The 70,773-nt window shown below is 48.1% G+C and overlaps 4 protein-coding genes across 8 annotated transcripts; 1 reads left to right on the forward strand and 3 right to left on the reverse strand.

The window, feature by feature from the left end:
• Positions 1-21,675: 21,675 nt before the first annotated feature.
• Positions 21,676-22,747, reverse strand: LOC136464028 (uncharacterized). The gene is made up of 2 exons (XM_066462995.1): positions 22,372-22,747; positions 21,676-22,242 (listed from the first exon to the last, which is right to left on the reverse strand). The coding sequence occupies exons 1-2, from the start codon at positions 22,464-22,466 to the stop codon at positions 21,933-21,935; spliced, it is 405 nt and encodes a 134-aa protein (XP_066319092.1). The 5' UTR covers positions 22,467-22,747; the 3' UTR covers positions 21,676-21,932.
• Positions 22,748-27,878: 5,131 nt separating this feature from the next.
• On the forward strand, positions 27,879-30,583 carry LOC136464030 (protein NUCLEAR FUSION DEFECTIVE 6, mitochondrial-like). 4 transcript variants are annotated; one of them, XM_066462999.1, is made up of 4 exons: positions 27,879-28,179; positions 28,270-28,385; positions 30,026-30,067; positions 30,283-30,583. In XM_066462999.1, exons 1-3 carry the CDS (start codon positions 28,046-28,048, stop codon positions 30,043-30,045), a joined length of 270 nt encoding a protein of 89 aa, XP_066319096.1. In that variant the 5' UTR covers positions 27,879-28,045; the 3' UTR covers positions 30,046-30,067; positions 30,283-30,583. The 4 variants fall into 4 exon arrangements, with proteins under 4 accessions (XP_066319096.1, XP_066319093.1, XP_066319095.1 ...); XM_066462996.1 differs by lacking the exon at positions 30,026-30,067; XM_066462998.1 differs by lacking the exon at positions 30,283-30,583 and having other exon boundaries at positions 30,026-30,258.
• Positions 30,584-35,701: 5,118 nt separating this feature from the next.
• LOC136464031 (uncharacterized) lies at positions 35,702-36,538 on the reverse strand. 2 transcript variants are annotated; one of them, XM_066463000.1, is made up of 2 exons: positions 35,993-36,538; positions 35,702-35,914 (listed from the first exon to the last, which is right to left on the reverse strand). In XM_066463000.1, the coding sequence occupies exons 1-2, from the start codon at positions 36,470-36,472 to the stop codon at positions 35,768-35,770; spliced, it is 627 nt and encodes a 208-aa protein (XP_066319097.1). In that variant the 5' UTR covers positions 36,473-36,538; the 3' UTR covers positions 35,702-35,767. The 2 variants fall into 2 exon arrangements, with proteins under 2 accessions (XP_066319097.1, XP_066319098.1); XM_066463001.1 differs by having other exon boundaries at positions 35,722-35,909.
• A 3,007-nt stretch (positions 36,539-39,545) lies between these two features.
• LOC136464032 (F-box protein At5g51370-like) lies at positions 39,546-44,200 on the reverse strand. The gene is made up of 3 exons (XM_066463002.1): positions 42,631-44,200; positions 40,014-40,275; positions 39,546-39,924 (listed from the first exon to the last, which is right to left on the reverse strand). Exons 1-3 carry the CDS (start codon positions 43,677-43,679, stop codon positions 39,838-39,840), a joined length of 1,398 nt encoding a protein of 465 aa, XP_066319099.1. The 5' UTR covers positions 43,680-44,200; the 3' UTR covers positions 39,546-39,837.
• Between the last annotated feature and the right edge of the window lie 26,573 nt (positions 44,201-70,773).

Here is a 70,773-nt window from a genome sequence, read left to right on the forward strand (position 1 = left end):
ATATTTATTTTCTCAAAAAGAACTATGTGGCGCTTTGGCTCATTGATCATTGAGTTGATGTCTTCTTTTTTTCCTCTCTTTAATTTTGTAGACATGTCTTTCACATAGAACACCTGACTCACATTGGCAGCAAGAACGAATGGTTCATCTTTGTACCCAATATTGTTGAGGTCCACTGTTGTCATTCCATACTCTTTGTCGACTGTTACCCCTCCTTCGGTCAGCTTCACCCATTGGCACCGGAACAAAGGGACTTTAAAATAAGGTGCGTAGTCTAGTTCTCATATCTCTTCTATGCGGCCATAATATGTTTGTATATTCTCATTTGGATCTGTGCCATCTATGCGAACACCACTATTTTGATTGGTGCTCCTTTTATCTTGAGTAACTGTGTAAAATGTATTCCCATTTATCTCGTACCCTTGGTACGTGAGGATATACCATCATGGTTGCCTAGCCAACAAATACAGTTGTTCATCAATATTGTCATCGCCTTGACATTCTTTTCATAACCAACCACTAAAACTTTTCATGTGCTGACGCCTAATCCAAGCTTTAGTCTTTCCTAGAAACTTGGATCGTAAGAACTCCTTATGTATCTCGATGTACGGATGCACCAATGATGAGTTCTGAAGAACTGTGTAGTGTGCTTTATTGAAATAATCGTCTTCCTACCAATATATGTTTTCTTCCCAAAAGTTCCTTTACCATTGAGTCTCCCCTCGTGTCGCGATTCGGGAACGCCAATCGGGGCAAGGTTAGGAATAAAGTCAACACAGAACTCAATGACCTCCTCTATTCCATAGCCCTAGGCGATGCTTCCTTCAGACTTAGAATGGACTTTCATATATTTCTTCAAGACTCCCATAAACCTCTCGAAGGGGAACATGTTATGTAAGAACACAGGTCCAAGAATACTAATCTCCTTCACCAAATGAACTAGGAGGTGTGTCATGATATTAAAGAATGATGGAGGGAACACCAACTCAAAGCTGACAAGACATTGAACCACATCATTCTGTAGAGTAGCTAGTTCCACTGGATTGATTGCCTTCTGAGAAATTGCATTGAGGAATGCACATAGCTTCACGGTGGCTAGACATATATATGGAGGTAGAATTCCTCTTAAAGCAACTGGAAGCAATTGCGTCATAAGCACGTGGCAGTCGTGGGACTTTAAGTTTAGGAATTTCTTCTCTGGCACATTTATTATACCCTTTATATTAGAGGAGAATCCCGATAGGATCTTGATGCTGCTTAGACATTCGAACATGTTATCCCTCTCTTCTTTGCTAAGCGTGTAGCTAGCAGGACTTAAGTAATGACGTCCATCATCTGTCTTCTCTAGATGAAGGTTGTCTCGTTCTTTCATGCTGTGCAAGTCCTGGCGTGTTTCAAGTGAATCCTTTGGCTTCCTGTACACACCCATAAATCCTAATAGGTTCACACAAAGATTCTTTGTTAGGTGCATCACGTCGATTGCGTTGCGAACCTCTAGGACTTGCTAATAGGGTAGCTCCCAAAAGATGGACTTCTTCTTCCACATGGGTGCGTGTCCCTTAGCATCTTTGGGAACAGATTCGCTGCCTTGTCCCTTTCTAAATACTACTTTCACATCCTTGACCATTGCGAGTACATCTTCCCCGGTTCGGTTATGAGGCTTCTTCCGGTGGTCTGGCTTACATTTAAAATGCTTCCCTTTCTTTCTTACTTGGTGATTCAAATGAAGGAATCAACGATGGCCAAGGTACACGACCTTTCGACATCTTTTCAAATATATACTATCAAGGTCATCAAAACAATGTGTGCATGCATTATATCATTTGTTTGTCTGACCTGAAAGATTACTTAAAGCAGGCCAATCATTGATTATTACGAACAACATTGCTCATAGGTCAAAGTGTTCTTGTTTGTACTCATCCTAGACATGTACACCTTGTTTGTTCCATAAAACTAGAAGTTCTTCAACTAATGGCTTCAGATAGACATCAATGTCGTTGCTAGGTTGCCTTGGACCTTGGATGAGGATCGGCATCATAATGAACTTCCGCTTCATGCATAACCATGGAGGAAAGTTGTAGATACATAGAGTAACTGGCCAAGTGCTATGACTAGTGCTCTGCTCTCCAAAAGGATTCATACCATCTGTACTTAAGGCGAACCTTAAGTTTCTAGCCTCATTTGCAAACTCTGGAAATTCCCTGTCTATCGCTCTCCACTGGGACCCATCAGCTGAGTGTCTCAGCATATTGTCTACCTTACGGTCTTCTTTATGCCACCGTAACAACTTTGCATGGTCTTTATTTCTGAACAAACGTTTTAAGCGTGGTATTATAGGAGCATACCACATAACCTTGGCAGTGATTTTCTTTCTAGGACGTTGTTCACCCTCGACATCACCAGGATCATCGCGCCTGATCTTATACCGTGATGCTTTACATACCGGGCATTCATCCAAATTCTCGTATTCATTGCCATGGTAGAGGATGCAGTCATTAGGACATGCATGTATCTTCTGGATTTTTAATCCCAAAGGGCAGACAACCTTTTTTGCTTCATACATAGTGGTGGGCAATTCATTTGGCTTCGGAAGCATCTTCTTTATGAGGTTCAATAAATTCCCAAATGCCTTATCGGATACACCATTCTTTGCCTTTCACTGTAGCAATTCCAGTGTTGTACCCAGCTTTTTTGCCCCTCTTTGGCTGTCGGGTATAGCAACTTCCTATGATCCTCAAGCATCTGCTCGAACTTAACTTTCTCTTTTTCACTTTCGCATTCTTGTTGTGCATCACGAATGACATCGCCAAGAGCATCACCGAGATCATCTTCTGCCGCTACCTCTTCTTCATCTCTCCCATTGTAGTATCATCAAAGGCACCATACTGAGCAATAATGTCATCAATGTATAAATCTTCTCCTTCACCTTCTTCCATCATGACCCCACTTTCTCCATGCTTAGTCCAACATATATAGTTTGACATGAAACCTGACTTAAGCAAATGTGAATGAAGACTCATTGAGCTTGAATATTCCTTTAAATTCTTACATAGGGCACATGGACAGCACATGAAACCATCCCGCTTATTTGCCTCGGCCACACCTAAGAAATAGTGTATGCCCTCAATAAAGTCTTGGGAACGGCGATCGGCATTGTACATCCAATGGCGTGACATAATCTGCATTACACGACAAATTATGAAAACCTTGAACATAATTAAGTATTTTATTACACAACATAGATGACACACACACGGTTGATTAATTAACTAAGCCTGGCTACAACGTAAGCAATCCCAACTATCACTAAATAAACTAAAACTACAATGCACTTCAGTAACATAATTATTTTGTGACCGTACATAACTAAAACAGATAAATCATTCATCTGTTGAATATCAATAAGCTTCTCCTGCTGGCTCACTGCCTCATCATCAGCAGCCGCTACCTCAAGCGCACCCGAATTCTGCACGTATGTAGCATAATCTTCCTCCCAGTACCAACCATCGCATCCATTGCCCTCCCACTGAAATTAAAGCCAAAAAATATTTAGTCAAAAATATTCAAGAAAAGCAGGTCAATTAGCCATAATAATCAAATGCGTAAGAAACTCACATCGCGATTCGGGCACTTGTAGAAAGCACGACCCTTGTTGGGTCCCTGTCTCTTGACTCGGTACTCCATCACAATCTTCTGCTTACACTTGCCGTAGATAATGAGAGGGAGTTCTGGCCTCAGTCGTTTCGCAACCGAACGAGAGGCCGAGAATCCGGTACCAGTTGTCATCTACTTTCTATACTTATTTTTGCAAACTAGTATAAATTTCACATTTTCTAAAATAATATATTTAAACAAAACTAAAATTATTTATTTATCTAACTAAACCATGAAATATGTACTACGTATAATAATAAAATACCAAACTATCAAGTGATTTTACTATTGTAAATCATCATGTGATTTTGAGCTAAAAATGACATAGAAATCATAATCAAATCCACCATATCAAGTTACTTTCTATACTTATTTTTGCAAACTATTGTAAATTTCTCATTTCTAAAGTAATATATTAAAAAAATAAAAATATTTATTTATCTAACTAAACCATGAAATGTACTACATATACTAGCAATACTAAACTATCAAGTGATTTTGATGAATTAATTTAACTTTTGTTTATCCAAACATATATGCAAATCATCATGTGATTTTGAGCTAAAAATAACATAAAATCATAATAAAGTCCAACATATAAAGTTACACATGCATCTACATCGTAAAATGAGATAAGCTACTGATAAAACATAAGAGGATTAAGTTTGTTACCTCCAAAATCGAAGAGCAACACCAATGGAGGAGGAGAGAGCAAGAACAACAGCAAGCTGAAGAACAGAGGCAGTGAGTTTGAATGGAATGGCTCGGGCTCGGGGAGGAAGAAATGAGCTGGTCTATAGGCCGGGATAATTAGTCCCGGTTAGGGGACCAAACCGGGACTAAAGATTAATCTTTATTCTCGGGGCATCACCCAAACCGAGACTAAAAGCTTTAGTCCCGGCTGGTATTACCAGCCGGGACTAAAGATCCCTGCTCAGCGGACGACCGTTGGGCAGAAACCTTTAGTCCCGGGGGCAAAAAATGTCGAGGCTAATGCCAAATTGGAACATCGTTCTAAAGTTTGTTCTCTAGTAGTGAGTCTGAAGAGTATCTACCATTCCTTAGTGGCTTTGAATTTTACTAAGATCTATGATTACATTAAATGTAAATTTTATGCTAACAAAAAAATCATGGGTATGAGAGAGTCTAGAACTCTACTTTTGTCACACCATTTCACAAAAAAAAAACTAAAAACACTCTTCGCCTATGGCAGTTTAGTTAAACGATGAATTAAGCGGTTGGATTTTAAAACCAATATGATCCTGTTTGTATCCACCAGCTAAATTTTAGTAGCTGGCTAAATTTAGTTGTGGTGGATCCAAACAGCCTAAACTAAAACCTAGCTAAAAGTGCTCCTAACTAATGGGAACCATTATCTCGTTAGCTGTTCCAGCCCAGCTAATGACAACTAAAACTGTTGAATGACGAAATTGCCCTCATGCTTTTTTCCGCATCGGCACGCTGGAGACCACGTGATATTTCCCGAAATTACATCGACGTGTGGCTTTCCCCTTCACAGCGCGCTCGCCTTCACCGCGGTCTGGGTAGAGGAGGCGCGGGAGCTCGCCGATTCTGTCCGGTCTGGGCTCGCCGGTGACGGGGTGACCGCCCACGGTGAGTGGCGGAGCTAGGGCACGGCGGGGCTCACGTGGGCCCACTAAGGCTCCCAGCTTGATCCGACGTGGTCCGCAAGCCTCTGGCCATGTGAGCAGGCAGGATGGCGGCTTGTAGCTAGTTAAATTAGCTGGCTAAAATTTAGCTTGGGTGGATCCAAACAGGGCCATAGCCCGACTAAACAGAATCAAATTCAATGTGAGTAAATGAGCTAAATGGTCATTCAATTCACCATTTAGTCAGTTGCAGGATTACAACTACCAAATTAGCAACTAACTAATTAGCATCGAAGTGTATGAGGTTGAGTGGGATTTAGTTTTCTTTCAATTTTTTTGATAGAATACTTACTTTTTTGCATGCGTAAATATGTATACTTTCTAATATATTTGACTTCTACATACATAAATATGTATATTTCAATGTTATTATACAAAATCATTTAGTTCGTTTAACTCTGTTTAAATGGCCTAAACGCTAAACAAAGGTGACCGACTGTTTACCATTTAACATTTAGGACAATATTGCCAAAAAAAATGATTGTAACTCAAGTGTAAATATAATTTCAATATGCTACATGTGGCAAGGGTATAAAGAAAGATTCGTGTGTTAGGGCTATATAAAACAGTTAGATTTTTCTTACCATCATGTGCTATCTACTCACCATCATAAAAGCATAAACCTTGAAACAAATCTAAGACAATAAAATCCATATGACCTAGCCCTCTAAAACGTACACTCAAATGAGATCTACCCTTTTCCGCTTCAGTCTTGCTTTCAGCAGGCTGAGGCGTCCTGCCTCTATCGGTGTAGCACACCAGCCGCTAATCTCTGTAGCCCACACGATAATAAAAGGATAAAGAGTACAGTACGTAATTGATGACCATGGCACGTTTTGCAAGGACATGTGTTTAGGTTTCAATCACCTCCATGCATTGACGCCACAGAAACGAGAAGACCGAGGGTACGTTTCAGTGCAACTGTTGTGGGATGGTACATGCATGCTTGCACGCATGAACCATCAACCATCGACGACCACGCTGTCGATGCATATGATATGCATGCATGTATCTCGGTCCATTTGACCATTGTTGATAGCTTCATAGCTAGTACGGAGTAGATCAGAAGACTTTTGTAGTGTCTGCGATTGGAGCTGAGAGTTGTAGCAGCCAGCTTTAATCTGTCTAATGGATCGACACGCTCGCAGACTCGAGATCTTTAGAGATATACTGACATACTGTAGGCATTTGCTTGTCGCGTGTTTCTGAATCATCTACTGCATATATACTCTGCATGCGCAATACAACGCAATGCATGCAGCCGATGCTTAATCGGCGGTGCAGGATGTTCGTTCGTTGCGGCCAAAACCACGGCTAAAGATGTGCATGCAGCCCGTGGGCCAAAGGCACGGGCCAAAGCATGGTTATTGGGCCCGACCCGAGCACGGCACAGCCCGAACCCTAACCGGGCCCGGGCCGGCCCAAAGCCCGTAGCAGGCCGGGCTTGGGCTGAGGCCTCAGCCCGCCAGGCGGCACGGCCCGGCCCGTTTTACAACGGCCGCCCCGGTCGAGGCCCGGCAGCTGGAGGGGATATATAAGCCCCCCCCCCGCCCCAGCGGACCCCCACCTTCGGCCATTCCCCCTCACTCCGCCCGCGCCCGTAGCCGTTCGCCCGCCACCCTCGCCTCTGAGCTCTGAAACCCTAACCCTAATCTCCACCTCGCCTCGCCTCTCGCCGCCGGTCGCCGCCCACCGCCCACCGTCGACCACCTCCCAGGCTACCGCTACCGTCGTCCACCTCCCAGGCTACCGCTGCAGACGTCAGATGTTGAGATCTCCTCTTCTCTGATCTCTCCCCCCTACTCGTCTCACTTCTTCCTCCCTACCTCTCTGACTAGTTTGACTCTCTGTCTCTCTCTGACCGGATCTTGGGGTCTCCTTTTGTCTCCCCCCTCTTCTCCGTCTCGTCTTCGTCTTCTTTTCCATTTCTCCGGCGCCGGGCTCCGTCTCCATGCAGGCAAGTACCTCTAACCCTAACCCTAACCCTAGATCTAGTAGGCAATCACACGAACCCTAATCCATTTCTCGGTGTTTTTGGTTCGCAGGTCGCCGGTGTGTAGCTAGTGCCGCAGGAGGCGTTGAGGGACGGTGCCAGTTGGGTGGGTGCCATCTGCCATGGCCGGCTCTGAGTCCGCTGATGGTGACGATGGTCCAACCATCAACGATGAGCTCAGGGCCATAGGGCAGATCCCCGATGACGAAGACGACATGGGAGATGCTGCTCATCTCTTGTTCGGTAGGAGTGCTGCTCCGACCAACCGAGATGATGCAGCGGCTAGTGCTGCGGCCACCAGCGATGCAGCATCTCTGGCTTCGTCCAGCACTAGTAAGCACCGATCCCCTGTCTGGGCAAACTTTGATGAAATCATAGAGACAGTGGACGGTGAGGTATGTGTTGTTGCTATTTGTAAGCTCTGTTAGTCTCGTTTGTCTGGTAAATCTGCTAATGGCACTGGTCATTTGAAAAGACATATGCTCTCATGCAAGAAGAAAACAGAACAGGCTAATTTGGTTCAAACTAGGCTTGCTTTGAATCCTGATGAGTCTTATAGGAACTGGGAATATAGGCCTGATGTTGCTAGAGCTGAGCTTTGCCGTTTGATTGCTAGATTAGATCTGCCTTTATCTATTGCTGACAATGATGCTTAGGATGATTACATTCAGCGTGCTCACAATCCTAGATACAAGAGAGTGTCTAGATTCACCACATCTAGAGATCTTTCTAAGCTTTTCAATGAAAAACTGCATCACCTAAAAAATGAAGTAATGCCTGGTGTGTCTTCTGTTTGTTTGACATCTGATATCTGGTCTGGCAATGCTAAAGAAGATTATATCACTGTTGTTGCTCACTACATTACTTCTGAGTGGGAACTTAAGAAAGCTGTTATAGGCTTTAAACTGATTGAAGTGACTCATAGTGGTATTAACATTGCTGAAATTATTGCTGGTGTGCTTGGAGATTGGGGCCTACTTGACAAAGTTTTCTCTGTTAGCCTTGATAATGCATCTGCTAATACACCTGCTATGCTTACTTTGAGTCCTCTACTTGCTGGTTACTTGGGTTATGATATTGATCCATTGAATCATAGTAAAAAGATCTATCATGTTGTGCATCAGAGATGTGCTTGCCATATAATTAATTTGATTGTTAAATCTGGTTTGAAAAGGCTTAAACCACACATAGAGGTTTTTAGGACTGCAATTAACTTTCTGAATTCATCTAATCATTGCATTGCACAATTCAAAAACTACTGCATTGCTAAGGGTATGAGGCCTCGTAAATTTGCTTTGGATATGGATGTTAGATGGAACTCAACCTACCTTATGCTAAAACATTTCATGCTATATAGATCTGTGTTTTCTGTGTTCATCAATTCTCAGTCTGGCTATCCTCTATTGAATGAATAGCATTGGTACATTGCTGACAAGGTATTGCAGTTCCTTGAGTTGTTCTATGATTCAACTGTTGTACTTTCTGGTGTTTATTACCCCACTAGTCCTTTGGTACTACATCACATACTTGAGATTGCATCCCATCTGCATGAATTTGAACATGATAATACTCTTGCTGCTGTAGTTGTGCCAATGAAGAATAAATTTCTTAAGTATTGGAAGAATATACCACTGTTATACTCTTTTGCATTTATTCTGGATCCAAGGGCTAAGTTGAAAGGTCTAGAAAATATGCTTGACTTGCTTGCTCTAAGTAACAATATGAGTTACATTGATTACTTTGCTGAGGTTAAATCTGAGTTGCATAAACTCTATGACAAGTATGAATCTAAGTTTGGTGCTGCTATGCTAGCTAGAACCACCCATCCATCTGGACTGACAGGTAAGAGAAAGCAGTCATGGGGCAAAAATTTTGGAGGATCAGTTTCTTCTGGTCCTTCAAGTGCATCTGCAGGATCTATTGTGCCTCCTGGTCTCTCTGAGCTCACTGTTTACCTTGACAGTGACAATGTTGTGGCATATGATGATGACTTTGATATCCTCAATTGGTGGCATGAGCATAAACTAACCTATCCAGTTCTCTGTACCTTGGCTAAAGATATTATGACTGTTCCTGTATCAACTACTTCTTCGGAGTCTACCTTTAGTCTTACTGGCAGGATCATTGAGGAGCGGCGACGGCGATTGGGCGCGGACAGCGTGGAGATGCTAATCTGTGTCAAAGACTAGGAGCTAGGTGAATCCGGTGAACAGCACACTGTGGAGGACAAAGAGCTAGAAGAGTACTTCAAAGAGCAGTACCTTGATGATGAAGCTGGTGGATCATCTACTGCTGGTGATGGTTGACTGCTGAGAGCTGAGAGCCTGAGAGGTTGTGAGTGCGACTTTAGTTGTGAGAGTTGTTGTAATAACTTTGAATAATTTGAACATTTTAATTTATTGAGCTGGCCGTACTCTTTTTCTTTCTAGGGTTTTATCTCACGAGGTGTGAGTTTTACCTAGAAAGGTTTTTAATGAAGCGGCATTGCACAAACAACTCAAATCTTTTGTCATCTGGTGTTTCTGTGATTGTTGAATATGAATATGTGAACCTGTGATTGTTTGAAGTTTGAACATATGATTGTGCTGTTTGAAATATGGTGTTTACTGTGTAACAAGCTTTGGGCTGGCCCGATGGACCAGTGGGCCGCGGGCTCAACGGGCCGGCACTGCTCGATATTCGGCCCACGAACCGTGCCTAGGCCGTCCACCAGGCACGGTGGACTGTTCAGGCACGGCCCAATAGCCCGGCGGGCCAAAAGGGTCCGAGCCCAATCGGGCCGTGCCGGGCCGTGCTGGCCCGTTGCTCATCTTTAACCATGGCGGTGGCCGCCGGCCGGATGGCCGGCCGACCAGGCATACCGTACCACTGCCGCCGGACGGGATGCAGACACTGTCCGTACCGTAGTCTATTGTGCTCGCTTGCGTGCAAACCTAGGCCGGCCGCGGCGTATTAAGCTGCTAATAAGCTGCAAAAGTACATCCGAAAGATTGAAGTTATTGATTAATTCTGGAAAAGACACTGGATCTTTAATTTGTAGACATGCATGGTATGATGGTGCGGTATGGTGCCACTGATCTTTGCACGCATGCTTTCAGCTGGTGCATGCATGTCAATTTGTGTGGCTGGACGCTGGATGCATGTATCTGCCTCTGTTGCTGTCGTTAAATCCGAACAGAGTATCTTAAGCACCTATTCCCAAGTCTTATATACTATGGGCCTGTTCGGCGGAACTGAAAAATACTATTCTAATTAATTATTGTGAGAAGAAAATACTGTTCTAGCAAGATACAAACAATGATTTCGTGAGCAAATAAGCCAGCCGAACAGCCTCAATTGTAAACTTCATCAGGCGGGGCCTGTTCCTGTTCGGATCTCATCATGCATGCGCACAGACTTTAACAAAACGAGTTAATTATAGCATAAGATACGTGAATCATGAGACTTATCAAACTAGGTCTTGTTTAGATCACCTCTAAATTTCAAGTTTTTTCACTCTCTCTCCATCACATTAATTTTTGGACGTATGCATAGAGCATTAAATGTAGGTAAAAAAATAACTAATTGCACAGTTTGGTTGTAAATTACGAGACGAATCTTTTGAGCCTAGTTAGTCCATGATCGGACAAAGTTTATCAAATACAAACAAAACGTGCTACAATGTCCAGATTATAAAAATTTGCAATCTAAATAAGACCCTAATGTCAAAGTTCATTTCCTAGTGCGTGGCATATTTGGGCACATATCCGATCTTTATCCTAGTCCCATCAATCAAACGCCCAGTACTCCCTCGGTCCCAAAATTTCTATCATTTTTGTTTTTCGAGAAAAAACTTTGACAAAATATATATTAAAAAATATTAATATTTATGATACATAATTAGAATCATGGGAAAGATCTTTAAATCTAGTTTTTTTTAATAAATTTATTTAAAAATATAAATATTGCACGTATTTTCTACGAATTGAGTCAAACTCGTGGCACGAAAACCAAAAGCCATAAATAATTTGAGATACGTAAACGTCAACACCCTTGGATTCCAACCATGCATGACCTCCTAGCTATAGCAAACTTGCCCAATGTACCTCTCCTTCTCAAGAGTTTACAAACCGTTCGTTTACTCTGAGCCGGATCAGTGCCGTGGCCGTGCATGCAACAGTGCAACCCAGATCGCTATCATGACACTGTTGACCGGACGGGTTTGGGGTGTCAGATGGACAAGGGAAACGCCGCGTTCATGGGTGGATCATTGCGTTGCGCGCCGCCACAAAGATCTGCAGCCCGATCGCGGCGCAGGAGTGGTGGTGGGGATTTCAGTTTCAGGCATGCTTCGGCTGTGTGGGCCACTTCGTTCACTTCTCTCGAGTCGCTAGCTGTGTGGTACGAATTGCATGCCGATTCCTGATTCCAGCCGTCCGCCTCCGCCGCCAGTTACTTCATCGTCGCCGCCACCACAGCCACAGCACTACCGGACACCGCCAATTTGCCGAGTGTAAAACTTGCCGAGCGCTTTCTGTCGGGCACTCGGCAGAGGCAATCTTTACTGAAAGCTAGACCCAGCGGCACTCAGCAAAGATAGGCCGTCGGCAAATATGCCTTTGCCGAGAGCGGCCGTCGTCAAAAAAATCTTTGCCGAGTGCCGGGCACTTGGCAAAATTTGGCCGTCGGCAAAGGTGTCGTCAGCCTTTACGGTTTTTTATTTTTTTTAAAAAAAAATTTTTTGCTGAGTGTCCTGTGACCTGGCGCTCGACAAAGGCTTTTTTGCCGAGTGCCAAGGTTGGCACTCGGCAAATTAATTTTTTTTGTTTTTTTTCGCCCCATTTTTTTTCTGGAGTCTTGCTAGAGTAATTAAAACTCTATTTCAAAATTTGGTACAATTTTGTGTCAGACGTAGTCTATAGTAATTAAAACTCCATTTCAAAACTCCATCCGACATCACAACTTGCGACAACAAGACACGGCCTCCACATGCGACGGCCTCCACATGCGAAAACAAGACACCTCGACAAGTTTCGTGATTTTCGGACTTCGTTTAGATTTTATATAATTTAAATACACTTTTCCCGCAAGTACATCGTCATGTTACGACAACAAGATGCTCGTAATTTCATGTGAATTCCTGGATATGGCCTCAACATACGCCAAACATCATGAATACCATTTTTTGAATGACCAAATTCCATTATTTCATGTACATGCAGTTCAAATTTAAAATAGTCGGAAAAATTCAATGAAACAAAAATAATTAAGGAAATATAGTAAAAAAACTTAAAATTGTCCCAAATTTTGAAATAGAGTTTTAATTACTGTAGCAAGGCCCCAGAAAAAAATGGGGCAAAAAAAAAACAAAAAAAAAATTATTTTGCCGAGTGCCAACCTTGGCACTCGACAAAGAAGCCTTTGCCGAGCGCCAGGTCACAGGGCACTCGGCAAAGAATTTTTAAAAATAAAAAATAAAAAACCCTTTGCCGAGTGTCGCTAGACCCGGCACTTGGTAAATCTTTTAACCTAAAGGCCCAGAACGGGCCGGCCCAACCCCACCCCCTCCTCACTCCTCTCCCACCTGCCCCCGCGTCCCTGCCGCGCCGCCGCCGCCCCCGTCGTCGTCCCCCTCCGGCGAACTCCTGTCGGGCCCGCCCCGGCGCCCCCGTCCCGCGCCCCCCACCCCCGTCCTGGCGGCGCTCGCCCCGGCGCCCGGCCCCGGCGGCCCCGCGCCCGCGCCCTGGGTCGTCGGCCGTCGCCCCGAGCTCGCCGCCGCCCCGGGCTCCGTGCTTCCCGAGGACAGCGACCCGGCCGGCCCCGAGCTCCCCCGCCAGCCTCGAGCTCCACCGGCCCCGCCGTGCCCTATGGCCGGCCAGCAGAGGGAGAAGGAGAGGAGCAAGAGGAAGAAAGAGAAGGGGGAGGAGGAAGAAGAGGAAGGTGCCGACCCGACCGCCCGTCGATCCTCACGCCGTTTTGATCGCCCGTTGATCCTCGCGCTGCTGCGGTCATCCCCGCCATCGTCGCCGGCCCTCGCTCTTGCCGCCAAGGTAAGCCCTACCCTTGTAGGGTTAGTAGTAGTTGTAGTTAGTAGTAGTTAGTTGTAGTGTTAGTAGTAGTAGTTAGTAGTGTTAGTTGTAGTAGTTAGTAGTGTTAGTTGTAGGATTAGTAGTAGTAATAATTAGTAAATAGTAGTAGTAGTGGTTAGTAGTATTAGTTAGTAGTGTTAGTTGTAGGGTTAGTAGTAGTAGTAGTTAGTAAATAGTAGTAGTTAGTAAGTAGTAGTGATTAGTAGTAGTAGTTGTTAATAGTTAAGTAGTTCTTAGTATTAGTACTGTTAGTAGTTAAGTAGTTGTTAGTAGTAGTTGTAGGGTTAGTAGTAATTGTTGTTGTACTACTTCAATACTTTCATCTGCATGGAAAGAGAACTAAAGTACATGGCTCCTCTTGATATATTGGTGGTTGTTGGCCTTCGTGCTCATGTTTGGTATATATGTGGTTGTTGGCCTTTTGTGCCATGTTTTTTTGCAGGTTTTGGGAACCTCCCCGTGCAGGGGAGGTGCTTCCGAAATTTTGAGTCGACACTAACCATTTTTGCCCTTTTTTACAGGAGGACCTATGGGAGGGACTCGGTGACCCGATCGTCTTCGTCGGCACTGTGGGTCTTCCTGCACTGCGTCGACTCGCCACTGCACCGACTCTCCACCGCCCCGCTACCCTGACCTCACCGGCACCCTAGGTATAACCCCTCTATCTGTATGTGGTCTTTGGTTGCGTAACCTAGTTAGGTGTCTCCCGTCTGAAAGAGATACGGTTGGAGGTATGCAGATCTTTGTATATCTGCGATCGTATCTGTTTTGGATTGTCCATGTTTTTTGGATAGCCCGCGGATGCGTAGATGGGTTAGTTTCCATGGTCCGCTCCAGTCTGAGATGGTATTTCGGCATTACCCCCTATTGTTCTTCGGATACACACTCTCCCTTGCAGGACATGTATTGGGAGAACAGCGGGGAGGTGCTGCCGAAATTCTGTCTCGGATAGGAGCGGAGCATGGAAACTAACCTCATCTACGCATCCGCGTGTGGAATTAGGACCTATCCTCACCTATTAGAGAGTAGGGACATCGCGTAGATGCAATTGATGGTCACCTATGGAGATGTTATATATGCTAGAGGATGGAGGACCATCAGTGGATGTACATGGGCCGGACAAGTCAGGGTGATGTCAGCATTGAATGGATGAACAAGACCGATTGTTTCTTGAAGCGTGCATTTGGTAAGGCCGCTAGATACCCGAAAATGGCTTTGTGTCCCTGCAGCAAGTGTGGTAACAGGAGAATGCAAAACCAGGAAGTCATGGGTATACATCTGCACAAGAATGGGTTTACGCCGAACTACACCCGGTGGGTCCACCATGGTGAAGCCGATCGTATGAGAGAGGAGGTGGTGAGTCCATGCGTCGAGGCTTTCGATGTTGATGCGGGGGTAGCAGACATAGTAGATGACGTTCACCAAGCACAGTTTGCTGAAGGACATGAGGAGGCGGAGATGAAAGCAGCCGTAGATGCGTTCAAGTACATGATGGACTCAGCGGCGAAACCCCTTCACACTCATTCTGAGGTCTCTCAGTTGGATGCCATTAGTCACTTGATGGGGTTGAAGTCTGATTTGAACATGAGTCGAGAAGGCTTCGATAAGGTGTTGGCCATGGTTGGCACTCTGCTTCCAAAGGACCACATGTTGCCGAAGACCATGTACGAGGCACAGAAGCTCCTTAAAGCACTGAAGATGCCGTATGAGCAGATACATGCTTGTCCGAACGGGTGTGTCCTATTTCGTGAAGAACACAAGGAGGCAAATAACTGTTCGAAGTGTAAAGCTTCCAGGTTCCTAGAGGTAGAGTCTGGTGATGGTGGTGTCCAGAAGAGGTAGCTTAAGATACCCGCTCGAGTCGTACGGCACCTTCCCTTCATGTCGAGGCTTCAAAGGCTATTCATGATCGAGGAAACCACGAAACAGATGATGTGGCACAAGAATGGCAAACAGTACAATCCTGACAAGATAGTACATCCATCTAATGGTGAAGCATGGACCAGCTTTAATGACAAACATCGTCTGAAATCCGATGAGGCTCGTAATGTACGTGTCGCGCTGGCAACAGATGGGTTCAATCCTTATGGCATGATGGACGCCCCTTACACATGTTCGCCTATGTTTGTTATCCCCCTCAATCTCCCCCCTGGCGTCGCCTTTTAACAACATAACGTGATCTTGACGTTGATAATTCCTGGACACTCAGGGAAGAATATGGGTGTATTCATGGAGCCTGTGATTGATGAATTGATCAAAGCTTGGAATGAAGGGGTATGGACATACGACTAAGCTACAAAGCAAAGCTTCAAAATGTACGTCTGGTACCAATACTCCATGCATGACTTCCTGGCGTATGGGTTATTCAGCGCCTGGTGTGTTCAGGGGAAGTTCCCGTGCCCAATATGCTAGGAAGCTGTGAGGTTCATTTGGTTGAAGAAGGGTGGCAAGTATTCGTCGTTCGATCAACATCGCCAATTCCTAGATTCCAACCATCCATTCCGACAAGACACCAAGAACTTTAGGAAAGGTGTCGCAGTCACGGACCCTAGACCGCACTTGAAGACTGGTGCCGAGGTTCATGCTCAGATAGATGCTCTCGTGCCCAATGAAGAAGGTGGTTTTGTGGGATATGGTGAGCAACACATGTGGACTCATAAGTTCGGCTTGACGAGGCTCCCCTATTTCGATGACCTCCTACTGCCCCATAACATTGATGTAATGCACACTAAAAAGAATATCACCGAGGCACTTTGGGCAACACTCATGGACACTGATAAGTCTAAGGACAACCCTAAGGCTAGAGTGGACCTGGCGATGTTGTGCGATAGACCACAGCAAGAGATGCGGCCTCCTACAAACGGCAAGAACTGGAAAAGGCCTAAGGCCGATTTTGTCTTGAAACCCGAACAAAGGAGGGAAGTACTATGATGGATCAAGGCGTTAATGTTCCCTGATGGGTATGCAGCGAACCTGAGCATGGGAGTAAACTTAGGCACTATGCGAGTCAACGGGATGAAAAGTCATGACTACCATGTATGGATTGAGCGGCTTCTTCCGACGATGGTACGAGGCTATGTTCCTGAGCATGTCTGGCTAGTGCTTGTAGAGTTGAGTTATTTCTTCCACCAGCTTTGTGCCAAGGAGCTATCTCAGACCATGGTTGCAAACTTAGAGAAAGTGGCACCTGAGTTGCTTTGTAAGTTGGAGAAGATCTTTCCACCCGACTTCTTCTTGTTGATGCAGCATTTGATTGTGCACCTCTGATATGAGGCACGTATGGGGGGGGGGCGTGCAGGCCCATTGGTGCTATCCAATCAAGAGATGTCTGAAGGCCGTTCGCAAAAAATGTAGAAATAAAGCCAAAATTGAGGCTTCCATTGTAGAGGCTTCCATTTTGGAGGAGGTGACAAACTTCACATAGCTATACTACACAACGAACCTTCCTAGCGTGCATAATCCACTCCCTCGCTACAATGCTGACGAGAATGAATCCAACCTTAGCCTTTTCCAAGGGCAACTTGGAAGCGCAAGTGGATCGACCAATAAGAGGTTGGATAATGAAGAGGGGCACAGTATCATGCTATATTTATTGCAAAACCTAACCGAGGTGAAGCCATTCATTGAGTAAGTTCTCAATGAACTTGTTTCAATACGCCGTCACTATTCTGCATCCAACTGATTCTTTCTCGTTTGCACAGGGAATTTATTCGTGTATCCTGGCATCAACCAAGGGGTCCTACCCCACGGCAAACCGATACCCTTCTTTCACAGGGTCTGGGAGCAGGGAGGCCTGATTTCATTTCTTGGTTCAAAACAAAGGTATTGTCCAATTTACCTCGTACCTAGTTCGAGATTTTGAGTTTCGCGTACTTAGTCCGGCAATCTTTCATTCTTACGCTTGCAGGCCCAAACCGATGCAACTATGAGTAAGGAGTTGAGATAGGTTGCAAATAGCTTTGACAATAAGGTGAAAGCTTATTTAGGTTATGATGTGAATGGATATCGCTTTAACACAGCAAGCTACGAGCGAGCTCGGCCCCATCAAAAAACCACAAACAACGGAGTTTGTACTCCCGGCACTAATGGCCTCGAGTATCATGGCATAATCGAAGAAATCTATGAACTTTCATTTTATGGTTCGAAACCTCTTTGTCTCGTCATGTTCAAATGCCACTGGTTCAATCCTCGACTAACGAAATGGAGCCCTAATATTGGTCAAGTCAAGATTCGACAAGATTTTGTCTATCAAGGAAAAGATGTCTTTATTGTGGCTCACCAGGCCGTGCAGGTTTATTATTTGCCATACACGTGCCAAGGCAACAAGGCTCTTAAGGGTTGGGCTATTGTGCACCAGGTATCGCCACATGGTAGACTAGCTGTCCCAAACGATGAAGATTACAATTTCAACCCAAACACAAATGAAGGAGAGTTCTATCAAGAAGATGGGCTACTAGAGAGGTTGGTGATAGACTTAACCGAGGCGATCGGAATGGAAGTAGACAATGAAAGGGTCGATGACGAGGAAGAAGGAGATGAGGTGCAAAATGCCAAGGACATAGAAATGCTTGAGCGATTACATTTAGACGATGACGATGAAGGCAACATTGAACCTTCGGACAGTGTTGTTTATTTGGACAATTTTGATAGTGATGACGAGACATATGATCTAGATAATCCCAATAATGATGATTACTTCTAGTACATGTAATACTATGTTATTTTGTAATCGTGTTTTGTTTTTTATTTAGCATCTATTTTTAACACATGTACTAATATGTCTTGTTTGTTTCTTTTTAATTGTAGGTGATTGAACAAAGATGGCGGGCAGTCATGTGCCAAGGAACGTGAACTCGAGGTTCATGAGGGCACACGATGCAGATCCGGATGCAGAAGAGGGGTCATCGGACGGGAGGAGGCAGAGGGCCAGGAGCAGCGGTAGCGGCAGCGGCAGCAGGAGGGGTCGGCCTCCTCTAGTCAGACCGCGTGCCGTGCTGGAGGAGGAGCACCGTACCCCGGACTCCTCAGACGAGAAGGAGCTGGTTCGACAGACGGACGACGAGGGAGACAAGGCACAGCAGGGCGGCGAGGCTGGAGGCACAACTGGTTTGGACTCCTCTGCTGTGGCCAGGATCTACTTGCGAGGTCCCTCAAAACTCCCTGGGCCTTCGCTTCTTCCCCTACGCCCAGTGATCCGCCCCCAGGGGGACAGGTAAGTAACTTTAGATTTTATCACAACTACTTCATATAACCCGTTGAAAATTGTCAGAGAAACTAATAATGTTTGTTAATGACTTGTGCAGGCACTGGCTGGTTGTGTCGCCTGGTGACTCACGCAACCCCAACCACATCCTGGGTCTTGTGTGCAGGCACTTTTACCCCGGCATTGTCACGCACAAGGGGAACACTGAGCCGGCCAAATCGTGGGACCACTACAAAGATGCCCCCGATGCATGTGGAGATAAGCAGGAGCGGGTGAGGAGAGAGTTCTGGGTAAGTCTTGCTTGCACAACTTTGATCAATACATCGCATTCATTTGACTTTTTTTGACATAATGAATTGATACATTATGTCTGTCTGCAGACTTTTTTCAGATGTGAAGAGGGACAGGAGGACAGGGCGGAGAAGGTGATGGTGAAAAGTGCCAGGAAACGAATCATCGACATGCACTACGAGGAGCGCCTCACTTGCATCGTCAAGTACTACGCCACGCACTTTGGTGAGAAGATCACCAAGACACAAGCAAGACAAAGGACGCTGACCTGGGAATAGTACCTTGAGGTAAATAAAAGAAGAATAATACTGATTCGTTTTGAGATTAAGTAGCTTTAATTTGGTCTTCTTACATCTCAAATTCTTTATGACATGCAGACAATTCCATGGTGGTGCGAGTCGTATCGGGACTGCTGGGAGATGATCGTGGACAGGTGGTTTACGGAGGGTTATATCCAGGACCACGAGGTGGGGTGAGAGCGGCGTATGGCAGCGACAGGCCCCACACACCATCAAGGCAGACGCAGCCTCGGCGTGTACAAGCAAGCATGGGTACGTGAATTTTTAGTATTCTTACGCTCTATTCTGCATGTTTCTTCTAATCATCTTGTTGTCTTTCTCGCAGTCGGCGTCACATGGTGGGCAGTCCATCTCCAATTTCATGGCATATGGTCTGCCCGCAAGGGTAAGGCGACGTCCGCTGTCACCTTCACCCCGGATGACTCGCCCGAGTCCTACAGCAACCCGAGCGTCCACACCCGCATCAGTTCATACGCGTCGGAGGCAAGGTCGGTCCATGGGCCAGACTAGGATCCGAGCACCGACAACATCGATAGGACGATGGTCATGAGGCTCGGACAAGGCAAGAAGCATGGGCGGTACTGGATAGGCGATGGCACCCTTAGCCTAGCGAGATTCCCTCCCTCTCCCAGATCCGAGCACAGACCCCGAGCGGAGGCCCGACCATACGCCAACGGTCGTCCCCTTCACAGCAGCGGGTCGACGCACTCCAGGTTAGTCCCGTTTAACTCTTCGTGCATTGATCTTTAAATAACTTAGTTACCTTTGCATTACTAAAACATTCGATTGAAATATTGTAGGTCGATAACGAGAGGATGGCTCAGGAGCTGTGGGACCTAGCGGCGAGGACCGAGCAGGCCGAGCAGGAAAGACAGGCCGAGCGGGCCGAGCGGGAAAGGCAGGCCAAGCAGCTGGCGGAGATTACGACGTTCCTGAAGAGCTTTGGGCAAATGCACGGTGTAGCTGTGCCGCAGTTCGCTCCACCGTCGCCGCCAGTTATAGCTAGTCCTGTGAGTATGAAACCAAATTGCTTCGACTAGTGCTTTCATTAGATGACCACTCTAACAGATGCAATCTCTTGTCCTTTATGCAGCCTCCGTCGGCGGGTTCGAATAACCCATCTCAGGCACAAGCAGGCGACGTCACTTTTCCTTCACCAAGCACTCAGTTTCCTCTCCACCGGTAGTTTGTATCTCTTTTTCACCGCTTGATGGACATGTGATGCTGTGATCAACTATCGACTTGTTTCGATGGATGTTGGACCTATTATGCTTGTGATGTCGTGTATGTGAGATATTGTGTGATCGACATGTGATATATATGTGGTATTGCCTTTGTGATGAGATGGATGTGATATATATATGCGCTATATTGTGTTTGTGATGTCACAGATGTTATATATATCTCTTATATGCTGTGTTTGTGAATATAGAATAAAAAAAAATAGCCTCTTTGCCGAGTGCCCTGACCCTGGCACTCGGCAAAGCTGGGAATTCTCGGCAAAGAAATTACAAAAAAAAAAAAAATATTTGCCGAGCGCCGACCTGGCAGGGCACTCGGCAAAGAAATTATTAAAAAAAATCTTTGCCAAGTGCCTCCCCGGTAGGACACTCGGCAAAGAAATTTTGAAAATAAAATTAAAAAATCTTTGCCGAGCGCCTCTGACATGACACTCGGCAAAGCATGTGCTAACGGAACCGGTGCCGTGACGGTCACTTTTCTTTACCAAGTGTCGAGATTGCACTCGGCAAAGACTTTGCCGAGTGCCCGATAAAAGACACTCGGCAAAGAATTCTTTGCCAACGAATTTTTTACCGGAGGCTCTTTGCCAAGTGCTACCCTCGGCAGAGGCTTTGTCGAGAACAAAGTAGCCTTTGCCGAGTGCATTAGGCACTCGGCAAAGCGTCCGAATCGAGTAGTGCAGGCTGCAGGAGTAGCATGCATGGAAACTACACTGAGAGTACATCGACCACCTTCCAGAGTTTTCCAGAGCCCTCATCGGCCGGCATGGAGGAAATTAACTAGTAAGCGTACCATGTACAGAAAGCCATCCAGAAACAGTGTGGCTGGCAAGAATACGTACGGAGTACGCGCATTATATTCTTCTTGTTTCTGAATAAAAGAATCTTTGCATTCTATTCCAGCCGTGCACGCTGCGAGACTCCTAGAGGCTCGATTATTGATTAGGGCCTAAGCTAAACGTCGTCATATACATCACATCGACAGTCTATAGTCAAAAGATTGATCTGAGGGCAGCAAGTGACGGACGCCCGCCGGCTGACGACCATCGTTTGGTTATAAGCTCTATTTTTTTTAGCCAATAAACAATATTTTTCTCAAACAACAAATCAGTCAACTGTCAACTGCAGCCAAGCAAACAGGGCACATGAGTTGTTGATACGCAAGATCAAGCGCATGCATTCGACGACGTGATACGTGTAGCTACGAAATTCAACTAGGACTCGAACACAACGTACACGCATGTGATCACAAGAAAAGTCTCGCTCGACAAGGAGGATAATAATAGCCAAAGTGTCTCTCTACACAACACTCAAATAACACACTCGTATAAGGAGGATAATTAAAAAGATGGAACTAATTAAACCATCTAGCTACTAGCTACTAGTAGTACGTAGTAATAATCTACTAGTTTTACCAGCTGTCTACTAATTAGCCAGCATTGTTTGTACATAGCACAACGACGTAGTACGATTACCTAGCTAATAGCTAGCCAGCCGGCTGCCGGCCGGCTCGCTAGCACAGCACGTCCTTGAGGAGCTTGTACCTGCGGGGCCTCCGGCCGCCCTCGCCGTGCTCGCTGCCGCCGGTGACCTTGCCGGCGCCCTGCTTGCTGCACCCGCTGGGCGGGAACGACGCCGCCGGCTGCTGCGCGCCTCTGCCTGCCTCTTCTTCCACCACCTGCGGGTGCTGCTTGTCGCATCCCGACGCCGAAGAGTGCTGCCGCTTCTTCCAGCCACCGACGACGTCGTTGCTGAGGCACCAGTCGCACAAGCCGGCGCCCGCCTGGGCCGGTGCCGCGTCGCCGTAGTAGTTGGTGCAGTAGCTGCTCACATGCATGCATTTGATTCGAAGGAACGCAACGGTGACCATGCATGGTTAGTCTGATATGGTACCGGAAGTAGTAGTAGTAGCAGCAGCAGCTTATTACTCGACGAAGGGCGTAGGTACGTACGAGTGCTGGAAGCGGCGGCGGCAGCGGGCGCAGCGGAAGAGCTTGTCGGGGAACCCGACGTCGCCGCACATGGAGCACACGGTGGTGCCGGCCATCGACACGGACGGGGACGCCGGCGTCCTAGCTCGCGTGGACTGGAATGGATGACGATATAGATTATAATACGTATAATAACCTTGGAGGCCGGAGAGAGGAGAAAGAGATTCGTTCGTGCGCGGTGGCAAATTAAACAGCGCAGGAGAACGAGCGGCAAAGCTCAAGCCGACGGAACGAGGACAAGGGCCCCTTTTATAAATACGGATGCGAGAACGAACGAGAGGAGATGGGGATGGAGGGACGAGGGAGAGGGAGGAGATCAGATCGTCAGGTGGGAGGGGACCCCCAGCACCCAGGTGTGAGGTTGCACTAGTTTTATTGCCTGGTCGGTTGCACTAGCTTAATTAGGGCGTGTTTCGCGTGCACTTCCTAAAGTTTAGTTATCTAAATCAGTTTCTAAACTTGTTTGGTTTAGTGAACTAAAAGAGACTAAAAGAGATCTTTTAGTTCTTTTTAGTCAAGGTGTTTAGCTCCAAAGTGACTACGGTGAGATAGCCTGACTAAAAGATGAGATTTAGTCCTATTTAGCAATATTTGAGTGACTAGTTGGCTAAAGCCCATTTAGTCTCATTTAGTCAAAGTGTTTGGATAAAAAATCATTAAATAAGACTAGATGAGACTAGATTTAGGAGATGAAGAGTGAACCAAACACTCCCTTAACCTTAGTTTCCTTGACGACGGTTATTATAGTTAGTTTTTTATGCTCCAAAATATCCAAACTTAGGATCACATCAGCACCAGCCTATAGCTTATAGGTGCTGGAGAGAAAAAAAAATCAAATAAGCTAGTTGATTCAGAATAGCTTATTATTCAATCATAAGTGGGGACAGAGCCTGGATTGTGTAAGTGTGTGATTCAAACTTGTATAATAGATCTAAGCCGTCGGTTAAGACTCCATTTCGATGAGGGCATAAGGCTAGAGTTTGGAGAAGGGGGTTTCATTAGGGCCTTTTTTCATGGCCTATAAGGCTTATAGGGAAGAAGTTGAAGGTGGCAATGGATAAGGTTTGTCATGGGAGGACTCAATAATCTTTTAGATTGGAACATGTAGATACATATCATTGATACGGGAGGACATGGGATAGAGAGTGGTGCCATGGAAAAACTCATTGCCACTGAATAATCACAAAACGACACGTATAGAGGAGTAAGACTTAAGAAGTGGTGTAAGAATAATGGTCACGAAATTGTAGTGTAGTGTAGTGAGGGTTGTTCATAACACCCGACATCACCCCTTAATCAAAAGGTACCCTTAATTTGTCCCTTTCGTGATGGAACTGGATAAAGGGTCTCCCGTGAAACTGAAGAAACTGTCCAGCACATGTTCCTGGAGTGTGAAATGGCAAAGCTTGCTGAAATATTCTTGGTATTGCAATTGATTTATCACCGGACCCTTTACAGATTTTTGAGAGTTCCAGAGTGCAGTTGAATGTCAGCTTTTTCATGGAGATCATAATCATCATGAGCTGGAGTATCTAGACAGTTAGGAATGATGTCATTTTCAGAGGACTCCCTGCTAACATTCAAATATGTTCAGAGATCTTCAGGCGCACTTAAGAGCCAAAAAGAAATACATTCCTACAGTTGAGTTATGGCTAGAGCACTTTCTATAATTGTTTTAATTTTCTTTGTTTCTCTTTTTGTCTCCTAAATTCCGGTTTCCCTATTCTTCTTGTAAACTTTTGTAAGCTCTGTGGTTTCCTGTAACTTTCTTGGTTACTTTTAATGAATTTCCAGTGGAGACTCTTGAGTCCCTCCTGTTCCTTTAAAAAAAAAAGAGTCTCTCGTGCACGTTTATTTCCTTTTCTTCAGCACAACTAGTGTTCCCTGCCCTCGGGATCACCCTTTATTAACTAACTCCACGAATAAATGCTATGTTCGTTTGGCTAATAAGCCATGGCTGGAAGTACTGTTGGCTGATTTGTTGTGAGAGAAAATATTATTCGTTGACTGAAAAAGTACGGCTTATAAGCCAAGCGAACATGGCAAAAGTGTAGGATATAGTTTGCTTATTGGTATTGCTTCTATATGTGATGACTTGTGACGCCGGCAAGTATTGAAAGGGTTTTATTTTTTTGAAATAGATTTAGTGAAAACGACAAAGTTAATAATTAAGATGAGAGTCTTTTGTACAATTGTCCAGTTATATTCATTGAGCAGAATAGTTTCTTAAAAATTCATGACATACTTGATACTTTTATGTCTTTTATTAGAAAGAGTATGCTAGACAAGTCCGAGTAGAGCGCATGATAGACAATATTTTTCCTCTATCGCAACTTTGTAATATAGGTTCGGATACGGATTGATGCTGAAGCTGAAGCCCTAGGCTTTTTCCTCTATTATTATTATCTTATTAAGAAATGAGGGGATGCATGTACTGCCTCCGTCCACAAAAAAAATACAATTACAGTCGTCCTGTTCGTTTGGCTTATAAGCCGTACTTTTTCAGCCAACGAACAATATTTTTCTTTTATAACAAATCAGCCAACAGTACTTTCAGCCATGACTTATCAGCCAAGCGAACAGGGCAAGTATCTGTGTCGATCAATATAGCTCAAATTTGATCAAGTTTATATAGTAAATAGTATTAGCATTTATATCTTTAAATAAATTATAAAAATATATTCTATAATAACTAATCTAATGGAATTTATTTTGTATCATGAATGCTTCTACTTTTTTATATAAATTTAATTAATGTTTATATAGTTTAACTCCTCGAAAAATAATAATTATATTTTTTTACAGAGAAAATACAAAGTACCACGCGGATCTCGTATCTGGAGGAGGAAAGCAGCAACTGGAAAGGTCACTCTCTGTACGTGGGGGTAGACAACCCTAGCTATTTTTGTTTAAGGTAGAGAACTTCTCACCCAATTCGAGAAAACCTTGGAGCCCCATATCCTGCCAGCATACAGGGGTCCATTATCCGGTGAAAGGGCCGGTCTATTTTATCTGTGCTTTGAAACACGGGATAGGCGAGAAGGTACGTACGAAATCATGTACGATCAAACGATGGGCCTATACATAATACAAAAAGTAGTAGGAGTAGTACATGAACGCAACGTCTTGAGGTGCACTGTGAGGTCGTCGGCGGTTGGGTGCTGCACATGCTGCATGCGTATGTACTTGACGCGATTACAGTACCGGATCCTTTGCTTAGAGGAGAAGACACCTCGCTCGATCGAGCTTAGGAGTGAGTCCATTTGGTTTTAATTTGGATATGGGGCCTCGCTCATGCAATGGTCACATACACGGAGTAGCTCCTGTGCAGCTGACAGAAACAACATGCACGTCTGCGTGGTAGTACGTGTGCAGTAACTCGCTTTTTATTTTCTTCTGTTCTGTCTGTCGCGCGGCCTGTACTGTACGTCGTATGGCCATGGAGTCGAGCGACGTGCGTGCCGCCGCTAGATCTAGCACGGCCACTGGTTGCGTTGCACAGCCGCACAGGACAGCGGCCTGGAATGGCAGCCTAGCTCATCTGCTGAGTGCTGAGCCCCGCAGCGCAGGACCCGCGAGCGGGTAATGGCGTGTGGACCGGATCGGACCGACCACCGGTGGCCGGCCGAGCCCCCCGGGCCGTCAGGTTATTATTATTACGGCATGTGCGGCACCGCCTGCTTTGATTAGGATCGGAGTAGTACGTGTATGTACATGCACGCTGACGCTGCCTGCAAGGCAGGTAGGCGATGCCGATCGATGTCTCGGATCCATCCATCGCTGGTCGCTGCCTCTGTTGCGCCTGTGACGACGGCGACTTGGCGCGCGCCGCCTTGTCGATGTGCCGGTATGTGGACGCACGCACGCACCAGCGCGTCTATTTGCCCCGGTTTGCCGTCTACTCCTATAATCGAATATAGATCGAGCAGTTCCATCCGGCCCCTGTTTCTATTGCTTGCAGTTGCAGGCAACGACGCGCGCGCGGAGATGCCTACCGTAGGCAGCAAGCAGTCAGAGTATCTATGGAACGTTCTCGATATATCGTGCTGATGTCGCCGGTCGTTTCTCGTGATTCTAGAGTGTTCGATCTCCTGGTATAGCCTGCCACCTCTCAGCCCCGCGGGTCAGCCGGTTCATCTTTTGAGGGCAGCCCGCGTGAGAAAGACAGGAACCGGAAGGGCCTCGTCGATGGAAAGAAATGATCAAATGATCGCCCTCCAACGGAAAAGAGGCATGCGAGAGGCCATGCTCAAGGACTAGAGTGAGTCGAAGAAAGAAGCCTGATGAAGAGGTTTTTTTTTATTGTTCAATGAATAGCCCGTTCGATTCGCCGAAAAAATACACCAAAATACTATTTCGGCTGATTTGTTGGGAGGGAAAAACACTATTCTTGCTGAAAAAAAGCTGAAATAGACGGATTATAAAAGAAACGAATAGGGGTGGATGACACCCGCCTCCTTTTTTTCGAGGGAAGGAGTGGATGACACTATGAGAGCTTGCCTGTAGTAGTGTCATCAGACACCAGCCTCCTTCTATTCACCAGACAATGAATACGTTCATTGTCATTTGTTTTATATGAATGTTGTATATATTGCAAGTATTTCAGAGAAATGTTGCGAGTATTTATTCAAAACGTTTTATCTTGTTTTAGACATGTGTTGCAAGCGTTTTGATCTGAATGTTGCATATGTTTTCACACATATGTTCTGTTTTAGTCTAATATTGCAATAAGTGTTTTCATGTTGCAAGTGTTTTATCTGGATGATGCATATGTTTCACACATATGTTTCAATTGTATGTTCCAAAGATTTTATGTGCTTCAGACGTATATTACGTCTAAGTGTTTCATATTTTAGAGGTAGACAGTCATGCACGGTCCAGGCGCCAGGGGATGGAGCGCGACCAGGCGGGGCTGACAGATGGGTCGTGCTAGCGTCGGCGGTCGAGGTGCGCTGCGCACCTGGGGTTGTGTGGACGTGGCATGCTCGTTCTCATCCCGTCTCCTAGGTCCCGCCCGCGCAAAGAGAGTGGAGGGGGTTCAGGGGGAAGGAGCGGCGACCGCGTGGAGGCGCGGGCGTCCGAACTCGCTGAGAGAGATAAGGGGGTCAGAGGGAAGGAGTGATGGGCACGGCGTTTTGCGCGGACGTGCATGATGATAAAGGCGTGGGAGTCCGAACGCGTCTTTGTGTCCAGACGTCCAGGCGCTAGTATCTTCCTTTGAGATCTAGCAAATGTGTCTGATGAACATATCCATTTTGTTTCTTGGGGAAAAAAAACAGACATCCATTTTAGACGTTCGATGGACCTGCTACACCACGGTCCACGGACCGCCCGTTTAGTTGCCGTCGATTTTGACCCCCACTAGCAATTTAGCCCGCCAAAAGCCCATCATGGTTCCACCCGCATATGGCCGTTCAGCCGGCCGAACAGCTCCCGTCATAACGGGCTCCACGGCCCAGCACCCCCATTCCCCCTCTCCAAGGAAACCGAACCATTCTGATCCTGCAACCCGCGGCGCCGCCGCCGCCGCATCGCATTGTCCCGACGCCGAAACCTAGCTCCTCAATTCTCCTCGCCCACCTCTCGCTAGCAACTCCCCACTCCCCAGTACCCCGTGGCCGGACGCCGCGGCGAGATGGCCTCGACCTGCTTCCGCGCCGCCGCCCGCGTGGCCTCCGCCGCCAGCCGCTCGGCGGCGGCCTCCCGCTCCGCTCCCTCCGCGTCCCGCGCCAGCGCCGCCGCCGCCCGCCGCGCCTCGTGCTTCTCCAGGTAACGGTGACCCGTTCCGCTCCTGCGCTTGGTGCTGGCGCAGTGGCGCATTACAGGATCTGTAATGGATGCGCTTGTTGGGGTGTGCAGGGTGCCGGTGGAGCTCGGGTGCTGCGCGGGATTGTCGCTGCTGCCGCTGCACAGCGCGGTGGCGGCGGCCAGGCTGACGTCGCGGCTGAGCACGGCGTGCCGTGCTCTCTCTCAGGGTATCCTCTGTCTCACCTATCCCGGGTTCGCCCCGTTCTATTGGCTTATAAGCTGTACTTTTTCCGGCAACGAACAATATTTTTCTCTTACAGCAAATCAGTCAACAATACTTTCAGCCATGGCTTATCAGCCAAGCGAACATCGTAAGATTATGCTCTTGTCTATGTTTGCTTTCCATTTGGTTGAAAATCGCGTCTGTGTATTTTCCTTTCTTGTAGATTCAATGTTTACTGCGTGATTGTTTGATATGTGCGAACAAAAAAATGTCACTCGTTATTGTATTGTAACAGCGAAATGTCATCCTAACCATTTTAACCGATCATGTTCAACACAAAACCATCTCCATTTTCATTTTCCTGATGAATGCCATCCGCTGCTCTGTAATACACAATACATGAATACCTTATGTTATCTGAATGGAAAAGTACATAAAAAAAACTCGACCTGCGGGGGGTATGATGGCCCCCGAGCATTTTTTAAGAAGAATGATCTTCTCACACAGATTGAGAAAACTCCCTAACCCCGCCCCCATCCCGCAGTGAGAACCGGGCCGGGCCGTTCTGCGCTTTGGCTTATGGGGACGGGCGAGGAGATTTTTTTACCCCCAGCCTGAAATTCGCTCCCACGGGGAGTCGAACTCAGCCTGAGGGGTGCCGCCGGAATTCCCTAACCACTTGGGCTAGAGTCCTTTGGCGAAAAGTACATATAAACAATGAAATCTTGAACGATGAATGCAAGCACTGCTCTGAACGCTGAATGCAAGTACGTATAAACAATTTAATGACAATATTTAAGCTGAAATGGTCATGTCCTTTAGATAGTTTTGTGCATATAGGTATATAGGAAAAATGCTGAAATAATGCCGTGACTGATTTCACCACAATACTTTATTAGTAGTGTTTCACCATACGTTCAAACTATATGGAGCATTGACAGATTTCCCTATTCTCTTTCCTTTCATAGGGATATTTTTCTTTGATGGGTAGGAATATGGCTGTAGCAGACTCCTAGTAAACCCCTTTCACATTTCAGTCTCTTTGGAGAGGTTGTTTAGTAGTAGCTCAATACATCTCATATGCTGATGCTCGGTAGAAAAAGAATCTCGTTGCTTGCAATTCAAGATAAGATAATGTTTTCCATGCTGTGACGATTCCTGGATTCCCTTATTCAAAAATATTCTTTGCTGGGTTGAGGTCAATTAAATTAAGACATTTGGTTTCTGCAGGCACTGCTGCAGGCACATGACTTTGATAGTTCTTGAAAGATATTACTGGGAGCTTGCTGTTTTGCTTCATACAATCATGAAGAACGAGTACTTTAACACGTGAAATTGTAATGGAAGACTAGAGTTATGTTATTTACCTAGAATTACTAGCTAGCTACCTCTGTTGAGGAACACCTTGATGCAATAATGTGGCATCCTTTTTGAATGTTTTAGACAGTGATTGTTTTCTTGAGTCAATATGTTTGCATGCAGTGCTTAAATTATCGTTTATTCACGCCTACTCTCCTTTTATTCTTTGCATTTTTAGACTCCTGGTTGCATCTTGAGTGCGTGCTTTCTTGATTTTTGTATTCAAACAGAGTTTTGATCTGGTTGCCGTTGTAGTTTACCATATGATTACTCTTCTTTTCTCAGATGAAAATGATGGTACGTGAAACATTTGCCCAGTGTCTTAAGGTTGGTGCTTGGATGTTCGGCAAAGATGCACACGCTTGCTACCGCAGCAACCACATTTAGTCATATAGAGCTTATGCTTTAGAGTTAAACTTGTAAAGTCTTTTTTGCAAATGTGGGGGCTAACACACAATACAACTCTGTATGCTTCAAGCTTATAATTGAAGAATGATTCAGTCCAATCCTCTGATGTATGCTTTATTTCTTTGTTTTAATAGAGATGGGTCTATCCGTTCGAAGGTGATAAATCGCTGGAAGACCTGCACATGTCATGCTATCGGACTGAAATGATTTTTGTAGAGTAGTTATCTAAATGAACATCTGGAGCACTACTCCTTATTACCCCATCTACAATCTTGGCTATATTAGATTTTTTTTTTCAAGGTTTGAGTTCATGCCTCGTGGTATCCTTTGATAAAAAAACATGCAAGGACGGTTTGCTGTCGTCTGGGTTATATTCGCTCAGTACAATTCTGAATGCCTATCTGTGATAATAACAGCGAGGAACAATTTAAGGTCTACTTGTCATTTTGAAAGTGCTCGATGATTATGTTAGTACACTTGCTACCGTTCTCTTCAATTTTTTAATAAGGTGGCACGAACCTGAATGTGGCTCTCTAGTGAACACTTGGAGCCTCGGTTTGCTTTTGTTTTCTCGCTCTCTTGGTTCAGTTTTGAATTGGATTTCTTCCTTGTATATTTTTTCCAAATTACGTTGTGGTTACAATTTTAGCAACATGGTTATGGAGTAAAATTCAGCTGTCTATGCTATCTCACATTCTTACCAAAACATATCATCGATTTTTTTTTTCTCAAGAAGGGAGAGCAAGTCTTCCTTTTTCTCTTCCCCTCACGCTAAAGCAGTTGCCGCGGGCCTGCGGCCGCCCGGGAGACCACCCACACCGGCGAAGATCGAAGGTTCGGTTCCTGCCCGGGAGTGGGTTGCACGGCGCTGTTGGCATGAACGGATTTGGTTCTAAAATTCTGATCTCGACAGAAACCGAGTTACCGAGCACATACAAATACTCAACTGAAGTTCAATCGGCGTTGGTGGTCGATGACATTGAGGAACAGGGTGAATTCGTAAGTATGCAACGCAGCCCACTATCATTTTGAGAAGCTGAAGTAAGCTAGCTCTGTGCGGACCAAACATTTCTAAGTTTGACTAAATTTAAATATTAGTAACATTTGTATTTTTAAATAAGTTTATTATAAAAATATACCAAACAATTAATCTAATGACACTTATTATATACCATAAATATTAATGATTTATTATACTCCTATATAGTATTTAGCTAAAGTTAAAGAGAAAATTCGCGTTTGTCTTCTCGAGAAATGAGAATGTGAACACGGGAAGTTCCTTGTTCGGGAAGAAGAATAAAATAGGAATATTCGACTGGAATACTAACTGAATGTATGTGAATTACAGTAAGTGCTTAGAGAAAATAACTACAGCATAGTTTCCTCCATGCCCCTCAGCCTTGCTCACTCCGGTATTTATACTTCTATGCCTAAGCCTTCCATTCTGGGCCAGTTAGCCTAATGTTGGGCCAGCGCTCGCGGACGGGCCTGGCCTGCTTACTTGTGGATGCTTCATCAGAGTGAGACACTGGCACTGTAGAAGACGTGCTGACAATCCCCTCTCCTTTAGAGCCGGCATGACCCCAAGCCGGCGCTCGAGGGAAACGCTGCTGCAGAGGAACCAGCAGCTCCCATGTAGCCAAGGATCGAGGCATCTGGGACCATTGCACCAATACTTCTTCAGCTGGAAAGGCACCTGATGTCCAGCGGCGATCAAGAATAGCTTGTGGCACCTGACGAGCTCATCTGGAATGTCAGCAGTAACCTGTTGCTTACCATGCGATGCCTTGAGTTGGGAAACATGGAACACAGGGTGTATTGAAGAAGTATCAGGAAGCGCGAGCTTGTAAGCAGCGGCACCAATTTTGGCCACAATTTTGTATGGGCCAAAGAAACGGAATGACAATTTCTGGTTTGCACGAGTGGCCAAGTGAAAGGTCCTTGTTTGGTTTTGGTAATTGAGTGACAACTTAGGTGGACTAATTGTGTTTATGTGAGATACACATGTGATTAGTCCACAGGTACATGTGTGTGTGAGCAACATATGCCATGAAGGTGAAAATGGCTTGGAGATGTTGCAAAGCTCACACATGTGATGATGAAGGAGCTTTATTGCACATGAGACATGACATTGAGTCGTGTGATCAAGGTGGAGAAGATCAAGACAAGACTTGGCTTGATGGACCGGTTGCAAGCGTGAAGGGCAAGTCGAAGGCTTTGGAGTGATGGACCGTGTGACGGTGAAGCTTGAGCAAGACTTGGCGCCGATGGACGATGGCAACGGTGAAGAGCAAGTAGTGTTAAGATCGATGAACCAATATGATCATGTGATGATATGAAGTGGATCATATCATTGTTGATCGTGTTGGTGCATGTGTTGCATCGACATTGAAGGAGATGGAATGGAATGCGCAAGGCAAAGGTATAACCTAGGGCATTTCATTTCACCGGTCATAGGTGTGTAGAGAAGTTTATAACCGGGTTTAGGATAGATGGCCGTACTATCAAGAGGGGCAAACTTGTTTGCATATCGGTCATCTAGTGCCACTCGAGTGATCTAACTTTGCATTGTCGCTAGGATCGAGTGGCGTGGCAAGTTGAGTGGCTAACATCCTTTGGGAAATGATTGTGAAAATGCTAACACACATACACATGGTGGTGTACACTTGGTGGTGTTGGCACATTTACAAAGGCGGTGGTGTTTGCAGGGTTGAGATGGGATTCGGCGCTTTCGGGAAAATAGAATGCCTATTTTCTATTGCGCCGGATGCAAATTCTGGTGGTTAGCACATTGGTGCAAGGGTGAAGAAGTTAGAAGTGAAAACGAGTTGGTCGCGAAGATGCCGGCGTCGGTCAACTGACCGGACGCTGGATCTGAATGCACCGGACGCTGGAAGGCTGTGTCCGGTCAGGCTGACGTACGGTGACGCAGTAACTGGAGTGTGACCGGACGCTGGCTGCGTCCGATCACGTTCGACCGGACGCGTCCGGTCATGCTCGGGAACTTACTGGAAACGACCGGACGCTGGGGGTTCAGCGTCCGGTCAGTTGAGTGCTGCTGCGTCCGGTCAAGTCTAATGACCATTGGAACCGGGACACGTGGTCGTCTGCGAGCGACCGGACGCTGAGGTCCAGCGTCCGGTCAACACAACCGGAGCGTCCGGTTGGCCCGACCGTTGCCCAGTGAAGGGGTAACGGCTAGTTTAGCCCTTGGGGCTATAAATAGAAGTGGCCCTCGGCCATGGCTGGTGTGGAGCACCTTGGGGGACTTTGTATCCATGCTTGAGAGTGCTTAGGAGCCCTCCATCACATATATACTTGATAGTGATCATTCGATTGTGTGAGTGAGCGATTCTAGTGCGATTGCATCGTGAGGTTGCATCGAGTGGCACTAGGTGATCGAGTTGCAAGCCGGTGGTGCTTGTACTCTTGGAGGTTGCCACCTCCTAGACGGCTTGGTGGTGGTCTCCGTCGAAGCGCGCAAGAAGCTTGTGCGGCGCTCCGGAGAAGTGCTTGTGAGGGGCATTGTGCTCGTCCCACGGGAGCCGCGAAGAGCAACTCTAGTAAAGCGTGTCATTGAGCTACCCTCACTCAAGGGGTAGGTTCTTGCGGCGCCCGACGTGCGGGCTTAGCGGGTGATGCTAATTAGCCGCCGAACCACCAAGTGAGCGGTCGACACAACGGGGACTAGCGTGTTGGCAAACACGTGAACCTCGGGAGAAAAATCATCGTGTCAACCTTGTTCTTCCCGTTGGTTTGCATCCCCATTACACAAGCTTGCGTTTACATTCATATACTTTAAGCTTGTGTTGTTGCTCTTGTAATTAGATAGCTTGTGTAGCTTGCTAATTACCTTCTTGCTTGTGTAGCATAGAAGTAGCTCCCTTGTGTGGCTAATTTGGTTTGTGTAACCTTGTTAGTCACATTGCTTAGTTTGTGTAGCTAAGTATTTGCGCTCTCTAATTAGGCATTGGTTGCCTTGTTATTGAGCATTGCTAGTGAGCTTAGTTAGCTTTGTGCTTTTGCTTACTAGCATATGTAGGAGCTCCCTTGTTGCTTAAAGTACTAGTGGCATAGGTTTGTGTAACCTTGCTCCTAGAATTGTTTAGGAGAGCTCTAGCTAGCCCGGCACCTTTATTGCATAATTGTTATCTTTGCAAGGTGCTAGTGAACATATATAGTGGGGTATAGTCTTGGCTAGACCGATAGTTTTAATTCCGCATTTGTATCGGTTAGCCGACGCAATTAAGTTTTAGAAAAGACTATTCACCCCCCCCTCTAGTCGCCATCTCGACCCTTCACCAAGGAAGACTGGACATATGGTTGGAGTTTAAGAAAAACCCAATCGCCCACAGCAAAGTGACGCTCAGAGCGATGCTTATCGGCCTGGCGTTTCATGCGGAGTTGTGCTCGGCTCAAATGCTGTTGGATCAGGGAATGCATAACAGCGCGTTCATCCAGCCAGCTATTCAAGTCAGCGACAGGAGTGGCCTCAGGAGGAGAAACACCGAAGTGCCTGGGAGGAAAACCGTACAAAACTTCGAAGGGAGAATGACCCAAGGAGGTATGGAATGAAGAATTGTACCAAAATTCCGCGAGGGAAACCCACTGAACCCATTTAGAGGGACAAGCGTGAGCAAAACAGCGCAAAAAGGTTTCAAGACATTGATTCACCCGCTCGGTTTGGCCATCCGTTTGTGGGTGGTAAGCCGTGCTCATGCGCAAGGAAGTGCTAGAAAGTGTGAAAAGAGATTTCCAGAAGGCACTTGTGAAAATGCGATCACGATAGGATATGATAGCTAGTGGCATACCGTGGAGGCGGTAGACATGATCCATGAATAAGCAAGCCACCGACGCAGCCGTAAATGGATGGTGTAACGGAATGAAGTGCGCGTACTTGGACAGCTTGTCAACGACCACCAACAGAGCATTGGCTGACCTAGAGCGAGGCAGGCCCTCCACGAAATCCATTGTAATGACCTCCCAAGTGGCTGAGGGAATGGGCAGCGGCTGTAGAAGGCCTGGACTCTTGGCACGGTCTGGCTTAGCACGCTGGCAGATATCACAGCTGCGGACAAACTCATTGGTGGCCGAGTACATACCGGGCCAGAAGAAGAGTTGACGGAGCTTCTGGTAAGTAACTGGGACCCTGGAGTGTCCCCCAGTGGCCAGAATGCAAGGCCTCTAGGACCAAGGATTGCAGCTTGGGGTCATGAGCCAACCAAATACGACGCTTGTAGCGAATGACACCATTGACCAGTGAGAAGTGTGGCAGCGAGTTGGGGTTGACAGCCAACTGAGTCAAGAGTTTCTCAGCTGTAGGATTCTCAGAGTATGAATTCACCACATCAGACAACCACTGTGGGGTTGCCGCAGATATAGCCAGCGCGGACTCCTCAAGATCGCGGCAGGAAAGAGCATCGGCGACAGTGTTATCGGCGCCTTTCTTGTAGACGATCTTGTAATTCAACCCCAAAAGCTTGGTAAAAACCTTTTGCTGCCATACAGTATTGAGACATTGTTCATTCAGATGTGTAAGAAAGAGCCATTTGTCAAAAAGCCGAGATAATCGTAAGAAAGAGCCATTTGTTCCTACAAGGCTACAAGTCATAGATAAACCTAAGCACCTCCGTCCAAGAGACCACTTCTACTCCAACATAGACTAGCAGGATGTATCAGCTCATTCCGACAGCATTCAATACTAAGCATGGAATCAAGATCAAATGCAGGCCAGGTGGAGAACCGAGGACCATGGAGACACCTTCGCTTCATATCGAGCAAGAATCAGTCCGGGAACAAAACAAACAAAAGGGGAGCCAAGAAGTTAAGAACACGAAAACTAACCATCCGTGGCGTGACGAACGAGGAGGCGTCGTCACCCCCGTGCGGTTCGCGGTCCTCCTCCTCCCCGCCGCCGCCGTGGCTGTTCACGGGGCTGCAGATCGGGGACGGCGATGCGGGGCGGTGCCTGGTGAGCGACCCGGCGCTCCACGCGGCGCAGCTGCAGTAGGACGAGGCCGGGCGGCGGCCGTAGGGCCCGCCGCGCCCGCCCATGGCGGCCATCGCGAGCGGCATCTGCGTGCTCCGCCCCACGGAGGCCTCAGCCTCGGGCTCCGGGTCCGGCTCGGCGTCGGCGTTGTAGCCAGGGGCGCCCCGCGAGGCCTCGGAGCGGGCCGGGGAGGAGCCTGGCGAGACGCGGGAGGCGGCGGTGGGCTCGCCCATGCAGGGCAGCGGGATCGGGAGCTGAGGGAGGTGGTCGGCGCGGCGCATGTTGGTGCTCCCGCAGGAGGAGACGCCGTCCGGGACGGCGGCAGCGGCGGCCATCTTCTTGGCTCCTTGCTCTGCTCCTTGCCCCTCTTCTTGGTTTGTTTCAGAGCGCGCGCGTGCGTTGTGCCTAAGGCTGCACAAAAAACTCGAAGCTCGCTCGGCTCGTGGCTGGCTCGACTCGGCTCGTCTCGGTTCGTTATGATAACGAGCCGAGCCGAGTCAAGATTTTAGCTCGTTAGCTATAACGAGCCAACTCGAGCCAGCTCGCGAGCCGCTCGCGAGCTAAACGAGTCAAGCTTCCTAGGAAAAAAGTATCAAAACTTGTATTAGTTTTTGTATTACTTCATGTCTTGCACTTTACAATTGACTGGTAACTGGTCTAGACCCTATAAATTGACTGGTAACTGGTCTAGATGCATTTCTTTTGTATTATTATTATTCTCAAACTTTAGATAAATGCAAATATTATATTTTGTGTATTTTTTATACCTGTCTCGCGAGCTTAACGAGCCAGCTCGAGCTTTTAACGAGCCGAGCCGAGCTGGCTTTCTGGCTCGTTAGGATAACGAGTCGAGCCGAGCTAGCTCGTTATCTTAACGAGCCAGAACAAGCCGAGCCCAAACAAGCCGAGCTGGCTCGTTATCCAGGGCTAGTTGTGCCGTTGTGCTTGTGCCTTTGATCCCTTCAGGCCCTGAGGACGCAACAGACGTGGGCGGTTTGTGTGGGCGCCTCACCTGAATTTTTTACTTTTTAGCATTTTTTTCGAAAGTTTCTCAAAAATAGACCCTGGACCCTAGCTCGGCGCCAGCGTCCCTGGCGCCGAGCCCCTGGGCTGGGGCAAACTTACATGGAAGGAAGCTCGGCGCCAGTCACTCTGGCGCCGAGCTCGGCGCCGTTGACGCTGGCGTCGAGCATGCAGTACGACGTGCGTGAATAGCAAAGTACGACATGCGTGATTTTACAGCAGAGGTCAGAGGGCCAGATTACGCCAGAGGAGGAGGAAGGAAAGGAAAGAAGAATCCGCTGGATCAGGGACATGCAGCCGGGTGAGCAGGGCCAAGCCTTGCCGTCCGTGTGCCGTCCCAGACGGGTAGGGCTGAATACCAGACCAGTCTGTCGATGGATCGATTGATGCGCGAGCAGAAGTGAAATTTTTGTATTTTGGTCCATTTTGAAAATATTTTAACCTAGCCTGTTGCGGGTGCCAGGAGACCATTCAGAGCGGTAGAGACGATGCTACCGGAGGTAGTGCATTCCCGCTGCCTAGTCTGTTGCGGCAAGCCAAGGTAATGTCTCGGCGCCATAGGTCATGGCGCCGACCACTAAATTTAACCTAACACTCTAGTTTTACCGTAAGATGGATATATAAAATTTTGGCTAAGTCCCTAAATTTACCATGACTTGGACATTGTTAAATTCTAAGTTGTCCATGAGATGATAAATTTATCGTGAGATGGACAACTTAGAATTTGAATTTGGCTAAGTCTTTAAATTTACCATGGGATGGACATGCTGAAATTTGTGGGACAAACATATGCAAAAATGGCTAACTCTAGAGTTTTACCATGACTTGGATATTGACAAATTTAAAATTTTACCATGACTTGGATATTGAGAAATGTGGCTAACTCTAGAGTTTTACACTGACTTGATATTTGAGCACTTAAAACAACATAGAAATACTTAGGATAAAAAATGATCTAGGGTTCATGTTGATGAACGAGCCTAAAATTGTTTCTAAGTGTTGGATCAATAGTTAACACCCTTTTTCATGATGCAGTTTTGACCACAGTAAAACTATAGTTTTTTTAATATAAAGTTTGACCTTTAATAGAAGTTGTAGTTTGAGTTGAGTACATCAAACTTTGTTTTTGGACCTAAACCTAAATCAGTTTTTAACATGGCCAAATAGTGACCACAAGTTTGAATACAGTGCTATTTTGTAGCAGTGAATTGACATGTTTGCGATATTTTATCTTCCAAATTTGTATAGCAACTCAATTTAATACCTTACTACGAGTTTGAGTACTCTCTGAGGATATGACAACAAAACAAGTCTCGTCAAGTTTGGACTTAGCCACGGTAAAAAATCAGACCATCTCGTGGTAAATATACATATGTCCATCTCATGGTAAAATCACAGATTTAGACAGATTGTAACATATCCAAGTCACAATAAAATTCAAATTACATATCCATGGTAATTCTAGTCTCTAAGTCATAGCAAAAATTTAGACTTAGCCATTTTTGCATATGTCTGTCCCACGGTAAAAATCAAATTTGACAATGTCCAAGTCATGGTAAAAATCTAGGCTTAACAAATTTCAGCATGTCCATCTCATGGTAAATTTAGAGACTTAGCCAAAATTTTATATATCCATCTTACGATAAAACTAGGGTGTTAGCCAAAATTTTATATATCCATTTTGGCATGCTCGGCGCTAGCGTCAACGGCGCCGAGCTCGGCGCCAGCATCTACGGCGCCGAGCTCGGCGCCAGAGTGACTGGCGCCGAGCTCGGCGCCAGAGTGACTGGCGCCGAGCTTCCTTCCATGTAAGTTTGCCCTAGCGTCCCTGGCGCCGAGCTAAGGTCCATTTTCTGAATTCTTTCCGCCAGTGGTCTATTTGTAAGAAACTTTCGAAAAAAGGGCTAAAAAGTAAAAAATTCGAGCGCCTCGCAGGCTGTTAGGCTTCCAGGGCTGGGCCGCCTCCTAGCTATTGGGCCGTGGCATTCGCAGCTCCTCTGAACAGGTGGACCCCACCTGTGCACCACCCTTTCTTAAGAGGTTGAGGTTAGCAGACACAGAAATCCTCAATAAGTGCTTGTTTAGTTACCAAAAAGTTTTCCAAAAAGTGCTACAGTAGCCATCACATCGAATCTTACGATATGTGCATGAAGCATTAAATGTAGACGAAAAAAAACTAATTACACCGTTTTGTTGGGAATTGCGAGACGAACGTTTTGAGCCTAATTAGTCCATGATTAAACAATAATTGCCAAATAAAAACGAAAGTGCTATAGTAGCCAAATTCCTAAAATTCACGAACTAAACACAGCTCTAAGAACCAAAGCAGACAGATAAAAGTAACAGAAATAAGCAGCACAGGTCAGACGTCAGTCACAGCAGCAAGTGTGCCAGCAAAATTCATTGGACAGTTAAATCGTGTGCTGTAAACATGTGGTTCTGCTGGTTCTATTCATTTAATCAACTCTTCCATAATTTATGAAGCAATGCTTTTCCTCATACAGAAATACTACGGTCAGGCTACTCTGAGCAAATCTCAGCTTGTCAGTTACAACACAGGTACAAACACAAGATCGGGCGCCTGGTACCCGAAATTGTGCATCATCAAACTACCAGGTCCTGACTAGTTATGACGTGTCCTTTTAAGTATCAAGATGCGTGGTTGCCTTCGGTCAAGTCAAGAAATTTGGCTTCTGAGCACTAAGAACTTTGTGCAGCAACACTTGAGCACCTTCCCTTTGATCCGTTGATGGGCGGGTAAGATCTGCTGCAAAAGGGGTCAATCCTTACTAGGCAGATAACAGGTGAAGCGCATCGCAGGGAATGGAGCACCAAGATGATCAGACTTCATACCCTTTTGAAAAATACCCTGCCCTTCTTTCCCATCCCAGTGCCAACGAGGCTCGCGGCAAGAAGTGACTTGTTGTCAGGCCGCCACTTCAGCTCTTTGAGATTGGAGAATAGCTCTGAAAGGGCAGGGGTTATTTCCTCATCCTTGATTTTGTTGCAGGTAACAACTTCTAGACTCTGGAGATCGCTCCATGAGGTTATCACTGATTCGAGACCTCGAGTTGTTAATAGTGAGCACCCTTCTAACAACAGGAATTTTACTCTCCTGCAAAATATAAGAACATGACTAAAGTTAGGCAAAATCCAGCACCAGGTCCAATAAATACCAAGTTTCTACAGGTAACCAATCATCTACCCTGCACCGGCAAAAACATTGGCACACTCCATATGGCTCCAAATAATGGCAGGCCATATATTCACTCAAGCATTTCCAAAGAGGAAAAAAAATCAAATACCCAGATGAAAATTTAAGAATATTACGTAATTTTTCCCTACTGTTTCCTGTAAAAATAAACAGATGGCTACTTGTTGGAATATAAGTGAATAAAGCTTTTGGGTTGAACTGGTTGGTGTGTGCAACTTAATATGATATCAAAGCTAGAGGTCTCGAGTTCGAATCCTGGTTAGCGCAGTTAAATAAAATAATTGTTGCTCGCTCATATTCCACGTCTGAGGCATGAGGGAGCCTCCACGTGAGGGGGAGTGTTGGAATATAAGTGAATTGCCCACCTCTCCCCATCAGCTTAAGCTTTTGGGTTGAACTGGTTGGTGCGTGCAACTTAATACTACTACCCATTCATTTCCCAATTCACCAAGTTGTATTTGACACTGCACTCAGAAGGGGCATTTTGATAAGTGTGAAGCAACCAGTGTTACAGCATCGGAGATGGTACAGATTTTCTTATGCAAGAATGTGTTGTTTTGTGAGCCTCTAAAATGAAACAGGAAAAGATGAGAAGGAAACAAGCTAGACTTTGAACAAGTCACTTAAACTAAGATGGCACATATTTGTTATCATGAGAGCGGAATTACTAATCATCAACAAACATTCCTTTGGAAGATTGACTACTAACCAAAGAACAAGTGGGCAGGTATTCCTCCCAGATATGACTTATTATGAACAAGTTAATACTGAAAAATGCACGGGCAAACAAGGAAAAGAAAAGGTGTTATTCTAATTAAGATATTTCTGTGAGCAATAGCACAAAAATGTATGCAATGAGTTGCAGGAATACATAAAACTGAGAGATAAATGCATCACTTTTTTTGGCAAACAGTGATATTTAAATAACATACAAGGAGCACTGAAATACACTGAGATAGATCTGAAAAGGAAAGCAGACAGAGTCAAGTAGAAAAAGGAATGTCCAGATCAAAAGCATGAAGGAGTCTTAGTACATAGGAAGTACACAGGTAAATGTGGCTCCGTCATTACACCTGCAAGTCATTAGTTTACAGATGTATCTTAATCCTTGCTACCACTCAGAGCCCTGAAGGAAGAACAGAGATCAGGAATTGTCCAGACACGGTCGCATTTTATGTGCATATAACAGGATAAACTAATCCCTTCACACGGGAGAAAAACCTAACAACAATTAGTGGTTTACATATAGCTAGATTAATAGGAGTAGATGAGATACTCCATATGACCCATTCTTGCCCTTTTTGAACACTGAACTAGGGAAGCTTAAGAGTAAGAACATTGTTCGGCGATACATTGTCAGTATTGCTCATGTGCAAGATGAATAACCAAATTCTTCATTGCTCCCAATAGTCATATTATACCGATTGGTTTATGAATTTTGGAGGAAGCTGGAAATGACTTATATAGTCACATCTTAATCAAATCCACTTATTCAGGTGCCACCTATCTATGTCATGTTTTACATTGCTATTGGTATCTAAAAAAATCTCTCATTGATGCATTGGTAATCCACACAATGTTAAATCGAAATCTACATGAAACATGAGGCTATGGATACCACTGCTCTAATGAACAATATTTATAGGTATGTCAATGGGGCTTTTGCTGTAAAAGGGTTGATGAACAAATAATACAAAACCACATCTTCCAGGAAATTAAAAAATTAACTAGATGCATTTTTGGGATGCTGGTGCATGTCTGTGCCATTGAAACGTATCATTTCTTCTCCTGACTGAGAGAGGCGAGAGCACACAAATTTGTACTTGAACATCAAATCGTAGCTACAGTAATTGTATCAAGATCACACAATACATCATCATCAGTAATCATCTAAAATCTGCTAGAAAAGACTATCTTAGTAAGGATGCTAGAAAGCTCATAAAAAACAGCAAATGCAATCCGAAGTCACAAGACAGTTCTTTATTTTTCGCTCGCTGAACTAACGGTGCAAACATTGAGGGGTCCATAAGTAGCTAGCAATCAGACTCATGACCTGAGCCTGACATCTGACATCTACTAATGCTAGAGCACTGAATCCATGTGATGTTATTTGTTGCCAGCATGTCACAATCACAGAATGAGCATAAATCAGGAATAAACAGTCAAAAGCTAAACCTGTCCCCATTATGCAATCATTGGAACTATGTCAAGAAACTCTTTAAGAAATGAGACTGGTGGTTACTGGTTCTAGTGTACCTGCATAGGCCAGCCAAGGCAAACATATCATCTTCAAGGCCCCAGCAATTCTGGACCTGTATCTCACGGGCTCCCTCGCAGACCAAAAAGAGGGCGTGGAGGGCGCTACGGTCACGCAGCTGGCACCGGTGCAGCTGCAAGCTCTCGAGGGTGAGACAAGCACCAAGGTGTTCCGCTGGGCCAGGGTCGTCGTCGATCCTGCTGCAACTCTGCAGCCGCAGGGTCTTGAGGTTCCCACAGAATGCTAGGGCAGCAAGCCACCCGCCGTCCATCCTGTGGTCAACGATGGTGAGCTCCTCAAGCATCGCACAGCAGCGCCCCACAGCCGCGATGCCGTCGTAGCTCCCCTCGCAACCCTGAAGCTCCAGCTTGACGAGCCGCTTGCATCCATGGGCGAGGATGGTGAGGCCGATGTCAGTGACGCCGCCGCCCTCGGCGGTGCCGTAGAGCGCGGGGCACGCGGTGACAATGCGGAGGATCTGGAGGTGCGCGAAGGCGGAGACCGGGCGGAGGGCGAGGTCGGTGCAGCGGTGGAGCTCGAGCTCCTGCAGCGTCGGGCATCCGCCGGCGATGGCCATGAGCCCGCCGGACTCAGAGGCGGCGGTGGCCGAGAGACGGCGGAGGTTGGGGAGGCTAGCGGCGACTGCGGCGAGTCCCCGGTCGAGCGCGTCGTCGTCGATGAAGCGGCAGGCGCCGAGCGGCGGGTCCGCGCTGGGGTCTAGGGTTAGCGAGACCGCGCCGCAGGTGAGGAGCGGGGACGCGTGGGGCGCCGCCGCGGCGGTGGGCGCGGCGATGGAGGCCGGGAACAGGTCGAGGCCGGCCAGGTCGGGGAAGCGGTAGGGCAGGCGGTGCGCGACGAAGGCCCAGTCCCGCACGGCGAGGCGGCGGCGCAGGCGCCCCGCGAGGCGCGTCCACCGCCTGCAGACCAGCGAGGCGGCGCCCGTGAGGTGGGGCTCCGGGAGGCAGGCGAGGACGCGGAGGAGGAACGCGTCCGGGAGCGCTAGGGTTTGATCGGGCTCGAGCGGCGGCGGGTGTGGCGCGGCCGCCATGGCGGCCGCGGTGGAGCGCGCGCGGAGGCCGCCGGGCTTGTCCCCCACCAGCTACAGGTCAGGCCAGCCCTTGAGCAGCTGGCGCTGACCGAGGTCGCCGAGGTAGTGGCCGCCGGGCTCAGGCATCTAGCGCGCCCGCTCGGCTCCAGCGGTGTGGCGCGGGCGCGGCGCCGCGCGGCCGCATGGGCCCCCCGCCCGGTGCGTGCAGCGGGGGCCGGGGGGCGGCGCTCTGATTTGGGTTTCGGAATTTCGGAGGCGCGGCGTGCCGGGGGATCTGAGGTTTGGAATGCTGGGGGTGGGAGGCTGGAGGTTTTGGGATTTGGAAATTTCGCTTGGCTTGACGACCTCAGTCGCGGGATAGAGAGAAGGCCGGGATGTGGCGAGTTCGGAGTTCAGGGTGTTCAGACGCGCGAGTGTCGCGTTGGTGTGGCGAAACTCGGTGGGGAGCGTGTGGTGGTGGCCCGGTGCCGGTGGGGAAGCCAACGATTTGAATCCCCTCGTGCCCGGTGTGCAATGCAAGGCGGTCTTCTCTGTTCTGTTTGTTCCGTTGCGACTTGCTTCGCCCTCGGGGCAGCTGTGCAGCGGATTCTCATTTCTTGAGTTTCTGGCTGCAACCTGCAAGAAATGGATTGCTTCCTTGTTTCTTCCGTTCAAGAGCTGCCATTATAATCTGGTTTTTGTTTTGCTTTTGCTTAGTGAGACTGCGAGGGACATGAAATATTTACTCCATCCTTTCTATAATCACTGTAATTTTGCTGCAATTAAGAATTTTTCTAACTCTAACTAAGTTTTTTTTTCTTTCCAAAAACACATTAACATATATACGTTCAAACAAATACAGTTTAAAGAAATATTTCATAGATAATTTAATAAAATAATTAAATATCCTTTTTAACTGAGTAGAATTGGAGAACTTTGATTAGAATAAAACTTAAACAACCTATAATTCAAATGCATGGAGAATTTGATTAGCTATCTATTGTTGTTGGAAACGGTAGGTGCTTGTTGCAGTACCATCAAATTTGGCCTCCGCCCTCTTGGGTCTAGGTACTTCAACGTTAGGTTGAACTCCCCTTAAATACAGGAGAGGATCTGTTACTTCATCTTTTCTTGAACTGATATGCATTAGTTCTTGTACTTTGTTCAATATTAATTCAACTGCACTTTTTTGTCGAACAAATTATGTGCTTAACTGCTTACTGACGTTTGATGTAGTGCTTCGGTACGCAGACAAACCCATGTCAGCTTAGTCAAGAATGGGCCATTCAACTTTTTCACATCTCTAACCCAGTTCACGAGCCCACATAAGAGTGGGCTGGGCCTTCCTCCTCTTCTCTTATCGCGAGGATTACCCAGTTCACACGGAAGTGTGCTGCTGCAATGTGTGACTCGTCGCCAATCCCACTCCTCACACAGGCCAGCCCATGTGCGGTTGTCAGACCATTTCGGCCCAAAGTCAGACAACGCAATGCACGCACACATGTTGCCGTTCTGTAAGCCCACAAAGGATTCTAAAAAAAATGTAAGCCCACAAAGTCTTTCTTCTAATATTCCGGTCAACGAAACATAAAAATGATCATGTTCAAGCGAGGAGAAAAAAATCGTTGCATCCCAAAGAAAAGGGATATTTTTTAAATAAAGAAATTATTCCGGCTCTGCAAGAGTTTTGCACTTAATCATCATTGTTGCATAGTTTGAGCCACTGTCGGTGTTTTGTAAATCAGACTAGTAAACTTATACGATTACCGGGCTGCTCTAGGAAGATGACGATAGCATCCAAAAGACACGAGGATTTATACTGGTTCAGTCCAGAGCCCTACGTCCAGTCTCAAAGATGATCGAGTGCGTGTTCCTCGCTTGAATGCTCTGAAGTTCTTACAATGACAGGTGCAAGAATGGCGGAAGATGTAGGAGATCTAGAGCCAGGAGACGGGCTGGCCAAAGGAAAGCTTCAGGAGCCCTTCTACGGTGTAAGAATGAGAGATGGATCGAATGGTTTCGGATGGGTGCCCTGGCTGCCCTTATATAGAGTTCGGGGCTAGGGGGTATACAAAGAAGGAGGTTCTTCCGACCGAAGGGTCGTGAGCCTGAGGGAGATCCTAGCTAACTTGGTTTGCAAGCTAGGCTGTCTTGTGAAGCACGTCTGGGCGTGGTTGTCATCATGATCCTGTGGCCACATCGCGGTATGGTGTGACGTGGTGCTACTGTGTCGGCCGTGGCGGTACTGTAGGCACGGTGGTGGTTAGCCAGCCATCCTATGCGACATGCTCCTCGTCGTGGTCTTCGTCATCACCTCCTGGTTTCCTAGGGCGTCATATAGGAGTCGTCGATCGCCCTGTGGGCTTGAGGTGCTGAGGGCTACGATCTCGACCATTGGGGTCATGGCTCCCGCCAGTCTGGATGGCCTCTAAGTCAAGGTCCTCGTCGTGGATCCCATCCCATAGTGGGTAGTATTGTGCAGGCGTCTTGTCAGGCCATATCTGGGCGGTGGGATCTGTACCGGCCTTCATGGCCTTGGGCGGTGTTGTCTTGTCCGCATTGCGTGGTGCAGGGGTGGTGTCTGACCGAAACGAGGTGACTGCTGCCCCTCGATCCTTATGGGGTCAGTGTGGTGTGCATACTCTTGTTAGAGCGGGCAGGTTTGGCTGGGTGTGAACTCTCCCCGTTTCTCCCAGGGGTCAGGACGACGGAGAGGTCATGAGTCTCTTACGTGTCGTGTGGCTAAAATAGAAGGAGGGGTCATGGTCGACCCTAGCCTTAGCGTCAGGCCTGTTCTGCTTGGCTTAGCTAGGCCTTGGTCGTTTGGGCCTTTGCTAGCTGATATGTTGTGAGCCACGTGGCCCGCCAACTAATCGGTGCCTTGAGACACCCTGGGGTTACAACCCCGATAGTACCCCCTAAGCGTTTTTGCTATGGCGAAGTGATCATGAAAGCGCTGTGATGTGTGCATGCTGGGTGTTGGTTCATGGTTCGCAGCTTGTTCAAGCTTCATCGCTCGACCCCTTGCGGGCTAATGTGTTCAATGCGGTAGGCGGCCGTTGTGTTTTGCCCCGTCAGGACACCCAGACAATGTGGTGCATGACCACTAAGCCCTGCCATGTTAGTGTGCTATGTGTCGGGGTTCATGACCTAGGCGAGACCGAGTGGTCTTGTCGACGCTGTACTAGCCTTGCCTTTGGGAAGGTCTCGATTTCCCTGACCTCATGTGGGCATCTAACATTGGTTGAGGCCTCCTGCGGTTCACCATGTGGCGCGGGGGTTTCTGGCTTTTTGGTCCACCCATGGGCCTATAAATATAGGCCTTCCTTTCGTTTAAGACACCTATCATTGTAACTATGAACTGTTCTTTCGCCTCTCCGAGCGGCTAGGTGTTGAGACGGTGAGAAAATGGAGAGAGAGAGATTCGAGGGGAACCTCGTAGTTCCCATTATACATCCCTCTAGGGGTCATTTGTGGTGGCCGAAGCTAGCCTTTCTCCTCCCAACAACAAGTGCTAGAAGGAGGTTTGCGAGCAGGGGAGGACCGAGGAGGTGCTTGTGGCAGAACCGTCCAAAATAACGCACTTACGAAGGCACTTGTCTTCCACTGACACTAAGCACGCTGAGAGCGAGCTACATCGGGCGGGTTCCATCGAGCAACCCCAAGGGAGAGCCCGAAAGATCCACATTTTCCCCAAGGATCCAATAATGAGCACGAGTTACAAACTTAGTCCATTTCATACATCTAGAGTTCTTAAAAATTATATTATTACATTACCAAAATCAGAGTGCGGAATATTAAACAGCGGAATGAGAATAAACATCAAGTAAACATCTATCGATAATAAGCAAGGATCCGTCTGTGCCCACTAGAAGAATCCTTCACACAATGGCTACGTCTTAAGAAGTACCTGCAACAGGGGTAAATAAACCCTAAGTACACAATGTACTCGCAAGACTTATCCGACTAGTGGGAATAATTTCCTGACTCCAAGGGATATGATAAGCTTTATGGTTTGCTGGTTTCCTTTTTGCAGAAAGCAATACTAATAGTGAATCCTTATTTATGTTGTTATTAGCAGTCATGATTAATTCATTATCTAGCCATTCTATGTAAGCACATGTTCTACTTTAGCAAGAGTTGAGCAACAATTCCATTTCTTCACTGAAACATCCTCAATTTTCCGCAAAGGGAAAATCCACAGAATGAATTATAATATGATGAAACCAATAGTTGATTCCATCATATTATCATATATCAGTCGATGTCACTGTCATATATCATAAGATTACAAGATAAAAGGTATTACATCACTGAGGAACACACCTATTATAGAGTTAATCTAGCGGAAGTCTATCGAGTGAAGGCTCCTTCTTCACGGGCATCATCAGAGTTGGCGTAGTGCAGCGTAGATTCCATCTTCGAACCAAACTTGAGCATAGGCACGAGACCTCCTAATCCTTCTAAAGTCAACACCTCTGAGAAGCAGGAAATCTGCACACCGCCAGATGTGTGCAGGCCATGGTCAGCACCGATGAGCTTTAGTGGAAAAGATAAAAGTAAAACAAGGGATCTGGCAATCCTAATATTTAGCTGTGGTTTGCATCCTTAGCGCATGAGAAGTAAATAAACTATAATATATTAAAGATATCTAGTTTTGACACATTCCCATCCACTAGCCCATCTATCTCCACCATCACCACATCTCATCTTACACACTCAGGTCGAAAGGCCGACTCCCTCTCGGCACTTGTCTCAACGGCCCACAGCCCCAAGGCTCACGATCGGGTAATACCCCAAACCCTAGAGGGAGGAAAGAAGAACTCATCTCCTATCTAGTTTAAGCGAAACCCAGGAAAGGTCCATAGCTGACAAGTCGGCATATGTATCGTTCGATCAACCATACACTCTGCAGAGGTTTTACATACCCACAAGATTAGCCATCCTCGGAGTCTAGAATCTCCTAGGCAGAATTCCAGTCGCTTGCTAGCCTAGAACGATGCCACCCTACCTCTTAGCCCTAGAACATCCCAAGTCTAGTCTGGGATGGCTGATACTATGAGTCGTAGATAGAGCCGGGGCCCTCCGGATGTCAAGAGCTGGGTCCACAAGGCCTCCTGAAGTCTCAGAAGGGTGTGGGGGGAAAACCACGCACCCCGTACCTCCTTACACATGTTCGCCTAGCAGTAGTGGCATCGCTCTACCAAGTAGTCCGATCGTCCCGCACCATATAGGGCGAGTGGGATGAAAAGGATTCCCGGTGAGTCTAAGTACTAGTAAGTTCTTAGGGATTGACCAAGCCAGAATGTCTATATCAGGGTTTCCATCTTACGTGCCACCATAGCACCTCCACCCTGGGCTCCTCCCATCATAGGTTCACACCCAAGGCCACCCCCATTTACCATTTACCCGCCATAGGTATTCCATATCCAAGTGCCCAGGTAGCACTACATGGCAAGACTCGCCCCAAGCTCATCGTTATTCTAGCTCGGTCGACGCAACCCTCACTCTCCACGCACCCAAGGCACACACGCAGCACGCTCATACACCACTGAGTCTGGCTTCCCAAGCCAAACCATTCCCTGGGGTTCACCACCAGCATCACATCCCCGATATAATGCGAAGTGGAGTTAATAATAAGTATAGCGGTGTAATATGCAAGCAAGCAGGCAAGTAAGCATATACAAGTGAGCGAATGCGCAAAGTAGGGTGACGTGGTAGAGTAGGTTGCATCGGGGTGATAATGGCTTAGGTAGTAGCATGCATCAATATACTAGCAAATGATTAAATATAAAGCGCTAGTAGTTCTAGATATCATGCAATGTCTAATAGGATTCTCTAAAAGAGGGTGCTGCCATGATACCTATGATGTAGAGGTAGTAGTGGTACAATTCTCCATTCGTTGGTGTTCCATTAGCGGGGTCACCTCCTCCTGCGTTGACTCCATTCCGCAGTCCTTGTCGTCGTCCATGTTCTCTTGGTCCGATCGTCAGCTACTCCGTGAAGTGACATGCAAGGCAAGAGAGCACTCAACACTCAAAAAGATGACGAGATGCAGGAAAATCCAATAACACCAGCGAGACAATAAGAGATACATGGCTTAGCCCTCTCAGTGGTTGTCCAATTTCCTCAGGCCAAAGAATCACAAGTGGTGGTTTGCTAAGCACAAGCTTAAGTCATGGCCAAGCCAGTATGGCTTTAGGATAGATGGTTTAAGCCAAAGCTTATCCATAGCAACACCATGGCTCACGACCTTCGATCCGGGTGTCATGGAAAGGACGGGAATCGGGGGACGGGCCCAATGAAGGAAGAACATTGGGGTTCGGCTCTTATTGTCTTATCCCGCAAGTCACCATTGGATACAAGAAGCAGACAAGAATGAATAACACTATTGTGACTTGGCTCCAATGTACTTCGGCTTGTTCACTATGGTAGAAAGCGGTAGCACAAACAGATTGGATAGCAACGGGTCCTCTCAATCCACACGACATAATAACGTCGAGAGCCAAGAAGAGGGTTGCTCAGCAAAACAAAAGAAGCGGGGGTTAGCTAGGCACATCCATGTCATGTTCTCAGACACATCTTCGGGAAAGATGGTTTTAGACGGCCGATCGGGTCGACACGCACGGGTCCGAGGTACGACATAAACCATTGCTTTGCTAACTAAAAAGAGATAGTCCGGTCTTTGATCCAATCACCATGGACAAGGCAGGATCGAATAGAGCGGGCTAATAGGGCAATAATAGCAGAGAACGGAGGTCTACTCCTTCCAGCACACATGCCACGACAGAAGATAGGGCATCGGAAGGAGCGACTCACTAAAGAATACAAGTGCGCAAACCACCCATAGGGTACCCGACCTGGGTGCACTAGCACTAAGTCATCTCTCTGATTCATAACGGTGCGGTTGTCACCGCGAGAATCGATGAAACGTGATGGTCAAACGGGGTACAAACACACAAGGGCTTGGGCACAAAGAAGCAAATGAAAGAGAGAGGCATAGCTCCATGGTCATGGCGAGGCAGAATCATGGCCACAAGCTATACCAACACATGTTGGCATCCATCGTTCCATGATTGTTATCTCCCAGGTCATCTCCCATAGGCTAGGTCACGAAAAGCTCGATGTGAGTGGGTGATATCCGCATCGATATCGATATCGATATCGAATCCATTGCGACCATGTCCTAGGGCCGAAGGTAGGAGTTAACACTCATAGTATTATGAAGTCAACTAAAGAGCAAGGGGTCATGTTACACTCGGCATCACAGCCATGGCGAGACAAATCCCGTGATCGTAACGTCTAAATGAGATATGATCCCTCAGCCGGCTCGAAAGCTCGGCACACAGGCAACAACACAGCGATATGACACGACCAAACAGCCCGACAAAAAAAATGGTGGAGTAGCACATTCCATAGCTGGGTGATGGATAGATCCTAAAAGACAGTCATGGATAGATAGGTCGTAAGAATAGGGCCAAACAAGGTAGATATGCGTGTATGGAAAGATGCGAGATGGGGCTTTCCGTGGTCTCAATAAGACATACGACTAGGGTTCATGGTCCAGAGGTTATGGCTCACAGTAGACGGGGTTATGATATCTCCTCAATGGCATGCACTTGCAAGGCAAGGTGACCGGAACGTCGGAAAGACTCCACTTGTCATCGGTACGATGCTAGGGATCACACGGTTTCTCAACAGCTCGCCCTCATTTAACGAGGCAGCCGAAATGTCAGGAACAGACTCAATACAATGATGGCATGGTGCTAGGTCATGCGGTGCATACCAGGCCTTTGTCCATGAGTTGTGCAATGTGACTACTTCAAAAGGCCTTTAGTGCAGGTCCCGGTAGATCTCGACGGCATGTTCTCGTGACTCGAGGTAGCTAGAAAAGTGGTGAAACACGGGCATAGGGTTCCACTGAACCATCAGGGCAACCAAAAAGGGAATCCTATAGTCCATGATGCAGCAATCCATACCACGTGGTCCAATTATGGCTTCGGGGCTCACGATGAGGTCATGGTAACTCTTCACCGTGGCATGGCTTGGCCACGACGGGTTTTACAGGCGACAAGTCCTTTTCGACGTCTCCTATGCCGTGGATCCATTTGGCTAAGTTCGGTCTCGTGCTAGTGAGTGTGGGCATGTCTAGGAGCGGTAGAGCTCCGTCGCAACGTCAGAGACGGCGATCAAGGCTTGACTCATTCGGGTGTGGTTCACGGTGGACGAGGCATGGCTTTAGAGAATGCTTCAATGGTAGTCGGCAACCACACCGGCGTTCTTGGGACTCTGGTGGCTTGATTTGGCTTGGGTTAGTCACATGTGTGTGTGCTTGTGTGTCCAAAGGCCGGAGGTGGCCTTGGTCTACGCGTTCCATGGTTGGAACGCCATGGCCAGTAAGCAAAGTCGGGGTTGGAAAGAGGGGCATGGTGGTGGCTCACCGAGGTTTATCGAAGTCAAAGGACATGACCTGCATTGCTCGGCATCGTGATCTTGGCAGAGCTTGTAGTTGGTCGCACCTGTGGTCGTCCAACGGCTTCGGCTCATCTAGGTGATCGAGCGACGAAGATGTAGCACCTAATCGAAGCACTTGGGAAAAGAATTCAAGGTACAAGAGATAGACACGCATAATAGATAGATCGTCATGAAGGGAAATGGAAACAAAGGAGTAGACTAGCGGTGATGGTCGGCACAGACATTTACTAATCATGGATAGATAGATGATACATAGATGATGGTCATGTGCGAATGAAAGATAGACACATGTTCACAAAAGTGGGAAGGATATAGATTGCTGAAGAGGTGGCGGCTATTGGACGGAGCTCGGCCATGGTTCACAAAAGACGCCACAAGGGGCCGGCTTCTTCCCTGCACATAGAGTTACACGGCTCAAAGGCCGGTCACATAAGATGATGACGTTCGACACCGGGAAGATGTTGCGGTCCATCAGCGAAGTGGTCGGTGGTGCATAGCGAGGAAGGGCTACTGCTGCTGTCCGGAGGCTTGGAGCACGAGCAGGGGCATGCCTCCCAACAAGGATGAAGAGGTGCTCAGCGAGGTGGTGACCGCAGCAGCCGAGGATGGAGCTCGCAGTTGGTGCTGCTGCAGCCGAACGCGATGACCATGGTCACCAGTTCTTGGCTCAGCATCATGGTGGAGGAGAGCCGGTGGCCGGTGTTGGTCGACGGAGCGGCTATGGCTGTCATCGGTGGCCAAGGGTGAGGCTTGGTAGGGCGTGGTGGACACGGCTCAGCTGGAGGTGCTTGCGGACGAAGAGACGCTCGATGCGGCGGAGCAGTCCTGGCAGCGGAGTGGACCGGTGAGGGGCCACTGGTAGCGAGGACGACAGAGCCCAGCGTCGGCGGCGCGGTGCGTTGCGTTGAGTGCCCCGTGGTGAGCTCAAAGCAGCGGTGTGCGGCTCTGGTGGAGAGTGAGGTCATGGCCGTGGCGGCTCGATGTGGGTGTGGCGACGGTTGTGGAGAGCGGCAGCGCACTGGGGAAGGAAGAAGGGGACGACGATGGCTCGGGCTATTTATACTCGTGGGCTAGGGCAGCCAGGGGTCACGGACGGCGATGATTCTCGGGGTCCATGCTCCCCGCCCACGCGGCGCGCATCGAGCGGGGGGTGCGGAGTGAGTCGAGGGCGCAGGGCTTGGCGTTGCGCGCACGCAAGCTCGCAGCGGGCGAGCGGCGGCGGCGTGGGAACAGGGTCGCGGCGCGCTTTGGGCCTGAGAGAGGCATGGCCAAGGCCAAGGGAGTGGGCCGGTGGGGCAAGGAGAGGGGGGTTTGGTTGGGCTCCTACAGCTTGCTGGGCCGGTGCAGGAAAAGAGAAAGAAGGGGAAGAGAGGGAGTGCTGGGCCGGGCCAAGGCGTGAGGGGAGAGAAGAGAGAAGGGAATAGATTTTCCAATTTATGTTTAATTGGTTCTAAATTTGGATTTGAGAAGAATTCATCACTTCTTGAGAAGGATTTCTAAGATGAAATATAAGGCGGTGTTCGAGGAATCTTTCGGAGAGATTCATATGAACTCAAGACGAAATTTCCATGAGTGTTCGAATGGGAAATTTTCAGGGGATATTTGGAAAGACTCAAAGGGGGAATTTGGGGGGAAAATTCGGGGGGATTTGCATGGAGTTAGAATAGGAATTTCAAGAGAGAGGTATTGATGGCACTTGAGATGTGAGCTCCAAGAGGGGACTCGAGATGATTTCCACTGGCGACTAGAGAAGAGGGTCTTTTCCTTTGTTCTCCTACTCCTAGGTCTTATATGTGTGTACCCACATGTATTAACAACATGCTTACTCATCGTGGTGGTCTACTAGGGGTCTTAGGGTTTAGGGACTCTGGTCCAATGGTCGGCACAAATATAAATGGCAAGTCCAGGTTCTAGTGGAGTTTGGGATTATAGAGAGAGATTCACGGAAGACTCAAAATAATCCCGCGAGGATCACAAGGAGGTTGCTATGGGTTGTGCTCTCCAACAAAAATGAGACTCAAATACAGGACAACTCAAAAACTTCGGCAATCACCTACAAACCATCTACATGTATGCAATGTCTTGTTAGTGAGTTGGACTCGTGTTTGACCTAGCAATTACATGTTTCACTCAATTGCAAGAAAATTTTTGAAAGCTCATATTTTTGGTTTCTAGAAAAATCCGGGTTGTTACATTCACCTTTCATCTTTTAGTTCTTACTACGGTGCTAGAGTTTAGAGAAGTCATACCGATACGGCGGTGATTCGTGAATCAATGTGCCCAGCTAGGTACCCCGAAACACATGCCCCGCTTGTACCCTAGGCACAAGTAGGACCAACTCACCACTCTCCTGTCAAGGGGTCTAGGTCCCCATCCAAACTTGGACTCCAAGCCCCTACTCCTGAGTCCCAGACTCAGTGTGATGCTTAGACCTCCACCATCCTCGCCTCCAATCAGTTGGTCTAGAAAGAGCTGGAATCCATGACAAGAGAGCAACAAGCCTTCCCTGCGCCCATACCCAAGTATGTGCTCGGGATAATAAATCTGTGACTTGCCTAGCATCCATTGCAACTACCGGTCCTTAACCGACATAGACAGGGAAAAAGTGTAACCAAGCTATGCCCCATTGGTCGTAGGGCACAACCTCTTACACCCACCAATACCCAAACCATATCCCTGCCCGGTCTCCATTTTCCTTTCCACCATTTTATCATGAGTGATAATAATCACCTATTGTGAGTAACGACAGGTTACTCACGCTACCGAAATCCTGAGCATAGCAGCTACTCGACCTATACTAGTAGAACTCATAGGTAGATATATTTATGCATGTGGTTTCCATAAAATGCCTGTAACGTAAACGCACATCATATATATCCAGTGATCATTTAAAAATAAGGGTTATGCACCGAGGCTTGCCTTAGGCAGGCGGTGTGTCAACAAAGTCAGCAACTGATGCCTCTGGGGCTCCCTCCTAAACGAGAATCTCCTCCTCGTACTCTTCAATGATCTCCTCGAAGTCCTATTCGTCCATAGGCATGAACTCTACCAACTCGTTATCTACATGCATAAAATCATGATGCAACACTTAGTAATACGGTAGCAGCAACTCTTAAAATACGAATACACCTATTAAGTTACTAAGCTAGTTCTACCGACTGAGCTGCTAAGTTACCTATTGTTACCACTGACAAGTATGAAACATGGCATGTACTATCTTAGCAACTAAAGGCATTCTTAAAATAAATACCGATTTACTATATGTATACTAAAATAAGTTACCTATTGTTACCACTGACTGAGCTACTCTATTTATCAACCTACTCAAGGGCTACAAAAATTACAGTAAGCACATAATAATCTAATGAACCTACTATAAAAAGTTCATGGCTAACGCTATCACTAATTTGCCACAAAAATTTCTACAAATATTAAGCTAAATAATACTAAGCTCTCCTAAATGAATTAATGAATCTATCATTGTCATAGATAATTGTAAACTGACTACACCAATAGCTAGATTGCATTTTTGTGAACCTAACAAATTTTGTTTCATTATTTTTGGACATCTACAGAATCTACTATAATTTTTCAAAGTACAACTCAAAACTAAATTGAATAAACCTTTACTAATTCACTGTAAAATGAAAAACCGAAATCCACCGTGTGGCCCACGAGCGAGCAGAGTGGAGTGGCCCACTCCCACGCATCGCGCGCGTGCGCGCAGCACACTGGCTCGGCCCACGCGCGAATCGCCGACGCTTATGCAAAAGAGCCCTCAGCTTTCAACTAAATGGACCCGTAGTCCTATCTACTATTTCACTATCTCTCTGACTCTCTCATTAACCCCCCCCCCCGACTTACTTCAAATTCCCGTTCCAAAGTCCCTAGCTGGACTTATTAGAGGCCGTGGCATCTCTGGCCAAACGCCGATGAGCACGGACCTCCTCGGCAGCAAACATCACCACTATGACACTCTTCATCACAAGCGCAATCGATGGAGGTATAAAACACCATGATTGGTGCTGCACAGAGGCATGGCCATGCACCATGGTGGGGTTTGGCCACGGTGACACTGACACCGACAAAAACGTCTAGCCCAGCTCTACCATCACTACCTAGACTCCATGCCTAGGGTACTAATAACATTCTAGAGGTCCTAGATATACCCATTCTACTCCCAAATGAGCCGGCCACAGACACAACATCTACACCACGTTCGCCGGAGGTGGCCACGCGCCCTGGTGAGCCACAGCCCTAACCGATTCAACCATCTACCCTAGGAGTAGGAGGGCCTCACCAGAGACATGTAGGACGCCCTGGACGAAGTCATGAGGCTCGGCAAGGTGGTTGGCCACGTGCGTGGGGTTGCTCTAGTTCATGGCAAGTGCGGCGGCGGTGTTCTTGATGACTCACTGCACTCCTGGTGAAACTGTTTCATAGGAGAGGCAACCAAGTCAAGGAGATGCAAAAGCACCGCTCAATTGAGGCAAAGGGGCAAGGAACAATGCCTTGGCTGAGCACCCACCCCGATGGCCATGGTGGACCGCCACGAGGGAAAAGCTCCATAGCACCTCACTGGAGGATGAAAGCTCATCGGGTCAATTCCAATCGCAAGCTAACCACCAGGGCTAGTTGGGTGCATGGTTAATTAGATGGAGGTGGATGGTGCGAGGCCAATTGGGTGGACAGCGCTGTTTGGTCTTAAGGTGGTCGATGGTGGGGGAAACCTTAAATTGAAGCCCGACACCGTATAGCTGCAGTAGTGGCAGGCTTGGCGCGAAACTAGGATCCAATTCAAGCTTCAGGCGTGTGTGTGGGGGTATTAACCCCTATACCCTTACGGCTAGGCTTGGGCTGGCCCGGATCGATGGTTTCAGTTCACCCGAAAGGCGACGTGCGGCCCAGTTAACCTGATCGGAGTCCCGCACAAGGAATCAAGACGGATTTGGCGACCAAGCAGGATCCTGGTTGGTTAGAATAGGAATCCTTATCCGGCCACATATGGCAATTGTAACTGACTAGGATTAGTTTCCAGATCTGTAACCCTGCCCCCCGGACTATATAAGGCAGGCAGGGGACCCCTCTAAAAGACATCTCTCATTGACATACAGCAATACAAATCAGACGCAGGACGTAGGTATTACGCCTTTTTGGCGGCCGAACCTGGATAAAATCTCGTGTCTGTCTTGCGTCACCGTCTTGTTTGGGGCTTGCGCATCTGTCTGCCGATAATCTACTACCTTGGGCATACCCCTAGGTAGACTGCCGACCATATTTCGTCGACAGTGGCGCGCCAGGTAGGGGGTGTGCGTACTGCTCTCCAAGCAAACAAGATGGTCATCATCTCCGGCTCCATGGCTACGCCCAACGGCCTCACGTTCACCGTCGGCCAGATCACTTGGACTACCGGCCCTGGCATCTCCATCGCCATGACCGTCGAGGAGGCATGGATTCAACCCGCGTCGACGACTACTTCACCTGCATCGGCTACGGCTCCGACCACGGTGAACACGGCTCCGACCACGGTGAACACGGCTCCGACCATGACGAACACGGCTCCGACCACGATGGATCTGGCTCCGACCACGGTACATCTGGCTCCGACCATGCCCACAGCCATGCCGACAACCTGTCATCCGCTTCCCCGCTACAGAGGAAAGCAGATCGACGACACCAACCCGCACGACTCCATCGATCGGGTCGGCATCAAACTCGCTGAAACCCTAGCTCTGGTAAGTACGATTCAAAGCCAACCTAATGAGCAGGTAACAGCTCCCCACAACAGATCTATCCGACCGGCTCGGGCCAGTCGTCCTGCACGGCTTGGAACAGATCTTGTGGTCGTATCTACTCCTGAGGGGCGCTCCGCTCGTCGCCAGCCAGCCTTCGCGACAGGTCTCCGACTCTGCGAGTACGAAGTCCCGACGGAGAACCACCAGGTCCAGCCCTACGGCCTGCGAAACACTGCCTCCAGCTACGCGTACAACCTACAACGCCGCTCGGACCTATGTTCTATCCACCGATCTCGGCCAAAGCCATGCAACATCGTAAACATGGTCTGGATTGAAGATTATCAAGAAGGATCCGTCCACACAGTCCGAGAGGGTGACTCCAGCTCCTCATCCGGCGTCGCATCCAACGCATCTGTCCACACCGAGCTTCAGCGTCACGAAGATGAAGGCGTCAAATACGATCTGGATCTACCAGACCACGCCCCGGGTTTCCCCCAATTTCTGTCTTTCCCGCCAAGACGAGGGGATTTGATCCATGTTGTCAGCAACGACGAGCCGCCAGCAGTTGGCGAAACAGAACAAGAAAAGACTGCACGCGAAGCACGCAATATCGACCGGTTTAATCGCTGGCAAATCGAAGCTGAAGCAGACCAGGAGGCACGACGCATAAGACTCCGACCTCGTGACCTCAACAATGCTTTCGACAGGGTGGGGGACAAACAGGTCTTCAAGACCCCAAGCGCCAACGTGGCCGTCGCCATGGCGACAATGCAGCGGTTGCCCAACACTCCCGAGACCCAAGCAGTCCGTGATGACATACAAGCTTATCTGACAGCTGCTATGGCTCAAACCGCGGAGATGAATCAAGCCCAGGCCCCATCCGTTTCTGTCGAATCAAGCCACAGCCGCCAATACTCGAGTCGCTCACAGCCACTCAACCAACGTGGCTCACGCAATAACGACCCATCAGACAACCGTCAAGGCGGAAACGGTGGTCATGATGGTGGTCGGGACGACAACCGCCGTCGGGAGGATAACCGCCACGACGTTCGAGGCGACAACCGCCGAGATAACCGCGACAATCGCCGTGATAACCACGGTCGCAGGGCTAATCCAGATGGCAATCGAGATCACCGCGATGGCAATAACGATCTCCGCCATTACCTCGGCGGACGTGATCTGCGTGCTCGCATCAACCAGAGAGCCGACGATCGTGCATCCCATGAAAGCTATCGCCGTATGGAGTATGACACCGCCCACGGTCCGCCGGGTCTGAAGCAGTTCACTCCACACCTGCGCCAAGTCATATGGCCCAAGAATTTCAAGCTCGAGAAGCTTCAGAAGTACGACGGCAAGGAAAACCCCGAATTATGGGTCATGCTCTACGAAACTGCGTGCCGCTCAGCCATGGCCGACGAGCACGTCATGTCTAACTACTTCCCAGTCGCTGTTGGTCATGCAGGTCACCAATGGCTGGTTAGCTTGCCAGCGAACTATTTTGACTCTTGGCAGGAGCTCAGGCAGGCCTTCATCGACAATTTCATCGCTACTTGTGAACAACCTGGCAACAAGTACGATCTGCAGCGGATCCGAGATCGGAAGGATGAACCACTGCGCGAGTACGTTCGGCGTTTCTCGGAGATGCGCATCAAGGTCCCATCAATCTCCGACAACGAAGCAATCGAGGCTTTCATCACCGGCCTCCGCTTCCACGACGCCCTAAGAGACAAGCTCCTCCAGAAGAGACCCGAATCAGTCACAGCGCTTTTGGCCACCGCTAAGAAATACGCGGACGCTGACGACGCTAAAAAGATAATCGTTGAAGAAGCAGTAAGGGTTCCACGCTCCGACCACCCTCCACACCGCGACGATTACCGCAGCAATCGTGGTCGGAACGACAATTTTGACCATCGCAACCAGCGCAACGACTCCCGCGACCACCGTGATCAACGTAATCAGCGGCGCAACCGCCGTGACGATTACAGAAGCAAGCGCGCTCGGGAAGACGACGGCGAGGTCAATACCGTGAAAAAGGGCAGCGGACGTCGAAACTACGAGGACGACTATGCCAAAGCATTGAAAGGACCCTGCCAGCTCCATCCCAAGTCGAACCACACCATGGAGAATTGTCGCGTCCTCAAGACTATCTACACGCGTCAACAGGCTCCGGATACGTCCGACAAGCTTAACAACGTGGGGGAACAGCGCAACGAGGACAACGACGACGACGATGCAGATCCTCGTCATAAATACGTCAAGCCGACTGATCGCGTGCACACCATCATCGGCGGCAAGGTGTCCATTGAGACCAAACGAGAACGCAAGCTGCTCGCCCGCGCTTGCTTGAACGTGGCAAAGACCGACAACCTTCTCACCAATCCGCGGCTTCCTCCGTGGTCTCACCGTGAAATCTGCTTCAGCAGGAAGGACCAATGGGCCGCCATACCCGAGCCAGGGCGTTTTCCCCTGGTCCTCGATCCTTGTATCAACAAGGTTCAATTCGATAGGGTACTGATCGACGGCGGCAGCTCCATTGATATACTGTTCAAGAACAGCCTGCCCGCTCTGAAAATAGCCTAGGCGGACCTGAAGCCGTACGAGGCACAGTTCTAGGGCGTTCTCCCCGGACAGAGCTCCACACCTCTCGGGCAGATCACGCTACCTGTGCAGTTTGGGACTCCGGACCACTTCCGCACCGACTACGTCAACTTCGTGGTCGCTGATTTCGATGGCACCTACCATGCTATTCTTGGTCGACCGTCGCTCACCAAGTTCATGGCCATACCTCATTACAGGTATCTGGTGCTCAAGATGCCCACTGAGAAAGGAGTTTTAACCCTCAGGGGCAACATATACGCAGCTTATACCTGCGAGGACGACAGCTTCAAAATAGCAGAGGCCCACGACCTCTCTATTCGCATGGCCGAGACCATGCTCGACGCTAAGAAGACCCCGGCCGACCACTTGGAGATCCCAGAGCTCAAGGCTCCGCGCAAGAACATCAGATCCAAGGAGCACAAGACGATCCAGCTGGTCGAAGGCGATCCCAGCAAAACGGCCCTCATCGGGGCCGACCTGGATCCCAAATAGGAAGACGCGCTCGTCAGGTTCTTAAGGGGCAACGTGGATGTGTTTGCATGGAAACCTTCCGACATGCCCGGTGTACCTCGGGACTTGATTGAGCACTCCTTAAATGTCAACAGCAAAGCCAAACCAATCAAGCAGAAGCTACGACGGTTCGCTCGTGACAAAAAGGAGGCGATTAGGGTAGAAGTTACACGGCTTTTGGCAGCCAGATTTATCAAAGAAGTGTATCATCCGGAATGGTTAGCCAACCCAGTTCTTGTACGCAAAAAGAATAATGAATGGAGAATGTGCGTTGATTACACTGATCTCAACAAACACTGCCCTAAGGACCCCTTTGGCTTACCTCGCATAGACGAGGTCGTAGATTCAACCGCCGGTTGCGAGCTGCTTTCCTTTCTCGATTGCTACTCTGGTTATCACCAGATCGCTCTCAAAAAGGACGACCAGATCAAGACATCTTTCATCACGCCTTTTGGCGCCTATTGCTACATGACTATGTTGTTCGGGCTCAAAAACGCCGGTGCTACCTACCAACGCGCTATACAGGCCTGCCTCAACGACGAGATAAAAGACGGCCTCGTCGAGGCTTATGTCGACGATGTAGTTGTCAAAACCAAGGAAGCACATACCCTTGTTGACAATCTGGAACGCACCTTCGCAGCCCTTAATACGTTCCAATGGAAATTAAACCCAAAGAAGTGCATCTTTGGTGTCCCTTCTGGCATACTGCTCGGCAACGTCGTCAGTTACGACGGCATACGCCCTAACCCGGAGAAAGTCAAAGCTGTCTTAGACATGAAGCCCCCAAAAAAGGTGAAGGATGTCCAGAAGCTCACCGGTTGCATGGCTGCTCTAAGCCGTTTCATATCAAGATTAGGAGAAAAAGGACTACCGTTCTTCAAACTGCTCAAATCGTCCGAGAAGTTTGAGTGGTCGGAGGAGGCAGACGCTGCCTTCACGCAGCTGAAACAATACCTCACTTCACCTCCGGTACTTACTGCTCCCAGAGAAGACGAAACTCTCCTACTTTACATTGCGGCAACCGATCGGGTGGTTTCCACTACAATAGTGGTCGAGCGCGACGAGCCGGGCCACGCCTACAAGGTACAGTGGCCAATTTATTTCATTAGTGAGGTACTCAACGAATCCAAGACCAGGTACCCACAGATTCAGAAACTGCTCTACGCCATACTGATAACATCCCGAAAGTTGAGACATTACTTCAATGGATATCGTGTGGTGGTCATGACCGAGTATCCTTTGGGGGACATCATTCGCAATAAGGATGCGAACGGGCGCATCGTCAAATGGGCAATGGAGCTATGCCCCTTTTCCTTGGAATTTGCAAGCCGTACTACAATCAAGTCTCAGGCACTCGTCGATTTCATTGTCGAGTGGACAGACTTAAGCACGCCTGCCTCTCCGGGATCCGACGAATATTAGACGATGTACTTCGACGGTTCTCTCAACATTGACGGTGTGGGAGCAGGAGTTCTTTTCGTGTCACCATCCAAGGAGCAGCTCCGGTACGTCCTTAGGATTTATTTCCCAGCATCTAATAATGCCGCCGAGTACGAAGCATGCCTGCATGGTCTACGCATTACGATCGAGCTTGGAGTTAAACGTCTCTATGTCTACGGAGATTCGGCTCTGGTCATCAACCAACTCAACAAGGACTGGGACACGACCAGTGAAAAGATGGACGCATATTGCGAATCGATAAGAAAGCTGGAAGGCAGGTTCTATGGCATCGAGTACATACACGTGGTCCGGGACAAGAACCAAGCAGCAGATGCGTTGTCAAAGTTAGGATCATCCCGAGCCAAAATCCCACATGGCGTATTCGTCCAAGACCTGCTCACGCCTTCCATTGAAGACGAAGATTCAACGACCAACAAAGTTTCAGACCAGCAATTAGTGGCTACGGTTCCGGCGCCAAGCACAATCGAGCCGCTTCCGACCACTCATGAGCCGGACTGGAGAACGCCTTTCATCAAGTACTTGACAGATGGTAGCGGTTACACCGATCGAATAGAAAATGAGCGCCTAATGCGTCGTAGTAAGCAGTATCTGCTCGTCGATGGCAATTTATGGCGCAAAAACGCTAAGGAGGAAATCTTGATGAAGTGTATAACCCAGGAGGAAGGCGAGCATCTCCTAGACCAAATCCACTCTGGCTCCTGCGGCAACCACGCGGCCTCAAGAACACTGGTCGGTAAGGCTTTCCGAGCAGGGTTCTATTGGCCGTCAGCAGTGGCCGACGCAGAGAAGCTAGTCCGCCGCTGTGAGGGTTGTCAGTTCTTCTCCAAGAGAATCCATGTACCAGCACATGAGATCCAGACGATTCCAGCCTCTTGGCCCTTCGCCTGCTAGGGACTGGACATGGTCGGGCCTTTCAAACCAGCTCCTGGGAAATTTACATGCGTCTTCGTGCTAATTGATAAATTTTCTAAGTGGATAGAATACATGCCTCTGGTACAGGCATCTTCAGAGAAAGCTGTCACATTCCTCGACCAGGTCATCCACCGTTTTGGCGTGCCCAACAGCATCATTACTGATTTGGGTACTCAGTTCACCGGGAACGCTTTTTGGGACTTCTGCGATGAAAGGAGCATAGTTGTAAAATACGTCTCGGTGGCGCACCCTAGAGCTAATGGACAAGTCGAGCGGGCAAATGGCATGATTTTGGACGCATTGAAGAAGAGGATGTACAGAGAAAATGATAAAGCTCCTGGCAGATGGCTCAAGGAGCTACTAGCCGTGGTCTGGGGCCTCCGAACTCAGCCCAGTCGTAACACTGGCGTCTCACCATACTTTATGGTGTACGGCGCTGAGGCAGTCCTCCCACCAGATATAGCTTTCATATCAGCACGGGTAGAGAACTTCGACGAGGGCAAGGTCAAGGAAGTACGGGAGCTAGAAATCAACAGCGCAGAGGAGAAAAGGCTCGATTCTTGCGTGCGCACGGCCAAGTACCTTGCTGTTTTGCGTAGGTACTACAACAAGAACGTTAAAGAGCGTTTCTTCGTGGTCGGGGACTTAGTACTGAAGTGGAAGACGAACCAGGCCGGCATCCACAAACTCGTATCCCTATGGGAGGGACCCTTCATGATCAAGGAAGTCACACGTCCAACGTCTTATAGGTTAGCTCATCTGGACGGCACGGACGTACCAAACTCGTGGCACATCGACAAGCTTAGACGATTCTATGCTTAACTACTGAGATATGTACTCTACTTACATTTTCGATTTATTTTAATAAAGCAATTATGATTTCTCCAACCACTCTAATGTGTCACTATGAATTTTATGGATATTCTGACTTAGCCAGTACAAGCCGACCACCACTCCTTCTACGGTTTTCGGAGCAGGTCCTGTCTCCGGTTCCTCCCAACATGTGCACGGGATCCGCTCTCTACGTTGCGGGTGATTGGCAGGTCCCCCCTGGTTTGACTTGTCCGTGTCCACGTGTGCACAGGTCATGTTACCTCACACTCCGACCACATGCCAACCAGGGCCGCACAAACCCCTCGGGATGATGTGTCGAGCAAAACGGTACAACTAAACCGAATGTTAACACGTTCCCACTTAGTTACACCAACAAAAAATTTCAAGCTTAAACACGTTTTGTATAAAGCAAACAAGCTTGTAATGATATACAGTTACGTTATTACAAGCTTGCCTGAAGAGGCTCAAGTTTACAATAACACAACTATGTCCTCCTTCTACAGCTCTAAGCCTATTACATTGGCTGGTCGGCGAGCAGGGCATTTACTGCTCGTTGCCTCTGATACCCTACTCGAGTCTTGAGGACTCTTGAGCTAATCAAGCTGAAGGAGATGGCCCCGCCGGTGCCTGGCTGGTCGAGACCGTAGGCTTCGTCGGTTGGCTTGCAGCCGACGGCATTTCCAGCTGACTTGTCGATGGCATACCCTGCACAGGTGTTGTCCCACCTCCGCACAGGTTAATATCGCCAATTATCTTTGACGACAAGTCCAGCTGGGCCGTCCGAAGCTCTTCGGCCTTGTCTGGGTCTATCTCCTTCGGGTACCCAGCCTCCAAGCGTTTGAGATCGATCAGGGGGTAGTGAGCACGCACCATGCTTAGCACATGGGCACCCGTGTACTCACCCGCCTCCTTCACGAAGTCTTGGAACCATCCCCATGCTTGCTTGCATCTCTCGACCAGTCCGAGCTGAGGCGTCCTTAGCTTTTCCTCTGTGAGCGCCGGGTCGATAAGGTCGAGGACAGGCACAATGCCAGTTGCCATTTCTTGGCACCGCTTGCTCCGCGTGTCCCGCTCCTCGGTGGCCTTAAGGCATTGTGCTTTCCAGTCGTCACGCTCCTTGATCACGGCCTCAAGGTGCCTCTTGGCATTGACTTTCAAAACTGAAAACAGTACAAGACATCAAACGTGATGATATGACAAGGCAATGTGGGCAATTGTATGAGAAAGGTGGTCTGGAGTGCTTACTTTTCAGGTCGTCCTTCATCCTGTTAGTGTGGTCTTGGAGTTCCGACTGGCGGCGTGCCAGTTTCTCGTTGTCCTCCTTCAGGCGACCACATTCTGCAAGCGCACGACTGTTCTCTCCCTGGAGGCGGGTCACTTCAGCTTCTAAACCTGCATTACAGCTATTACTGTCAAAAACAAAACAACACAAGTCCCGCACTTGTTATGATACGGTGAACACTTACCTGTTTTCTCCTGTTCTTTGCTTTGGAGCTGGCCGACCAGGTTTTGGTTCTGTGCCTCTTGGTCTGTCCTCTCCTGGTCGGCGGCTTCAAGTTGGCGCCGTAGGCGTTCCACTTCAGCCGTCAGCTCCTTGTTGGTCATCACGATTCCTTCTATCTGGTCGAAGCACCTTTTGCGGTATCTTGCAGTTTTCATCAAGTCCTGCACACAGACAAGCTACGTCAGACAGTTCAACTTCACAATAGGGTCAAAGACTAAAGCAAAATATACCTGGACTTCAGTCACCAGACGCTTGGCCGCCCGTTCGACTCTTAAGGTCTCTTCGACCTCTGGGATTTCCTCGTGCATGACCCATTCGTCGTTCCGATAGCGCGACACATATACATGTTGTCGTCTATCTTGGGGACGGCCCAGGACTTCTTCCACTTCATCCTTTTCGGCCTCCTGTTCGGGAGGCGGCACTGGTCCGGAGTTCGCAGACTCCACGACCACCACGGCTTTCCCACGAGCCGTCGCGTCGGTAACCATGTTCTGGGCAACTTCTAGCTGCTGCCCCTCGGCTAGATCCAGCTTCCTTGGCGTCGTGGTATCCGCCTCAGCAGGTTTCGTGCTTGGAGCACTTGTATTCTGCTCGGTTGTCTTCCCGACCAGCTGCTCGGGGACTGGCGTCTGGTCGTCCGCCTGCTGAGGCTCAGGCGGAGTCCCGGCCATGGGCTCCTCCATGGCTGGTTGCTGAGCAGTTTGTCCTGCTGTTGCTGGTGAGGACGTTCCGCACCCAGTTAGCTGGTCGGGGTTTTCGGTGGAAGCCGATCTGATGAATTCAGAGACAAATTCAGAAGACAATAGCATCCAATGCAAAATGCAAAACTTACATAAAAAATATAGATACTTACAGTTTTGACTTGCGGAAGGATGTGGTGAAAGAACGTCTCCTTGATCGCCCCTGCTCCGCCTGCTCGGCAGTTTCCACCGGGACTTGTTCAACCTCCGGTACGGGCATCGGAGTATGATGTGGCATGTTTCCTTCATCTCTCCTCTATGTCGCAGCGGTCGGTGCTGTGACCACCGCTGGCTCAGAGGAGCCACCCTGCTCCGACGGTCCCACCTGCCTTCTCCTCTTTCGGGGGACGAGCCCGAAGATGTCCGCATCCTCTGCTTCGTCATCCGACAGGGGGAAGATGGCTTGACGTCGTTTGCTGGTAGCCGGACGCTTGCTAGCGGCTCTGGTCAAGGCGTCCTCTACGGTCTCGAGAACTGCCCAGTGAACGTCGTCGGGCCTGGCGCTGGTCTGGGCGGCTGGGCCGGTAGCTTGCGGCCATTCTACACCGGGGGGAGGCGACACGAACACTTCTGCTCGGTCACGGCCATTACACTGAGACACAAAATGAAGGAAAAGACAGTTATTTTCTTGATACAACATGACTCTACAGTTAAAAGGAGGCATCATTTACCTTTGGGGGAGGACGAGCCAGCTTGAAGGCGTGCTCGATGGCGTTCAGTGCAACATAATTGGGGTCGGCCAGGTTGAACAGCTCTCCAATCCTGGCCTTGATCTCCATCTTGTTGAGCGGCTCCTTCCTGGTCCTCGTTGGATCAGCGCCTCCTTGGTACTCAAAGCCAGGATGAATCCTTTTCTAGCAGGGTTGAATTCTTTGGCTGATGAAGTTACCGACCATGCTCGGGCCATCAAGCCTTCCCCACGGGATCATGCCGAGCAGTTCGGCGATCTGCTCCAAGTTTTCGGGCTTCTCCGACCAGCTACTTTTCTTCTCTGGAACCAGCCCCACATCGCATAGAGTGATGGTGTTCGGCTCTTCATGGATGTAGAACCATTTCTTGTACCACTCGTCCAATGAGGTGTTCCAGGGGCAGTGCAGGTATTGAGCCTTCATGCCATCATGCAGGTTCAGGTAGACGCCTCCGGCGATCTTCGAGCCACCGCTACCTTTCTTCCGAAGACAGAACAGGTGGCGAAAGAGGTCGAAATGGGGCTGGAAGCCACCATAAGCCTCGTAGAGATGGATGAAGGTAGAGACAAGAAGAATCGAGTTGGGATGCAGATTGCAAATCCTAATCTCGTAGTACAAGCAGAGACCCTGAAGGAAAGGGTGCACTGAAATCCCAAAACCCCGTTTGAAGAAGTCTTCAAAGACCACAATCTCACCTGGTTGTGGATCAGGGAAGCTTTCTCCTTCCGGCGCACGCCATCCCGCAAGTGCCTTGTTGTGGAGCACTCCCATGGCGACGAGGTCCTCGATGGTCTGCTCGTTGCTCCGTGACTTCCACCATTCCTTCGCCATGACCCCGCCTTTCTTCTGGGCGTCTCTCTTCGCCATTAGTTCGTCCTTACTAAGTGGGTGGATGCGGGAGACCGAGGGGATTGGCGATGATTTTTGGGGAATAGGGTTTCGGCAGGAGGAAGAAGAAGGTTGTGGCGGCGGATGACAATGGGGAATGGTATGAGTAACTTACCAGATCTGCATTATATAAAACAAAGAGCACCGTCGTTTCGTCCGCCCGAGAATATTGGGAGTCGTGCGCACGCGCCGCAGACGGTTGTTCACACAACCTCGAAATCTGCGCCAATAAACGCGCTCCTTCGTTAATAGTGTACGCGCCTCTTCGTTGATGGTGTTAGAGGGCCCACACTGACACACCTCAATACAGGTGTCAACCGACTGTTTAAAAAAAACAAAATGACGTACTATACCTATTTATTTTTTTGACCAGACGTGCCAGACTGGCCTTGGCAGAGAGCAGAGAAAAGTACACAAAATAATAGTACAAGCAGCGCAAGTGATCGTGGATTTGCCTTGACCACTACTGTGCTCAGACTACTAATATGCTCGGGGACTGCACAGACCACTTTTGTGCTTGGGGATCGCCCAGACCACTTTTGTGCTCGGGGATCGCCCAGACCACTTTTTGTGCTCGGGGATCACTCCGACCACGGCCGTGCTCGGGGACTGCCCCGACCACTGCTTGAATAATGGTTCTCCTTGGCTACATGTGATCTGTACTCACATACAATTAATAGACTTTTTCTTTAGACCTCGCTACAAGGCTCATACTTCGCCTTTCAGCAAGCTCGGGGACTATGTCGATACGATGCACCTGCCGGTGTATCTTGTTTTGCCTGTCCGGCAATTGAATTCTTAACCTCAGTGGAATTTCTTTTTTAGACCCTGGCACCACGTGCCTGCGTCACCTACTACCAGGCTCGGGGACTAAGTGGGAACACTTCACCTTGCAGTGAATGTGTTTGTTTAAATCGACCCCAATGTTTTGAATGATTATGAGGATTATTAGTATGCTCGGGGACTGCCCCGACCACTTCTTGAATAATGGTTCTCCTTGGCTACATGTGATTTGTACTCACATACAGTTAATAGACTTTTCTTTTAGACCTTGCTACAAGGCTCATACTTTGCCTTCCAGCAAGCTCGGGGACTAAGTGGGCACACTTCACCTTGCGGTGTGTGTGTTTGTTTTTTGACCCCTATGCTTCTGATGTTTAAGGATGCTATGCTTTAAGACCACTTACATTTCTTTTTAGAAATACAAGTGGGCACACTTCTCAGGACAGAAATCTTTTTCTTTTTTCTTAAGAGCACCATACATTCTTTGGACAACCTACTTCTCCGGTGATGACGGTGGTCGGAGGCGTCAAGAATCCAAGCCTTGCTTGTCGGAGAAGGTTAAAATGGTGTGTCGCAGCATAATGCATGATGCTCGGGGACTAGCTGTGGGGGTATTAACCCCTATACCCTTACGGCTAGGCTTGGGCTGGCCCGGATCGATGGTTTCAGTTCACCCGAAAGGCGACGTGCAGCCCAGTTAACCTGATCGGAGTCCCGCACAAGGAATCAAGACGGATTTGGCGACCAAGCAGGATCCTAGTTGGTTAGAATAGGAATCCTTATCCGGCCACATATGGCAATTGTAACTGACTAGGATTAGTTTCCAGATCTATAACCCTGCCCCCCGGACTATATAAGGCGGGCAGGGGACCCCTCTAAAAGACATCTCTCATTGACATACAGCAATACAAATCAGGCGCAGGACGTAGGTATTACGCCTTTTTGGCGGCCGAACCTGGATAAAACCTCGTGTCTGTCTTGGGTCACCGTCTTATTTGGGGCTTGCGCATCTGTCTACCGATAATCTACTACCTTGGGCATACCCCTAGGTAGACTGCCGACCATATTTCGTCGACAGTGTGCAATTACATGGATGGGGCTAGGCTATGCGGGTTGGCCTTGGCGTGGCTCGGCCGGCCGCGCGACGCCATTCAAGGCGACTATGATGGGAGCACGGCATGGCACAGCCACTAAATGAAAGAGGACAATGGTCCGATGGATGATGGCTCCACGTGCGCATACGAGGTCAACACGACGATGTGTGACCACAGCGCTTTGACTCGCAAGACGACAGCGGCCAGGCCACATGATGGCGCAGCGGGCGCACGTAGCAGCAACAGCGATGACGTGACGCAAATGATGCGAGCGCATGCGAGGTGACAACGTGATGCAGAGGCACATGCACATGCTGGCAACGATGGCAGCGGCGGTGGTAGAGCGGCTAGGCTCGCCGGGCCCCAGCGTCCCACCGAGCGTGGCGTGCGTGTGAGTGCGCGCGTGAGTTGCGTGCGTGGCCACGTGCGTGGGCGCGTGCATGAGCACGACAGCGGTGATACGGAGCCCATGCGGCGGTGCATGCATGTGGATGAGCAATGATGTGGGGCCAAGGCATGATGACCACGCCTAGACGCTGAAACTGGCGGTAACATGCCATGCATAATTTTTAAAAGCACCCCAAAAATCCAACTCGATGCTTCAATTGCTAAACCACCTATTTTACACTCGAGATGGCATGTTAGGCTACTAAAACAAGCCCTAGGACCATACCACTCCTTAAACCCCATTCTTCTACAAGAATTACTGAACTTAGCTTCGTCAAAGCATTTCCCGACTTAGGAAATTCGACTAAGTCTCGATCGGATTCGCGTCGAATTCAATTTCCAAGCTATTCGGTACGCTAGCTAGTGAATTCCTTTCGTGACCTCAAGTATTTCATTGTCACCTATGAAGTTTGTACTACAAACTTTATTAAAATTCTATATATAT

This window comes from Miscanthus floridulus, chromosome 7 (genome assembly GCF_019320115.1).
Source record: "Miscanthus floridulus cultivar M001 chromosome 7, ASM1932011v1, whole genome shotgun sequence".
Taxonomy (NCBI): Eukaryota; Viridiplantae; Streptophyta; class Magnoliopsida; order Poales; family Poaceae; genus Miscanthus; species Miscanthus floridulus.

What these genes read in the sequence shown, in the direction of transcription:
- LOC136464028 (XM_066462995.1), bottom strand. Translation starts at nt 22,466, where the DNA reads ATGGCCGGCACCACCGTGTGCTCCATGTGCGGCGACGTCGGGTTCCCC. An exon ending in CGCCGCCGCTTCCAGCACTC is followed by an intron (nt 22,243 to 22,371) that starts GTACGTACCTAC and finishes GCATGTGAGCAG; the next exon opens with CTACTGCACCAACTACTACG.
- LOC136464031 (XM_066463000.1), bottom strand. Translation starts at nt 36,472, where the DNA reads ATGGCCGCCGCTGCCGCCGTCCCGGACGGCGTCTCCTCCTGCGGGAGC. An exon ending in CGTTCGTCACGCCACGGATG is followed by an intron (nt 35,915 to 35,992) that starts GTTAGTTTTCGT and finishes CTCGATATGAAG; the next exon opens with CGAAGGTGTCTCCATGGTCC.
- LOC136464030 (XM_066462996.1), top strand. Translation starts at nt 28,046, where the DNA reads ATGGCCTCGACCTGCTTCCGCGCCGCCGCCCGCGTGGCCTCCGCCGCC. An exon ending in CGCGCCTCGTGCTTCTCCAG is followed by an intron (nt 28,180 to 28,269) that starts GTAACGGTGACC and finishes TGGGGTGTGCAG; the next exon opens with GGTGCCGGTGGAGCTCGGGT. An exon ending in GTGCCGTGCTCTCTCTCAGG is followed by an intron (nt 28,386 to 30,282) that starts GTATCCTCTGTC and finishes TTGTTTTAATAG; the next exon opens with AGATGGGTCTATCCGTTCGA.
- LOC136464032 (XM_066463002.1), bottom strand. Translation starts at nt 43,679, where the DNA reads ATGGCGGCCGCGCCACACCCGCCGCCGCTCGAGCCCGATCAAACCCTA. An exon ending in GCCTTGGCTGGCCTATGCAG is followed by an intron (nt 40,276 to 42,630) that starts GTACACTAGAAC and finishes TATATTTTGCAG; the next exon opens with GAGAGTAAAATTCCTGTTGT. An exon ending in GCAGGGTATTTTTCAAAAGG is followed by an intron (nt 39,925 to 40,013) that starts GTATGAAGTCTG and finishes CTTTTGCAGCAG; the next exon opens with ATCTTACCCGCCCATCAACG.